The following is a 56,815-nucleotide window of genomic DNA, read 5'->3' on the forward strand; positions in this document are numbered from 1 at the left end:
ATTTTAAATCTCTAAGTTAGATATAAACACAATTTCTAGCAGTTCCTAGTTTATATTTTGAAATTCTGACTTTTTTCCTCACAATTCCAGGTTTATATATCAAATTTTTTATACTATTCAGGTTTTCTATGAATATATATACGTCACGGTCTTTGTAAATATTTTACATTTTAACTATACTTTTTTATAATTGCACAGTGAGAATGTTTTTTTTTCTCAGAATTGAGATTTCTTTTTTTTTTCTTTGAATTCTGAGTTCATGTCTCATAATTCAGTTTTTTGTTTCCACCACAAAAAGAAATACGATTAAGTTTTTTTTACTTACTTTCATGTTTGATGTGTTACTTTGTAGGGCTTGGAGCGATTTTTCAGATTTTATCGATTCATTTGAATTGAATGTTTTCCCACGATTTTATTTTTTAGAAATTGAGGAATCGTGATTTTGAATAGAAATATTACCAAATGTTATAATTAGACACTTTGACAATATGCCAATGATAACAGTAAAGAGAAAAGAATGATCCAACCGTACGTCATTAACCGCGCAAGTAGAATATATCGCTAGACGCCGTTCACACAGAATGTGCTTTTGTGTTGATAAAGATGCCACACGGCAGTGGAACAGAAAAACATGAAGATGGGAGTGAACTTCTTTTCATTTGAGCGTTAATACAGAACAAGTTACTTGAATCATGTACATTTTCAAGTTAAAAATCGTTAAAAAAAAAAGTCGGTCAAACATTCTGAAATAAAAAAAAAAAAAATGTTGTCATATCACCCAGCCCTATTTCTTTGTAATCATTTTTAATTTTAATAATTTTTTTGTTAAATACATTTCTGAGTGAGAATTGTTTCAAAATCCTGCAAATACATTTAAATTAATTGTTTAGCTGATGCATTTCATCGCCTTGGAATTATAAGCCAAATATGACATTTTTCTCAAAACTTATGACACCTTATTTACATTATATCATGTTTCTTTTGTAAGCTGTGTACATTTTGGGCCTTTTTTAGAAAACAAAAAGGCTTCTATCTACAAACCCTCATGAAAAAATACTATAGTAATTTATAGTAAATACTAGTGTTTTAGAAGTATAGTATTTACAACACTTTGTTAATGAATGCTACAGCATATAGTGAACTGATAAACTGTAATAAATACTTGAGTTTTTACTGCAGTAAACTGTAGTGTATTGTAGTATAATATACCCTATAGTTGTAGAAACCTTTGTACAGTATTGGGTAAAGTCATTTGTTTATATTACTATAGTTGTTACCACTACAAATTAATTAAAGTACTTTACTATAGTATGGTTCAAAAACACTATAGTATTTACTATAAATTACTGTAGTATTTTTTCACGTTTCTATGGAACGCAAAACCTTTGAAGCTCAATATAGAACCTGGCGATTTATCCAGAGCTGCAGAGGTTGCTGTTGACGTTGTGTTCACTCGTTGTTCATCTCTCCGCAGGCGTCTTCATCATCTGCTGGCTTCCTTTCTTCTTGACACACGTTCTGAAGGCTCACTGCGGCAGCTGCTGCATCTCTCCGTCGCTCTACAGCGCCGTCACGTGGCTGGGTTACCTCAACAGCGCCGTCAACCCCGTCATCTACACCACCTTCAACATCGAGTTCCGCAAGGCCTTCATTAAAATCCTGCACTGCTGACAGACGGCAGGGGATTTGCTGAACAAAAGAAGCTCCAGACATTTGTCAAGATGACACGGTGACAAAGACAAGACGAGCTGTTTGAAAAGGCTTTGTTTGTGGAACTGATTGTCTGAAACCAGGTGTTGTGTACATTAATGTGTTTTTAAAGGAGTAGCTTGTGTGAAACACAATCATGATGTTTTTAAGCGAAAACGTTGGGACATTCTGACTTACTTTCTCTAAATTCCTAATGTTCCTATGTTTAAATGTTGCAGTTCTGACTCTTTTTCTCAGAATTCTGAGTTCGCCACAAAATTCTGACTTTATATCTCACAATATGCTGCATTTGTTTCGCAATTCTGACTTAATATCTCGCAATTCTGTTTCTCACAATTCTGCGTTTGTCTTGCAATTCTGATTCATATCTCGCAATTCTACGTTTATGTCTCAATTCTGATTTATATCTTTCAATTCTACGTTTATGTCTCAATTCTGATTTATATCTTTCAATTCTACGTTTATGTCTCAATTCTGATTTATATCTTTCAATTCTGCGTTTATGTCTCAATTCTGATCTTTTTTATCTCACAATTCTGCATTTGTCTCGTAATTCTGAGTTTTTGTGAATGGTGTTTTTGTGCTGTTTGGCGTTTGGCAATATAAATCACTGTTCATTTTCACTTATATCAAAAACAGAAGCTCAAACGTTCTCCTAAACATCTCCATTTGCTTTTCACAGAAGAAAGTAACTCAGGTTTGAATGACATGAGGGTGACTAAATGATGGGCAGAATTATGATTTATGGATGAACTATGCTTTTAAATCAAGTTTTTATCCTCGGAGCAGGTCAATCGTGCTGGAAATGGACAATTTTCCTGTCAAAATGTGCAATTTAAAGCTGCAGTTCACAGAGTAAAGCTCTCGTCTAGTGGATTTTAAATGATGCTAAGATTATCAGTTTGTCTTTTAACTCCAATAGGTTTTACCATCTTTGAATATTTAAACATGTTTTGGACTGAATAATTCAGTGGCATCTGTAGTGCTGATATAAGATATACTCCAGAGGAAATAAACACTCCAAACACATTTTGCATCTCTAAGAAAGCGCAATCTAACATGACATCATGCTGAAGCTCTGAATCTGTACTGTATGCTGTAAATAACATGATGGAAATGTACAGTATTGAGTCCACTCAGATTTTTGTCTGCTATAACATGACTCAATAACCTTCCAATTATAGATGCATCGTCTCTTAAAGGGCTCATTTCTTGAAGAAATAAATCCATTTAGGCTCATTTTGGGCAAAAATAAGATACTTAGAAGGCATCTACCTTTTGGAACAGGTTTTGCCTACATAGGCACTAGATTCAAGGTAGAAAATATGTCATGAAAAACTAAATTATGACTGCATACATTTGTTTTAAAATATTATTGTATAAAAACATATTTATTTTACCTCAGCAAGATTTCTCATTTCCATGTAGTTTACGTTAATGTATTAAAATAACTAAAATTAATAAAAGCTTAAAGATTATAGTATTTTGATTATACTATATGATATATGTTTTAGTATCGAGATTCATTTTATTTATTTTTGTTAATATTTTGAATTGTTTTTATATTTTACCTTTTCATTTTAATTTAATTCAGAGTTTTAAGGAATTTTGTTGTAAATTTTTTTTTTCTGTGTACATATAGTTTTTTAAAATTAGTTTTTAGTTTTTAGTTTTAGTTATTTTAGTACACCAAGTTTAACTAATTAAAATGGGAAATGTTGCCATGGCAACTACATGAAATAAAGTTTTTCATTTAACATTTATTTCAAGTCATGAAAATGTTTTTTAATGCTTTTAATTTTAGTTTCAGTTTTTAGTTAACCCTAATAACTGTCTCAATGACACTAAAACAATACTGATATGTTACAGTATTATTTTAGTATCATTAAGGCACTATTATAATTTTTTTATATACATGATTTTATTTCAGTTTAGTTTATTGTTTTTGTACATCATGTTAAACTGAATGAAACTGAGAAATGCCTTGGCAACTAGCTGAAAGTTACATTTTTTTAATGTTTTAATATTTTATTTCAAGTAACCTATTTTTTAATGGTTTTAATTTGAGTTAACTGTATTAACTCTGATAATGACTGCTGTGACCTGAGGACTTTGAATCTCCGGTTTCTTATTTGTTTTCCTGTCCCTCGTCCTTTAGTGTAATCTGACGTCTTAACTGAGTTGCTTTAATCTTGTTTTCGATCTAACTGCTCCCATTACAGATTGCAGGTCTCCTGTTGACTTCCAGCAGCTCACGGTTCGATCCTGTAATGCGATCGCAGGTAAAAACCCTCCTGGGGTGAAACAGGATTCACAGCTTAACCACACAAACACACATGCACTCATTATCCATGCAAGCTCACCTCATATCTGTCACGTTTTATCAAATGCATTAAAGCCTTTATATAATTGTGCAAAGCAGCCACTGGTGATCAATGCATCCGATGTGAAGTATTAATGATTTTTAACCGGCAGCGGTCATTAACCCTCATGCTGAGTCACTGGCTCCCTGTTGTTTTGTGACCCGTCAATCGCAGTATATCTTACTCTCAATCGCTCAACTCTGACCCCGTCTAACAATAATCAGCATGCATTTTTCATCAGCCTATCCGTTACAGCTGAAACGCTCTTCATAAACTCCCCGAGACTCCAGCTGAAGCTTTAGACTGAATGTAGGACAAAAGCAGGCGAAGTGAAACACAATGAAGCAGGCCGAGCATCGCAGCGGATTGAACTGATGGAGTATGCAGCGCACGGCGCCTTGGCTCTTCTTCTGTTGATGCTTATCTCAGGTTTTTGGACTTTCATTATTCAAGTGTCTTCTATTGTTGGAGGCGGAAGAGAAGAATGGCCTCGTGTCTTTGAATGCATGAGTTGACACAAACGATGGCTTGTGCCCAGGTAAGGACAAGAGCCTCTTGATCTTTGTAACAATTCATCAAAACATCTTCGAGAAGCTGCCGCTGTGAGTTTGCATTCACTGAGAAGAAACTGTAGCACATGCACTATATAGAGGTGAAGTGTGTCATTAAATACTTTTTCATGTCTTGCTTAAAGGGACAGAAAATTAAAATCGTGTCATCATTTATTCACCCTCATGTCGTTCCAGACCTTTATGAGTTTCTTTCTTCTGTTGAACACAATAGAAGATAATCTGAAGAATGTTCAAATAGTTGACGGTACCAATTGGCATCCATGGCAGGGAAAAAAGACTATGGAAGTCAATGGGTACTGTCAAGTTTGGTTGGCAATATTCTTCAAAAAAAAAAAAATTTGTGTTCAACAGAAGAAATGTATCCAATAGCAAAATAATAAAATCTATTATAGTGTTTCTGTGACTTTCCAAAAGAGAACAAATTATTGAGAAAGTGTTGCAAAATTTACGATGATAATAAATGCATCTGCGAAAAGGGTCTCAAGCAATGGTGTGAGTTTTGGGCGGGACTATCTGTTTAACTGACCAATGACAGACTGGGGGAGTGTTCAGAGAACCTGTTTGAAAACAATCACTATTTTTGCAGTACTGTTTGGTAACACTTGAGGTGCTGAAATATTACTTATTTTAATCATTTATTTATTTTTAAAATGTTGCATGTTTTGTAGCTTGTTGAATTAAAATGAATAGTTAATATTGCAGAAATAATTGCATCCTTTTCCTTTATCTTTTTTTTTATTATTATTGTCTTGGTAACAAAATCAGCTGCTTATCAGATGCACAAAAAAAAATCAATAAAACAAAACTAAAGTCAAGTGACCATCATGCAAAAAAAATCTCCCAGTGCAAGATTGTTTATTTGATGTTTCAGTTTCTAATAACAGTATCTTACTAGTCCTTTTAACTAAATTAGTTGCCTCAGCTCGAAAATGTGAAAACAGTCTACAGAGCCTGTCAATGATAACTGACCTTTGACCTTACGTTTAGGGTTTCTATAACATCAGCCCGGCGAAGGACATCCGCGAGCCTCTGCAGACCTTCCCATCATGCACCTGTCCGGTGCTCTTAAACACGGCTCTTCCTCTGCTCACGGCTCCAGTGATAACGGATACACCGCTCACCCTGATTCCTGGATCTGCATCAAAGAGCCCCGTTCCTCAGGCTCTGTGTGGAACAGGAAGTGCCTCGGTGCCGCTTCCTGTGACGCTGGTCTCTGCCGGCTGTGTGCAGCTGCTGGGCGTCTCTGAACTGGCCCCGTATTCGCTGTCAGTGCTGATGCCTCATCTGTTAAACCCTCCTGAGAGACACTCATCTGCCCTCACTGACCCTAAAACCACAGCCACAGATGAAGAGATCAGCATACAGGACTCCAAAAACCCCTCTACAGACGAGACGGGTGAGGGGAGAGATAGATGGATGGATAGATAGATATATTATTCAAGTTTTAATTCCCAAACTCTTGTGTTTTTTCATCACAGATGTCTCTGGGATCAGACTCTGTTCATCATGCCCGTCACGTCTGGCGTTAATTACGACCCTCATCCCCACCTTCATCATCCTCACCCTCTGCATCGCTGTCACAGGTAACATCAGTTACACTCATAATCGACTGAAAACAGACGGATAACTCAGTGCTTTTATTCTTTAGTGAAGTTCGTGTGTTTCCCAAACAAAGAGCGAGACATTGAGCCCCCTGCTGGCGGCTCGCAGAACTGCACCGTCTCTCCAGCACCCTTCTATTCCATCAAATATCCAGCCAATGACACCTTCAGCATTCCCTCAGGTATGTTATGCATACTTAAATATAAGATGATGTCATATGCAATATACCCTCTAACTTTTTTTCTCAATTGGACAGACATTTTGGCCACCTGAGCAAAAACTTTCTTTATACCAGACCTGTACAGCGCACACACACTAAACAAATGTGCAACTTTTAACTTTAATGTGCCATTTATATTTGATTTGACCCTTGATGTAACTAAATGATGCACATTTTAGGATAGGACAATATTTGTCTGAGATACAACTATCTGAAAATCTGGAATCTGAGGGTGCAAAAAAATCTAAATATTGAGAAAATCACCTTTAAAGTTGTTCAAATGAAGTTCTTAGCAATGCATATTACTAATCAAAAATGAAGTTTTGATATATTTACGGTAGGAAATTCACAAAATATCTTGATGGAACATGATCTTTACTTAATATCCTAATGATTTTTGTCATAAAAGAGAAATGTATAATTTTGATCCATACAATGTATTGTTGGTTATTGCTACAAATATACCTGTGCTACTCATGACTGCTTTTGTGCTGCAGGGACACATATATCTTATGTTATTTTGCTTATCTAGTAAATAACTACTTAATTTAAGAATTTTTGGAAATTTTGACTGGAAACAAGACAAAAATACTAAGTAAGATAAGCCTTTTTTTGCAGTGTATTTCGCAACATGCTCTCTTCCTGTCTAAGTTAACTCGATTTACCTGGTCTTTGTCGCACAGATTGCTCCGCAGCAATGAACGCTGGGTCTCAGGGGTCACGTATTGTCGGCGGTACAGAGGCTGTGAAGGGTCAGTGGGGTTGGCAGACCAGTTTACACTATCAGGGCAAACACATGTGTGGAGGAGCCATCGTCAGCCCTCGCTGGGTCATCACTGCCGCCCACTGCTTCATACAGTGAGTATGAGACGAGACGACAGACGCTGAGTGCAGGGGATTTTCACGCCACTCATCTCTGTGTTTGTCTCGTTTGGCAGATATAACATGAAGCTGGAGTCGGACTGGATCGTGGTGGTTGATACCGTGAGCGTCTCGGATCCGTCTCAGGGAAAACGCTACCAAATACAGCAGATAAAACCGCATCCGCGATTCTCACTGGACAACAACGACTATGACCTGTGTCTGCTGCGCACTCAGACAGAGATAGAGATGGGAGGTGAGTTCACGCCTGCAAATTTCAATTAAACTAATTATGCAGATATAGCTGCTTGATCAGAGTTGTAGAAATGTACTAAATATCTTCATGGAACATGATCTTAATATCCTAATGATTTTTGGCATAAAAGAAAAATGTATAATTTTGATCCATACAATGTATTGTTGTCTATTGCTACAAATATACCTGTGTTACTCATGACTGCTTTAGTGCTGCAGGCTCACACACGTCACATTAGGCAGGCAGGTTTTTTAATATATGCATGTGTGTTGTGTGTGGTTTAGACGGCGTGAGACCCGTGTGTTTGCCCCGTCTGAGAGAGTCTTTTCCTCCGGGATCGTCCTGCTGGGTGACGGGCTGGGGTTCCACACGGGAAGGAGGTGAGAGCGTTTCTCAAGTGTTCACAGCGTCCTGAAGGTGCGTTCATCCATTCATGTGCTTTGGTTCTCTCACAGGGTCTGTGTCGTCACACCTGAGACAGGCTTCGGTTCGGCTGATCGATCAGGCCGTCTGCTCACAGCCCTATGTGTACGCCTCACAGCTCACTCCCAGAATGCTTTGCGCCGGCGTTATGGAGGGAGGAGTGGACTCCTGTCAGGTATCCACATGCATTAAAGGGACAGCTTGCTTGCTTAAACGATTATTCTGTCATTATTTACTAGGGCTGTCCTCAACTAAGGATTTTTCTGGTCGACTAGAATTTGTTCGTTTTAAGCATTAGTCGACTAATTGCAAGTTTATTAATAAACCATTTAAATCATTATAATGAGCCCTAAATTGCCAACACAGCCTAATAAGTGCATGCATAAAGCTTGCCACGGCACACCACAAAAGTAAGGATTGTGAATGTGTCAGTAAAAAACAGTAAGGATATTGCATTAACATTTGACAAATTTGATAAACTAGTGCTTTCGAGTGTTTTCAGTTTAAGAGATGAAGTCTGCGACACGGACTCGTCATCTCTGCAGTAGTGATGCGCCTGTATGCATGTTTCATACGGATTACATAATCTGAGAATATTTGTATTCCATTTGAATTGGTTTATTTGAAAGTAGACATTTCACTCTCTATAGATATATTTTTATGTCTGTGAGGCAAGCATACAAAGAGTTTCGCGAACAGGTTCACAGAGACTGAGACAGCAGAAAGCGTCATTATTTTCATCAACTTTCATTATTGTTTTGTTGTAATTGTGACTGCACACAAATAAACGTAGAGTCTTTACAGATTTGAAATATGTATTACTCCTTATTTGGACCAGCACAATCTGTGTGTCTTTGCCAATATGGATTTTATTTTATTTTTTTCTGCGACTAAGCAACTAATACAATTTTGGTCGCCCAAGCCTCTTCTGGTCGACTAACGGTTAGTTGACTATTAGGGGGCAGCCCTACTATTCACTCATCCTCGTGTCATTCCAAACCTGTTGTTTTTCTTCTATGGAAAAAAACATTTAAAAAAGACTGTAAAATGTTAATGCACAACATTATTTCAGGTCTTCTGGAGTCCTGTAACAGCTTTCTGAGATTCGCTGAAAGTCCTCCTGTCTCTGTCATTATCTCAAATCTCATTTTCAGCAGCACTCGAATCAGACACAGGGTCATCGCGACCCATCGCTTCACGCTTGATGTCGTGATGTAAAATTGTGTCACATCTGATGCATCTCGACCTGCTAAAATTGAAATAAATGAGATCTGAGGGCTCAGGCGGAGCTCATGATGCAAAATGACATGAAACTTTATGAGGGTGAGAAAATTATGACAGAATTTTTGTCTTTCTGTGAAATATACATTTTACAATAGCGACCCATTAGTTAAGGCTAGTTATTGTACTGTTAGTTAACATTAACTTATAAGAAGCAATACATCTGTTACTTTATCAGGGTTATTATTTTAGCCATATATAATTTTATAAAAAAAATATATATATATATAAAAAGCGTAAACTTACTGTATTTTATTTTAGCTAGTTGACAAAGCAATATTTCTAATTTTTGTTTAGTTTAAGTATTAGAAACTAAAACTAAAAAAAGTAAATAAAATGATTTTTTAAAAACTAAAATTAAAATGAAAACAGAAAATATAAAATTTTAAATTAACAACAACAAAAAACTATTATAGTGCACATAATTAACACTGATCATTGTAAATGTTAATAAAAATGCACCTGCTTATAGTAAAAGTAACAATGAGCAATAAATGTTACAGTATTTATTAACCCGTGTTAAAATTAGATAAAACTAGTAAAACTATTCAATGTTAGTTCGTGTAATCTCATAAACCATTAAATAATATTAATTGTACAACTAGTGATTTTAAAAACATATTAGTAAATGCTGAAAGTGACTTAAGAACAAAGAATAATAAATGCTTTAGAAGCATTTTCATGTAAGTCTTACGTAAAATGTTACTAGTAATTCTTTAAAGATACGTGTGTGTGTGTGTGTGTGTGTGTGTGTGTGTGTGTGTGTATGTGTGTGTGTCTCTGTTTCTGTGTGTCTTTCTGTCTGTGTGTGTATGTGTGAGCGTGCGTTTTTGTGACAAATGAGGACATAAATATGTATAATGACACAGGTATGACAGGTATTACAAGGTGAAGGTGACTTTTCAGGACATTGACCCATGTCCCCTCTTTTCAAAAGACTTATACAGTTTTTTACAATCACTGTGCTACTATTTTCAGAACCTTGATGTCATTTTTCACAACTCTAGACACAAAACTCACAACCAATGATCAAAATGCACATTTTGCAAAACTCTAACCCTTTTCTCAATTGCTTGGATACAATACACATAAAACTTAGATCATTTGTTCATTCAACAGAAATCACCTGTTCAATATGACACAACTTAACATCAAAGTACTGCTATTTCAAAAGACCATTCACACATTACATTTCAAATGAGTGTCTATTCATTTCCTTAATGATCTAACTATCAATTGATACAACTGCTCAACATGATAAGTAACTGTTGCATTACTCTTAATGCATAGTTGTATGGAAACAGACAAACAATCTTATGTTTAAATCATGAAAGTTTCAAGATACTGTAACGAGATTCATTGTCACCAATTAGCGTGGAGCATGAACCAATTAGACTATAATATCCATGGATGTAGCCTAATATTTTATCATAATGCTTCATCAGACACTGTGTCTATGGTCCCAAATACTGTACCACCTTTTCAGACTATTTACAGTATTGACAGTACTGCACTGTATAGATGCAGGCCCTTGTAATTGCTTGTCCAATTCTGCCAACTCGTTACTGATGATTGAGTGCACATTGTGGAATGAGTATATAAAGAGTTGATTGGGATCCAATTGCAAGAGCATAGTGATACATAACATGGAGCCAGCAGGTGATCCAGGTCACAATGGAGGTCAAGCAGTGGAGGGAGGAAGATGAGGAAGACGTGTTGGTCAAAGGAATGGCAGGGGACAGGCACCCCTTCTGAGAGGTGGTCGTGGGCCTCGTTTGAGAGGTGTGGGAGAACGTGGTAGAGGACAAGGCCACGGACCAAGACAGTGGCAGTAACAGCGTAGAGTGTCCAATGAAATTCAGGCAATAGTTGTAGACCATGTCATAAATCATGGCATGACAATGACTGAGGCGGCTACAATGATACAACCAAACCTCAGAAGGTCAACCGTGGCCTCAATAATCAGAACTTTCCGCAATGAGAACCGGTAAGTTATCAGCATGCACTAAACATTATGCTACTCTCAATTGTCAAATGACTGCATACCAATGTGTATCACAGAATAGGTGATGTGACCAAGTGTCTTCTTACTCTAATGTTCCCTGTAGAATTGTGACCAGGCCTAATAGTGGAGGCAGAGGCTAAATTCTAACTGACCAACAAGAGCAGGCTGTGGTCGATTTGGTTCGGGCCAGAAATGATATTCGCCTTACAGAAATTAGCCAGCATATCTTGGACAATGAAGACATGTTCAACAATGTGGGATCCATAAGTTTGCCGACTATTGCACGCATACTGAAAAGGCACCAGGTATCTATAAAACAACTATACCGTGTGCCTTTCTAAAGAAATGCAGACAGAGAGAAGCAAATGAGGACTGAGTATGTTCAGGTAAGTTCAGTTTCAAGATGGCTGTTGTAAAAACATTCCCAAAAATTCTACATTGTACAGTAATCTCTAAATCTCTTTCCAAAATGTATTTTTAGAGGGTGATGGAGCTGGATGCAGATGACGACCATCACAAATTCATATATTTGGATGAGGCAGGTTTTAATCTGGCCAAGACAAGGAGGAGAGGTCGGAATTTCATTGGCCAGCGGGCAACCATCCAAGTACCTGGACGACGTGGGGCCAACATTACCATGTGTGCGGCTATATCAGAAGATGGTGTGGTGGGACGCAGACCTCATATTGGACCATATAATGCAGCTCTCCTTGTCACCTTTCTTGATGAGCTCGATCAGGTTTGTAGAGCTGAAGGTGTGACCTATGTCATTGTGTGGGACAATGTCAGGTTCCATCATGCTCATGTGGTGCAAGCATGGTTTCAGGCCCATGCACAATTTACCACCCTGTATTTACCCCCATACTCTCCCTTCCTTAACCCGATTGAGGGATTGTTCTCCGCATGGAGATGGAAGGTTCATGATAGGCACCCTCATGAACAAGTCACTCTTCTCCAGGCCATGGATGACGCCTGCAATGACATCACAGCAGACCAGTGTCAGGCCTGGATTGGCCGTGCCCGAAGGCTTTTTCCCAGATGTTTGGCTAATGAAAACATCCATTGTGATGTAGATGAGAACCTGTGGCCAAATCCACAACACAGAGTTGATGACAATGTAGAAGTACAGTAATCACTCCTGTTTTGTTTCTTACAGTACAAGCAAGTTGAGGAACACTGCATTTGATGTTTTACAGTACTGTCTTTTCTTTTCTATTTCATAGCTAATTACTGTATTTTGCTTCGATTCAAATAAACCTATGTTGTGATTGTACTGTAGTGTTTTGCATCAATATATTACAAACTTTGTTCAATGATTCCACTGTGTCTGTAGTATTCTCTCTACTACTGCAGTACTTTTACAGAGATGTATTTACTGTACATGTAGTACCATAATGAAACCTGGATCACCTATTTTGTTCTACAATATTTAATGATTGTATGAACAATGACACAGTGAAACTATCGGTTGCTTGTGTGTGGGTGATCTATAGTTATGTTTCAATGGTATTTCACAGTAAATTTGTTTTTTGAACCAATGATAGTGCAAGATTTCTTTAAAGATGTGAATGCACAATGCAATGTTTTGAACATTAGACAGCCTGTGTTACAAGTGATAACCGTTTTGTGTCTAGAGTTGTGAAAAATGACATCAAGGTTCTGAAAATAGTAGCAAAGTGATTGTAAAAAACTGTAAATCATACAGAGTGAGGTTTTTGGGGGAAAGTAGAAATGCACAGTCTCTTTTGAGGGCTAAGTTTAGGTGTAGGGCATTAGCACATTGTGTGTGTGTGTGTGTGTTTCTCATATCTCTGGTCTCTTGCTCAGGGTGACAGCGGGGGTCCTCTGGTGTGCCGGAGTGAAGCGGGTGACTGGCGATTGGCCGGTGTGGTGAGTTGGGGTGAAGGATGTGGACGAGTCAATAAACCCGGCGTTTACTGCAGAATAACTCCGCTGCTGCACTGGATTCATGAGCACATCAGTGTAAATACACACCACATCACAATGCTGCTCAGAGAGTGTTACGGGTTCAGATTAAACTCTATAAACCACATCCACCGGCTGATTACCACAGCCAAACCATATGTCAAAACAAGCTAAAATAATATTTACATTAATGCGCTAACAGCATAAAACACACCATTAGTTTACGCAAATGAACTTAGCAGGATCAACACTGTTATTGAACGGACTCTATTGTCTTCTGTAGAGCTGCTTTACAGCTGAAATGAATTAATCAATCATGATACATGATTTTTGCAACATTAACAGTTACTTTTCTTTGAAGTGGCTTTGAAAGAATCTGTATTGCACAAAGCACTATAGAAATAACTGAGACTCGACTTTGGTAGCATTTACAGCAAGGTTCCATTAGTTCATGCATTCGTTAACAAACTAATAATGAAAATACTTTTATTAATCTTAGTTAATATTCATTTTAACATTTACTAATACATATTAAAAAATAATTTTTTAAAAGTTAATACTATTTAATGGACATAAACTAACAATAAGTAGTTGTATTTTTATTATTTAATGTTAAACAAAGATAAATAAATACTAACAGATGTTTTGCTTATTGTTAGTTAATGCATAACTAATGAGACCTAATTCTAAAGCCTTACCTGTACATATGATTTATTAACATGAAACTAAAGTCCATCGCTGACTGACCTTGACTGTGTAAAATAAACCAACTAAACTCCCATCGAATTCAGTTTAAAAACTTCAGTTTTTAAGTATAATCAAATTGTCTGCAAGTCATTTCAGCTTTTAATAAATTATAATAATTATATATTATATTTTTATCAATTAGTGCTGTCAAGCGATTAATCACATCCAAAATAAAAAGTGACTTTAAACATTTGAAATTGGTAATTTAATGAGTATATGGAAAAATATATGTTGACTTGACTTATTGATCATATCATTTTTGAAGCGCACGTCAACTTTAATTAAATATGTGCAAAACTCTTCATTCAGACTTCAATTTGAACCCAGAACATTCCCTTCTATATGTCAGCATGCATTTATAATATGTCCAAAATCCATTTATATTTCTGTAATTGATTTCAGGAAGAAAACGAAGAGTCGTTCTCGACGGTCACCACACAGAACAATCCCTTTTGAAAATAGTGTCATTAATTATTATTACACAGATTGTACAAGGCTTTAATCTCATAACTGATAACTGAAAGCTTTGTGAGAGGGCATATCATGTGTACCAAAGGCTGCAATAAAAGATCATTCGATGCAGAGCTGGTTTGTTCTGACTGTGACTGGAGTCACGTACGCTCAGAGAAGGGTGTGTTGTGACGAATGCAATGTGCTTTATTCAGCTGATTCACTCTGACTGTCTCTGATCGTCATCATCATCATCATCATCATGCCTGAATCTGAATCTGATCATGCATCTGGAAACTCTGGACAGAGTCCTGCAGGCATCACTGATCTGGTCAACATCTCATCCAATACATAATATGGAGAAGACAGCTCATGAATATTAATGAGCATGTGCTGTTGTTGCTAGGTAACCCGCTGGGAGCATGTGTTGTGTTGTGTCTTGTAATTGACCCTCAGGGACTTTCATGATTGTGGATTGTTGTTGAACATGGACATCTTTATAAAGCCGCAGGTTGAATCTTCACAGGTGAGTTCAGAGCAGTTCTCCAACTCTATAGAGTCATCAGGCTGTCAATATCTGTCTCTGATTTACTGAAAGCTCATGAATGGAAGCTCAATTTTATTGCAGCTTTTTGTCTCACAATTTGGATTTTTGTCAACATTTATATTGCAATTCTGAGTTTATATCGCAATTCTGATTCATATCGTAATTCTGATTTATATCCCTCAGTTCTTTATTAAATCTCCTTTGTGCCAAATATTTTCTGCCATGGAATATAAAATATAAAAAAGGTGTTGGGAGTTTGTATCTCACAATTCTGCATTTATATCTCTCAGTTCTGAGTTATCATCTCACAATTCTGTAAAAAGTCCAAACTGAGATAAACTCAGAATTGCAATAATAAAAAAAAATCTGGATTTTGAGACAAAAAGTTGCATTTACAGTATTTTGTTTTTACACAATTTATTTATTTTTATCCTGCGGTGAATAACATTAATTGTAGCCTAATATATTTGTTCATGTTTCCTGTCAAACGTTGCTGTATTTTTAACCCATAGTGAGTGGAAAATAATTTAAACACATTGCAGTTTTCCAACTACTGAACCACAGCAAGCACAAAATGTTACCGTAACGTTAGAACACGGTTATTGTTTGAGAATCAGTTCATAACATTTTAGGAACGTTCTCTTAAAGGCATAGTCCACCTAAAAATATCATTTGTGGCATCATTTACACAAAAGAAGATATTCTGAACAGCTTGAGTTCCCACTGATTTTCTTTATATGTACAAATATGCAAAGTAAGTCAAAGGGAACCAAAAGTTTTCCAAACATTTTTCAGAACATCTTGTTTTGTGTTGGAGTACATGTTGACAGAATTTCTATTTTTGCGTGAACGATTCCTTTAATGTTCAATATCTCAGAAGAAGGTTTTTGTGACAACCTAATAACAACTTCAACTTCAACCATTCTGTTTTTAGGTTTTATTTGTAAAATCATACCTAATAATCTCAGCAGGAATCCTATGCACTCTCATCCCATCGCAGAGTGGCAGCTGCACCAAAGTCCCTTTAAGAGTGTTCTACAAGAGATCCTCGCTGCAGCCTGTAGCACCATGACTTACTGGATCAGATCCAACACGTAGTGCATGTTTTACGCGCATGCGCTGTATAGGTCTCGATTTCATATTTTTTATTTACATTTAATCATTTTGCAGACGCTTTTATCCAAAGCGACTTAGTCTAAGGACTTGTTCTAAGTGAAGTCTAACGCAGTGCATGTAGCAAGGGATTTTGACCTACACTACATTACAATGTAAAAACTTTAATGCCTAAATTCATCCACGATGTTTTTGTCTTTACTGGCTACTTCAAAGTTTTTTTTTTGTTTTTTTTTTTCTTCATTTCATATGTTATCGCCAGGATTTCCACATCAGTGCTGTATCCATTATTATAAGGATACAATAAGCACTGCAACATGATATGAAGAGTTTATTTGCAAAATCAGATAAAAATAATTTTTATTTTCAAAATCATGTTTTTTTTTTAATTGTGTTTTGTTGTGTTAATTAGCTGTTTTTTTTCCTAGTCAAAATAACCAACTGCAGTTTGAGATTAATTGTAATGCACGATGAAGAAACATGATTTCTGAGAGTTATCTGTGTTTGCAAATGAACTCTTTATATGCAGACACTGCACTGTAAATAGCTAATTATAAAGATATACATCACTCTGACAGAGTTAGCCTGAATGTCTTTTTGATTATATCCGTCATGTTTATTTAAATTTCACTGGGGATATTAAATTAATGCCGATCCATTTTGTTTATTTAGATTTTATATTATTCTAATATAGCTATTACAACATTTTCAATAGGCTAATAATAAAAAACAACAACATTAAATTTATACTAAGACTTTACCTCGCTAATAACGCCTCAGTCGGGTGAAATAAATGTTTTATTAGTTGCTTTTCACACATTGTCTGATACAAAACACTCAAAAAGTCTCCATAGAGAGAGAGTGAGAGAGAGAGACAGAGTGAGAGACTGAGATAGAGACAGAGAGAGAGTGAGATAGAGTGAGAGAGACAGAGAGTGGCGTGCATGAGTAGGTCACGTGTGAGGCGTTATAACGCGTTGTCTGCGGTGTTCGCGGAAGGAGGCGTGACTCCCGCGTTTACTGTTACATTGTGACACCAGATCAGATCTGAGCGACGCTCGTCATACCAGTCTGAGCTGGAGACGGAAGTAAAATGAGTGCAGCTTTCTTACACAGACTGAAGCCCGCAGTGAGTGTTGCGAGCCGCCTGTGGAGCTGCAAACCCCCGCGGATCGAGCCGAGCAGCCTAGCCGCCTCAGTGAGACTCTACAGCGGACTGATGGAGTCCAGAGCGCCGCTCTTCAGACAGGTGAGCCGCTTCTGAGCTTCTTCTTCTGAAACAAGCGGGTGTTTGTGTGTTTAATGGCGTTCAATAAGCGCTAAACACTGGAAATAATAAGAACAACAGATCTACAGCAAGGTTATATAAGACTTGACCTGTTACACAATGATCTGAGTGATTTACACCGGCATAAAACAATACAGACACATAAAAGTTAAAGTTCAACTTTAACTTTAACTTTAACTTCTCACAGCATTTGGCAGAACTTTGAGTTCTTATGGATGATATTTATGTGGTTCTCCACACACTGTATAGAAACGTAATGCAAAAAGTATTTTTCTGACTCCTGTATGTTAAAACGAGCATATGGCATTGAAACAAACCCCTTATTGACATTCTCTGAATGACAGTCTGTTATAATATATCAATGCAGCTGTAATATCATACATTCAAGCAGAATATATATAAACCACATTAGCACAATTTATTTAACTTTGTGTGTGTGATATCAGGGGTCACTAATAGAAAATTACAACTTTTTTAATGATATCAAGGGTCACTAAAACCAAATTAGCACTTTTTATTTATTTATGTATTTATTTTTGTCATATCAGAGGTCTCTAAAACTAAATGAACCTAGTATTTATTTATTTATTTTTTAGTGATATCAGGGGTTACTAATACCAAATTAGCACAATTAGTTATTATTTATTATATCAGGGGTCACGAAAACCAAATTAGCCAATTTTATTTTTATTTATTTATTTATTTATTTTGTGGTATCAGAGGTCACTAAAACTAAATGAATCAATTTTTATTTATTATTTGTGATATCACGGGTCACTAATACCAAATTAGTAGATTTTATTTTATTCTTTTAATTATAATTTTTTTTTTATTATATCAGTGGTCACTAAAACTAAATGAGCATGTTTGATTTTTATTTATTTATTGTTTTTGTGTGTGTGATATCAGGGTCACTAACACCACATTAGCAGTGTTTTACTGTGGTATGCTGTCAGAAACAGTAGTTGCGGTGATGATTGTGTGTACAGTAACCTCTGTAGCAGCTGTAGTTTACAGATGGAGAGATATGAGTGGGATGTTGTAGCTGACTCATGCTGACTGATGGAGCCTCTGCTGCTGCTGCTGTTGTTCCCGTAGCTCTTCGAGTCTGAGAGCAGCACATACACGTACCTGCTGGCCGACACTGACAGCACAGAAGCCGTTCTGATCGATCCGGTGCTGGAGACGGTGGACAGAGACCTGCAGCTCATCAGTGATCTGGGCCTGACGCTCAAAGTGGCCTGTAAGCATCTCTTTTATTACTCTTATGTAGGGGGCGATACTGACAACTGATTTTGTTGATAACTGGAATTAGATGATATTTAGCTGAGCGTGTTATTAAACTGGTATCTTAAGCACTGCCGTGGACAGCTGACTCCTAAAGTGTTTGATATTCTTCATATTCTGTGTGGTGGTCAGTTCACACTGATAGAAATTAATCTATTCCAATAAGTTTAAACTGATTTTTACAGGCAGTTTTACCTAATTTTTCTAAAAGTGTGCATTATCCTTTGAGTGAAATTCTTACATTTAATCAGTGAATTAGAATAAGACATTTGGGCTGCAACCAAGCAAATGAAATCAACACTGAAGCTGCGTCTGAAGAGGCGTTTAGATGTATTTACACGCTGTTTAATGCAAGACATGAATGCATTTAACCTGCAATTACAAATGCATAAATAACGTTTTGATATATTAAACATAAAACTTTGAATACTGTTATTTGAAATTATTTAAATAATAAAAAGAAACTTTGAATGTGAAATTAAAACCGCCAGCAGGTGGCAGCAAGTCCCTGTTAATAAGTGAGTTGATTGAACCGAATCATTTAAACGGGTGATTCATTCAGGAACGAATCACCATCATGCTGCTCAGAGACACAAAACACTGCTGTAGCTGTGTTTGGAGTTATTTTAGTACAGCAAAAACAGGCAATATGGTGTTTAAAACGTAAGTAATTAACTTCTTGTTTATTAAACTGTGGTAAAAAAAAATAAATCAATATTACATTTGTAACCATGGTAATTTTTGGAGAAAAATACGGCACTCTTCGTGTGAAATTGATTGAACTATAGTCAACATCTGAAGTGGATCAGAGAAAGTTAATCAAAGTTTTCCTAAGACAAGAACGCATTTTGGTTTTGGGTTTTAGGACAACTTTGATGAAAGGTTTTTGATCCACTTCAAATGTTGACTAGCGTTTATGAAATGTTATAAATATATAAATTTTCTGCCCCCATATCTTGAATTTTGTGATCATTCTAAAAGTATTTTATTAGACTGAATCATGCAGTGAAAGAACACACGCGCACTCGTCTAGACTAATGCATGCACTCTGTAGGAATGTTTTTTGCAAAATACTCGATAATGTCAAATTATTGTCAAAACAACAATTATGATATTATCACAGATGATATATCTCGCACACCCCTTACTCTTATGTTTATTACTTTAAAGCTTAGGAGATGCATGTGAATTCAGGCCTGTGTGAAAGGTCACTTGTGTGAGATAAACACTGATGAATGATGTTCTGTGCAGTGAACACTCACTGTCACGCCGATCACATCACCGGCACCGGACTCCTGAAGAAGAAGCTGTCTGGCCTGAAGAGTGCTATCTCCAAACACAGCGGAGCCGCCGCCGACATCCAGCTCTCAGACGGAGACCGCGTTACCTTCGGCAAACACGTATGAGCCTAAACACACACAACTGCAGGACCTGAAAATATTAATAAATATTGAATTAAATAATTAATTTCTTAATTAAGATAATATATGATAGAGATATGGAAATATAAATGGAAATAAAGTAATATTTAATAATTGCTATTAATAAGGCTGGTTCAATAAACATTAAAATCCACACAAAAACAAAATCAAGAATGGGTCACTTACAGTTAATATAATATTTCTATTAAATGTAAATAAATAATAATATATTATATAAAAATACAATTTTGTACTGCAAATGATGAAAACTTTAAAATCAAGACTGATTTAAAAATAATATCATGAACATGTCATTTACAGTCAGCTTATTTATATTAAAAATATATAACTAAATAATATATAATATAATATAATGATTTATTATATAAAAATATATTTTAATTTAATATTAAATATTATTTTAATATTTAAGCAATACATTTTAAAATCCAAACAACAAAAATAAGATCATGATTGGGTTATTCACCGTCTATAGTTTATTTATGACAGATATAATCGCAACATATAATCATTGCAGTTAATAATGTTCACCGTTTGTAACTAACTGCGTGATTTTTACTGTACATTTCTGTCATAGTCACCAATAATAACCTACTCCTAAATATAATGTCCTGTAAAACTGCTTTGCAGTGATTTGTATCGTGAAAAGCGATATAAAGTTGAATTGAATGGACAGATCATTGATTTGATGTTTTCCTGACGGTGTGAAGGAAGTTTTACAGTGTTGTTGTTGTCAGATTATCAGGATTATCAGACTCTCAGCAGGTTCTATAATGAGTGAAGTGCTGATTATGACTAGGGATCTCATTTTAATGGTGCGATTATTTGCTAATGCTTTTATCACGGTATACGGTATTATCATGATATTGAAATCTAGTTACAAAAAAAGTGTTATACAGTATAACAGGTTTAATAACTTTTTCTTCTTATTACAAAAATAACTGGACATTTAAATACAAAAAGCAATACACAAAATATGTATAAAGTTAAAAACTTTACACGGGTTAAAGTGCAAAACCACAGGTATCCCTTTACAATAAGATCTCGTTAGTTAACCTGAGTTAATGCATTAATATTCACAACGAGCAATAGCTACATTTACAAGTTATTCATCTCTGTTAAAAAATGCAACTCTTAGTTCATGTTAGCTCATTAAATAAACTTTTGATTTTAACATGTTATTAAATATACCTAAGATTAATGAATGTTTAGAATCATTTTTCATTGGCAGTTTATGTTAACTAATGAAGGTAAAGTGTGACTGAACAATAATTAATCAAAACGGTAACATTTTAATTTAGGGTCTCTTAACTAGTTGCTTATTAGCATGCATATTACTAGAATATTAGCCATTTATTAGTAGTAATTAATGTCTTATTCTACATCCCTAATCCTACCCAATACCTAAACTTAACAGCTACCTAGCTAACTATTAATCAGCAGCAAATTAGTTTCCGGCTGCATTTCTGCTGTTAGATCAGCGCCATCTGCTGTCAGAGAGGGAAAGTGTGTTTTCCAGAGCTTGTTTACATCAGAGAACCAGTTGATGGAAAAAATAAAGCAGTCTTAAAATGCATTCGGAATAATTTGTAATAATTATTCTCTGTATTTTGAAGTGCCCATGATAACAATATCATGCATATTCATTATAGTGATATGCATTACCGAATACCGGCACATGTCTAATCCTGACTGTTATTTCAGTATGTGACGGTGCGAGAGACGCCGGGACACACGGACGGATGCGTGACGTACATCACTGAAGACGAGCGCATGGCCTTCACCGGAGACGCTCTGCTCATCCGCGGCTGCGGACGCACCGACTTCCAGCAAGGTCAAACCACACAGACACCTCATATCTCATATCTCACCTCATATCTCATATCTCATATCTCACCTCATATCTCACCTCATATCTCACCTCATATCTCATATCTCACCTCAAATCTCACCTCATATCTCACCTCATATCTCACCTCATATCTCATATCTCACCTCATATCTCACCTCATATCTCACCTCATATCTCATATCTCACCTCATATCTCATATCTCACCTCATATCTCATATCTCACCTCATATCTCACCTCATATCTCATATCTCACCTCATATCTCATATCTCACCTCATATCTCATATCTCACCTCATATCTCACCTCATATCTCACCTCATATCTCATCTCACCTCATATCTCACCTCATATCTCACCTCATATCCGTCCTGGACGACATAGATTCAAACGTGTAGAGTTTGAGGTTTTATAATGATATTCAGTGCATCAAAAACAATTCAGTGCAAGCAAAATAAAGTAAAAATTTAGTGCAAATTATATTTTCACACTATTTTTCACTAAAAAGAAAATAAGGAAGAGTGAGATTCAATCTTGTACATTGCTGTTCAAAACTTGGGATCAGTAAGATTTTTAATGTTTTTTAAAGAAGTTTCTTCTGCTCATCAAGATTGTATCTATTTGATCAAAAATACAGAAAAAAAGATATTTTGTGAAATATTATTGCAATTTAAAATAACAGTTTTCTATTTTAATATACTTTAAAATGTAATTTATTTCTGTGATCAAAGCTGCATCATTACTCCAGTCTTCAGTGTCCTTCAGAAATCATTCTAATATACAGATTTATTATCAATGTTGGAAACCTTCATTTTTGGGGGGGGGGGCTGTGATTTTTTTTTAGGATTCTCTGATTAATAAAAAGTTAAAGATAACATATATTTAAAAAATAATTTTTGTGTTACAATATACAAAGCAATTCAGACATTTGGGGTGAGTACATTTTTTTTCTTTTTTTTCTTTTTTTAAAGAAATTAATACTTTTATTCAGGAGTGATGTGCTAAATGAATAAAAAGTCATAGTAAAGACTTACAGGTACATCTCAAAAAATTAGAATATTGTGAAAAAAAATATCGTGATTTTTGACTTTCATGAACTGTAAGTTCTAATCATCAAAATTATAACTTTAATTATTACTTTACATGTATTGAATCTAGAATATATGAAAGTTTCATTTTTTATTAAATAAGTTACAATGAAAAACCTTTTCACAATATTCACATTTTTTGAGATGCACCTGTATATTGTTAGAAAATATTTCTATTTTGAACAAATGCTGCTCTTTTTAACATTGTATTCATCAAAGAATCAAAGAAAGAAGTATCACATGTTCCAAAAAACAATATGTAGCAGCACAACAGTTTCAACGCTGATAATAAATCAGTATATTATTATGATTTCTGAAGATCATGTGACACTGAAGACTGCAGTAATGATGCTGAAAATACAGCTGCAGATCACATGAATAAATTACAGTTTAAAGTATATTAAAGTAAGAAACTAATATTAGAAATTGCAATAAGATTTCACAATATTACAGTTTTTTCTGAATTTTTGATCAAATAAATAAAGCCTTGATGAGCAGAAGAGACTCCCTTAAAAACTTACTGATCCCAAACTTTTAGTGTATATGCACCAATATAACGACACAGTCATAAATGGTAATATTTACCTGCCCTTATTGTGAAACTAGTCAGATGACAAGCTGTTTAGAAAATGTAATGCCCAAATAAAAAGCAGAATATAATCACTGAAGCTACAATATATATATATATATATTATCCATTACATCATCCAGCACTGACAGCTGCTTGTAGATTCTTCCTGTTTGTTGTTTTTGTAGTACTTCAGATGTCCACATGATGACGACACAGTAACGCTCTGCACCTGTCTTCAATCAGGTAGTCCTCACAGACTGTATGAGTCTGTCCATAAGAAGATCTTCACTCTGCCGGGACGCTGTTTCATTTACCCCGCTCACGACTACAAGGGTACGTGATGACACTTGTTTACCGCGGTAAACTGTGAGACGCTGTGTGTTAAAGGCGTTTTACCACGGGACACCAAAAGCACTTTAACTGAAGGAAAATCACTGCTTTTGTCAATCTAGTCTGACAAAATCTGAAAAAAGACACCAATGTTAAACAAATTTATATTTAGATAGGCCCTATGAAATCTGTTTGAGTTTCTTTTTTTCAAATTCCAGTTTAATTTTTCTGGACTCGTTTTCAATGCTTAAATTAAATTGTATTTATCAAAAAGCATATCTAAATAATTAAACTCATGAAAACGATAGAATTTAACATTAATTTTTTTAAAAGTTTAACAAAAATGACATGTTTAGAGCCCTATTAATTTTTTTTATTGTTACCAGATTCTGGGTTTAAGCATGTCTAATTATTTGAAATATATAAATATATAAAAACAACTTACTTTATTAAAATATCTCCCAATAGCTCTATAAATTATGAATTCTGTGTTGTGTATTTTTTTTGTTGTTGACTTTTTTTTTTTTTCCTGGTTATCAAATGGAGGCATAAAATATTTATTTAATTTATCTTTTAATGAAATGAAAATTATTTTTTTATTATTTAGAATTTAGTATTTTTTAGGATTTAGTATTAAAATTAAAACATGTAATAAGTATTGTGTGATTATTCCTTTAAAAAAAAGATGTTTTAATTTTAGTAGTAATAGATACAGTCTGCTGAACTGTAGTAGTATATTTCTGGCACAATGTCTTCAAGTTAAACCAAACTTTTATTTTGACGGGTTGCTGTGAATACCGTTTTGTTTGTGTGTGTATATGATATGATGATTTTGTGCCTTAATATTTACAGATACTAGTCCATATCACGATTTGATTTAAGTGTACTGACCTACTTTTGATTAATTCCTCAAAATTAATTTTGTGTGTGTTATTTATTCTCCTGTTTGTGGTTCTCTGCTCTGAACGCTGAAGGTCAGACCGTCTCCACCGTCGACGAGGAGAAGAAGTTCAATCCACGGCTGACGAAGACTCTTGATGAGTTTGTGAACATCATGAACAACCTCAACCTCCCCAAACCTAAGAAAATAGGTACGGTATCTGTTTATTAATGCTGCATGATTAATTAGCAATTTTACAGTATTTTAAACGCAGCCTTGGTGAGCAGAAGAGACCTAAAACAAGAGTTGTTCATTTATCTTAATGTTAGTTTACACTTAGTTTAGTTTATAATCTTTTATCACCAGCCGTTCAGAAAGACATGACTGTCACTATTGTTTCACATTCTTTCGCTCTTAATTAAATCCACATGTTGTTTTAGGCTTGGACTTGTGAGAACGAGTGAGGTTTGCTGTCAGACCTGCTTCTAGTTCTGTGTTGCGCTGAATAAAGTCTCACAGGTTTGCAGCGAGCCGGTGTGTTTCTCAGGGATGTGTTCTCAGTGCAGGATGAGCGAGAACATGTCGTTAGCTCAGGTTAGTCAGGGTGTGTCGTGTTGCTCATCCTTGAGCTTCGTTTGATGGATAACGAGCACTAAAATCATGTAGAGCTTATTATTGCGTCATACTCTTCTCAAAACTCACTTATTTACAGTATCTTTTGTTTATTGACTGTCTGCCTCATTGTTCAAATCCATGCTTGCTTGTATTACATATCTGGTGCATAAGATGATCTCTGTTTGCTTTATTGGTTTAATTATATATGTGTCCCTGCAGCACAAAACCAGTCTTAAGTCTCTGGGGTATATTTGTAGCAATAGCCAACAATACATTGTATGGATCAAAATTATACATTTCTCTTTTATGACAAAAATCATTAGGATATTAAGATCATGTTCCATGAAGATATTTAGTAAATCTCCTACCGTAAATATATCAAAACTTAATTTTTGATTAGTAATATGCATTGCTAAGAACTTCATTTGAACAACTTTAAAGGAGATTTTCTCAATATTTAGATTTTTTTGCTCCCTCAGATTCCAGATTTTCAAATAGTTATCTCCGCCAAATATTATCCTATCATAACAAGATTATTTATTCAGCTTTCAGATGATGCATAAATCTCAATTTCAAAGAATTGACACTTATGACTGGTTTTGTGGTCCAGGGTCACATATTTGTATTTGTGTTCATGTTATCTATTAACTTTATATAAAGCGTCCTTTGAAAGGCACTTTATAAATAAAACAGTAGTATTATTATCTGATGTTGTCACTGTTTTTGCTTTGAATCCACAGATATATCAGTGCCTGCAAACCTGGTCTGTGGACTTCATGACATCTGAATGTGAACAAATGAATGTTTTAGTGATTTTACGGTGCGTATCGATGTAAAAACTACATGCAGTGATGATATTTGCATTAATGCACTCTTCTGATTCAGGGTAAATAGACAGATAAACCAGAACAATTATATATTAAACTCTAAAAAAAAAAAAACAATTGTGGGGATTTCATCAAATATTTGATCAAATCACGATTGGACTAATGATGGTTTGTGGTAAACGTATTTTTTTCAACATCAGCTTTAAATAATCAAGTGCTCTTGTAATGTGAAATGCATCTAATAATATATTTAGTAAGAAAAGCCTGTTTTTAATAAATGTTTGTCAGTTTTTCAGCTCTTTTGGGCTTTGTTTGACGCTCCTGAATGTTGCATTTCCTCAAATGGCTTCACCGTCAGGACAGACGAGAAAAACCAGCTTGATTTGCAAGTGAAATGAGCTGGAAGTTCATCTTGTGAAGGTTTGCATGAGTGTATCAGTGCTGATGAGTCTCTGCTGGCAGATTCTGATCTGTTTTCATTCAGACGGGCTTCATTCACGTGCAAATGTGGACCTTTGAGTGTTTCTGGTGCTAAAGGACAGAGTTTCTGCAGTGTAGATTCAATAAATGTGCTTTTAGGAGGCAGTTTTGAATTCTATACCTAAAGAAAATAGGTACGGTATCAGTTTATTAATGCTGCGTGATCAATTACAAATCACTGCCGAGATTTATCACTATTAATTACATATTGTGTTTTGGATTCATTTGAATTCTTCAATTTTTTTTGAAAGAAGTCTCTTCTGAATTTATTTGATCAAAATTGTGAAATATTATTGTAATATAAAACAGCTGTTTTCTCTGTGAATATGTGTTAAACTGTAATTTATTTCTGTGATGCGCAGCTGTATTTTTAGCATCATTACTCCAGTCTTCAGTGTCACATGATCTTCAGAAATCATAATAATATACTGATTTACTGCTCAACAAACATTTCTGATTATTATCAATGTTGAAAACATTAATATTTTTGTGGAAACTGTGAAATGTAATAGTAAAGCTCTTAAGATATACAGAAATACAGTCCAAACCAGTGCAGTTTTTGTTTTATCATCTCTTTTGGGTTTTTTTGAAACTCATTTAAACATCCTAATTGTTGCAAATAAATATAAATAATACTAATATTTTATAAATAAAAATAAAAAGTCTTAGTGTTTTTGTCTTGTTGTCCAGTACAAATGACTTAAGATTAGGTCTTGGTTCTGGCTGATTTTATTTATTGGTTTGTTTGTTCCCAAAATGAAGTGAGTTTATGAATAAAATATCTATCAGTGTAGTAAGAAAAATAAACCGAATTCAAAGGAAAAACTATTTAAGAAAAATTATTTTTCTTACCCCATTGACATATTTTTCTTGTTTTAAGCATTATCTTATTAAATACCTCCCAACTCTTTTTGTATCTTGTCTTGTTTAGTGTTTTTTGTCCTTTTTTCTTCAATGAAGATACATTTATTTGATTCTGGATTTGTCCTTGTTCTTTACTGTATCATATAATAATAATTTAATTACCTTAAATCCTTTAAATAATCAAGTGCTGAAACTCTTATAATGTAAAATGTAATGGTAAAACTCATCGAATGGCATATTTTATAAGAAAACTCTGAAAAACTGTTTTTAATAAATGTTTGGTCAAATCACTGCAGTTTTTCAGCTCTTTTGGATTATTTGAAATTGATTAAAGTATCCTAAATGTAGCAAATTTTACTAAATTTATCAAAATAATGAAAATAATAAACAGTAAATTAATAACAATAATTTTTTTGTCTTGTTTTTCCAGTACAAATATCTTAAAATTGACTTGAGAATGACTTATCTGACTGATTGATTTTCCCAAAATGAAGTGAGTTTATGAATAAAATATCTATCAGTGTAGTAAGAAAAATAAACTGAATTCAAAGGAAAAACAAGAATATTTGTCTTCACTGACATATTTTTCTTGTTTTAAGCATAAACTCATTTCATTTTAATCTTTTTTTTTTTAGAAAAACAAGTCTTGATATCTTTAGTCATTTTGTATCTTTACAAATTTTTTTTGTATATTTTTATTTTTAGATATTTTTACTGGAAAATGACCAAAACACTCTTCGCTGGCTCCACCAATGGTGTGTGTTTGGGGGCGGGGCTGACTTCACACTTGATTGACAGCAGTGAATCTGCTTTAGTTCCCCTCTAAACACTTGTGCAGGAGCTGTGTTATCTCTGTCGTTTGATTGGGCGTCCGGCCAGCGCTGCAGGCTCTAGTGCCCTTCATGAGAAGCAGCTCAATGCCAGGAACAACAGGCCACAAGCTTTCACTGTGTGAATAGAGTCACATGCTCATGAAGACACTAACGTCGCCTGCCTTTGCCAAATGATGCTCACTTAAAGGTCTGAATGTGTCTGACAGCATCTCGTGTGCAACTTTAGTGCACTAAAGAGTCGGCAGCTCCATCTGTTCAGTGTTTTGTCTGGGCTCTGTTTTAAATCTCTCTTTCTGTCTGTGTGACACTAAAGGACACTACACCACTCATGCACACTCACTGCTGCAGATTTATGAGTGCACTAAAGTCACACCGTCTCTGTCAATCCCTCAGAAGTGAACTGAGCAGCAGCTAGGGGTCATTCCTCTTCTGCACTATACCTTTTGAAAAACCCATAAAATATATGAGGTCAAACTCATCTGTATTAATTAAGCTGATTATTTACTCAATAATATAACAAATTAATGATTTAGTGTTTATTACCTGAACTTAAATGTCATATTTTTACGCCTGTTTTGAATTATTGCAATTATCAAACTGATTTGTGTCATTTGAAGAAAGATAATTAGAGATAATAAATTTTTTTCTTCCCTTTTCTTTCATGTCATTCTCCACCAAAAAAAATTCTTATTTAAAAAAAAATATGATCTCTAAAATAGTTAGTTTAATATTTTGTACAATATGATTAATATATATATATATAGATAGATATATATTGTATGTGTGTGTGTGTATATATATATATTTATATTTATTAGCCTATATACAGTATATATATATATATATATATATATATAGATAGATAGATAGATAGATAGATAGATAGATAGATATTGTATGTGTGTGTGTGTATATATAATGTGTGTGTATATATATATATATATATATATATATAGTGTGTGTGTGTGTGTGTGTTTCTGTGTTATAGGGTTATTATAGTTACCTGAAACGTTGACTGAAATAAAATATCAAAAACTTTTTATTTCAGCTATAGTTGCAAAGAAAATATTTTTAATTTAGTGTAATTTGATGTACTAAAACTGAAAAAAAATATTAAACAAACTATATAGACAAAATACAAAAACTACAAAAAAAATATATATATATATGGTTTGATATTACTATTAATAAAAACTAGGCTATAATAAAACTACGATGGGTGGTATATGTTATATTTAACCTGTGTAACGTTTGGTACTATTATGTCGCTTCACCTGTTGACGCTCAGCGGACATCATTGGCTGTGTGTCAAACCCTAGTGACGCGCCCTATGTAGACAGCGTGCTTGAGCGTCACGTGCTCCTGACGCTGACTCCCGCGCGCCGCCCACACGCTGTCTATGTAGGCGGCGCAGTAGAGTTTGAGACGCGGCCAGTGTGACACAAACACACTCCACACTACTGAGTGAAAGTGGGAAATCCCGCTGGCCGTGTCGAACCGTATCGCTTCACATGAGAAGCCCGTTTAATAAGTTTATCCGTCGCTGTTTTCTCGTTATTTAGTCGTCCTCAGACCCCGGGACCGTTGGCGGATTTCAGGCGGAAGTTTCTCTCAGGTATGATCGGGACGTTTATCTCAATTTATCGATAAACCAGACGCGATTAACTGCACGGATCTCTGCCAGTTATCTAAATATAGTTTTAAATATAGTTCAGATTCAGAGATTTTAATTCTTGACAGAAATGATTGATTGACAGCTCTGAAACCCGCCACCGTGAGTGAAACTAACTAACCTTAACCTTCATTAAACCTGCTAGCTTTAACATCTACAGACGGGTTAACTAGTCCAGATCAAGGGTTTATAATAGTCCAGATCAAGGGTTTATAATAGTCCAGATCAAGGGTTTATTATAGTCCAGATCAAGGGTTTATTATAGTCCAGATCAAGGGTTTATTATAGTCCAGATCAAGGGTTTATTATAGTCCAGATCAAGGGTTTATTATAGTCCAGATCAAGGGTTTATTATAGTCCAGATCAAGGGTTTATTATAGTCCAGATCAAGGGTTTATAATAGTCCAGATCAAGGGTTTATAATAGTCCAGATCAAGGGTTTATTATAGTCCAGATCAAGGGTTTATTATAGTCCAGATCAAGGGTTTATTATAGTCCAGATCAAGGGTTTATAATAGTCCAGATCAAGGGTTTATTATAGTCCAGATCAAGGGTTTATTATAGTCCAGATCAAGGGTTTATTATAGTCCAGTACAGTTTTAGGAGAGCTGCAGTCATACCATGAGAATCTGTCAAATACTGAGGAGTAAATAACAATACTATGATCATTTACTGCAGTTATTATTAAACCAGCACAGTATACTGGATGAGACTAGTTTACACTGAAACCGACTCCGAGTTTAATTTAACTGTCACTTCATTATTAATGATGTTTTAGTGAATTTACAGTAAATATTATTTAACATAAGTGTTCACTTCATCCTATAAATCATATTTAATGTCATTATTATGTATAAACCAGCATTATATCAGCTGTCAGTCACTTTAGAGAACAAACAAACAAACAGTATATGTATATATACTAAGTTATGTAATTTGATTTTTAGAAAATAATTACAAATTAATTAAAAGGAATTAGTGTAAAAAAAATAACAGTAAAATAAAAAAAATAAAAAGTAGATCTCAACATCTTTCATATTTGGTTGCAATTAAAACAATTATTAAAATAAATTATTAAAAGTTAGGGTCAGCATTATGCCAGCCATCAGTTACTTTAGAGAAAAAAAGTGTAAACAATGTAAATCAATAGACTAATTAAATATATAATCTAACAAACTTATGTACTTTGATTAAAATAAAATAATCAATAAATATTAAAATAAATTAAGGTTAATATTATATCAGCTGTCAGTATAAAACAGTGTGAAAATGCAAAAAAACTCAAATTAAATAATGCATGTAATTTTATTAAAATAAATGTAAATGATTAAAATATTAAAATAAGTTAAAAAGGACTAAAATAATTACACAATATATACAAATTATTAAATAAATAGTACATAATACAGTACTATAATGAGTAGAATAATGTGATAATATTAATAAAAAATTATTTGTTATAAATGCATATTTTACAAATATTTTCAATATGAATATTTCACAGTATAAATTGGGTTATAGACCGTACATTAAAATATATGAAATGTTCTGCTGATCATATGTGGAGATCTGACTGAAATCCCTCCGTATCGGTGGATCACTGCATGCTCGTTGTGTTTGAGGTGATCTGACTGCCTGAAGAATGCTGAGCTGTACTCTAATTATAACGAGGCGTGCTAAACGAGTCTGTTTCTTGTGTTTAGTTTGAGGAATGCTGTCCTGACACCAGCTGCACACAGGTGAGGTGTTTCATTCTGTGTCTTACTTGCCATTTCTTCTAATTATTTGAGTGAAAATTGTTTTGTCATTGTAATTGCTGAAAAACTATTATTTGCTAAAATGCCTTTACATTATCACACTTTTTGGACCACGGTAGTACCATAGTATTTTGTTCTTTTACCATGGGATTATTGTGGCTTGCTTGGGATACATTTAGACAAATGCTATGGTAATACCATCATTTTGGGAATATTTACCATAGTAATACCATGGTTGTCTTTAAAATGGAATATCAAGTGAAAAGATGTAGAATTTCCCTTTGGTAATTCAGTACCATGATGTTACCACGGTTTTCACATTTTAGTGAATTTAAAGATGAAATATTATGTTACATAAGTGTTATACACTTTATTTGCACACTGTACATCACATTAGCTGGCATCTTGTAAAAAAAGAATGATAATTATAAATCTAATTAAATTAATAAATAATTGGATTAAAATAAATAAAAATTACTAAAATAAAAAAAAAATTCAATAAATAATAAGTTGCTGTAAAGTATAGTGAATAGACAAAAACTCATAATAATGTAACATAATAGAAACTCAATATTTTCCAAATAATATTTTAGACATATTTATAGTGTTAATATTTCACATTATAAATTGAGTCTCTATGCATAAAAAAAATAGATAGCTGCCTTTAAAATTTTCGGATGATTATATTTGGGGGTCCATTTGACTTTATTTTAATTTAATTGTAAATGCTGTCATGTAGATCATCATTTTCACCATGTACAATGGTAATACTGTGGTATTTAGGGGGCAGTCGTGGCCTAATGCATAGAGAGTTGGACTTGTAACCTGAAGGTTGTGGGTTCGAGTCTCAGGTCTGGCAGGGATTGTAGGTGGAGGAGTGAATAACCAACACTCTCTCCTCTCTCAATACCACGACTGAGCTGAGACCCTTGAGCAAGGCACCGAACCCCCAACTGCTCCCCGGGCGCCGCAGCATTGGCTGCCCACTGCTCCGGGTGTATGTTCACTACTGAGTGTACACTTGGATGGGTTAAATGCAGAGCACTAATTCAGAGTATGGCTCACCGTACATGGCCACACACCACTTCCCTTTCTTTTCCCTTTCCTTTATTTGCTCTTTTACCATAGCAGTATTCTGTAAAGTACCTTGGAATACATTGATCAAATACCACGGTAATCCCATCATTTTTTAATTTGAGTTTTTTTGTAGTGAGCTTTGCTGCAGTGTGTTTTGTTAGCAGACGGCTGAGAGAAGTGATTAGTGAGCGAGTGTGAATGAATGCTGGTTAGTAACGATCAGGAGGGGCTCGTTATATAAGCAGATGTTTATCTGCACTGCCGCTCCTCTGCAATTACAGAGCATTATTCTCTCATTACAGCCCATCCTTTCTGTTTCTCTTGCTCTCCCTCCTGACTTTCCTCCCGTGTGTCTTGTGTATTAAAGTGAGCAGAGATGCATTTTCACTTTATCACTCCTGCACTTCAGACCTTCATGACGCTCTGAGCTGGAGTTCAGATAAACAGCAGATTAGATTGGGTTTGCTGGTGTCACATGTGGCCTAGTCTTAGTTAACCTAACTAGTCTTTACACACGGGATGAGTCAGGCAGGCTACTGGACCGGTTGTGGCGTCCTGCTTCCCCTAACACCCAGTGAGCTGTCTATATAGGCAGCATTATGTGTTATGCTGACTTCCAAGAAACTATCTTTTAGCTATAGAGCTGATAAAACTTTATATTATTTATTATATTTTTTTATTTTAATTTTATTGTTTGTACACAATTATTTAATATTTATTATATAAACGAAATACTTCCAAGGCACTCACGTGGTAAGATAAAAAGCCTTTAATGTACCGAGCTTAAATCATTACAAAATAGTTCAGATCTACACGTTTTAGCAAAAGCAGGCTTCTTCAGGACACACATCAATTACTCAAACAGGTGTTCTTAAACTGGTGTTAATTAATGGATCATCAAAAACAGCTGGTTAATATGCAGGTGTGGCTAAGACTGGCTTCTTGGTACAAAAATAAATCAATTAAAAAATACGAGGGGAAAAAAAACGATGGGAGAGAGAAAAAATAAATAAAATAAAATATGAGGGGGAAAAAAAAAAAATATATATATATATACAATGGGAGAGGAAAAAATATGAGGTGTATATATATATAATATATATATATATTTAAATATGAGGTATATAAATATATATATATATATATTTAAATAAAAAAATTACACAAAACAAAATACGAGGGAGAGAAAAAAAATACAACTGTGTAGGTATAAAATTATACATCATTAACAGTGCAAATTACAAAAATGGTAAAAAAAAAATCTATTTCGTCCATATTTATATTTTATTTTATGCTGCCTTCTAAGACACTGTAGCCTATAGCCAAAGAACAGATACAATTTTATATTATTTTATATATATGTTTATATTTAAACTAAATACATTTAAATATTAAATAAAATTAAAATGAGAATTAAATATTTATTTATTTACTTATTTAAGACCTTCTTTTAGCCAGAGCAGAAAATATTTTATTTTATTATTTAATATTTATATTTTATATTATGCTGCCTTCTAAGAAGATACAAACAGGATTTATATTATTTTATATGTATTATTTATTTTATTTATATTATTTTATATTGTGCTGCCTTCTAAAACTACTTTTTTAGCCAAAGAGCTGATGCAATTTTTTATTATTTTATTATATATTATTATTCTTTTATATTTATATTTTACATTGTATTTTATTAATTTTAATAAAAGATTTACATAATATATAAAAAAATATATTTACTTTAATTTATATAATATATATAAAATAATATAATGTAAAATTTTATATTTTACCATTTGTTTTATATTATAGTAGTTTATATTAATATTTTATAATTTGTTGCATTCTTTTAGCCAAAAGCAGATAAGATTTTATATTATATTATATTATTTTATATTTATATTTTATATTATGCTTTTTTTCTAAGAAACCCTCTTTTAGACAAATAGCAGATGTTATATCATTTTATATATATTATTTTTTATATATTTTGTATTAGCATCGCACGTTTCCTTTGCAGAGAAGCCGGATTGCAGTAAGTCTGTTTTTTTTTGTCATCTCAACAGTGTTTAGCTGATAAAATCTGCCGGGTCTAGTTTTGATCAACGGTACATGTAGTAAATACACACACAATAAGACCTGCTTTTGTCATGAAGGCTGTCACTAAATTCCTGTTTGAACAAGCTATTGTGTGTGTGTGTGTGTGTGTGTGTGTGTTCAGAGAGGCTGTGGTTATTTTAGGAACAGACTCCAATCTCTCTCTGTGGAAATATGAAACCAGTCTGTGACATTTTAGAAGCCATGCACTTCCTCCTCTGTGTGTCCGTCTGTGTTTGGAGCTCCTCGTATCTGAGTTTTATATTTATGCGTGTGCCTGCGAGTCCTAGTAAGGCCTGGGCTGGTCTGACAGAGAGAGCAGGGAGAGGCTGGGAACGCTTCGGACAATGACGGGCGAGAGTCTGTTCCCACACTCAGCGTCAGGAGCGAACACAAAAGCTTCAGAGTCATTCACACTCAGCTGTGGCCTTGTTGTGTAAAACACCTGAACAAGCTGGAGAAGAATCCAGCTACTGTCTGTCATTCATGCTTTCATCTTCACAGCCTTTACTGTGGTTTGTTTTGGGGAAAAGAGAAAGAAAATGCTTTTGTATCCCTTTCTATCCAACTTTTATTTTGCAAGAAGTTACTGCTTACTTATAACTGCTTATTTATAGCTGATTTCATAACCAATAAAAATCAAAATATACATTTATAAATTATAATAATGTAATTGAAAAAAAAAAAAAATATATATATATATATATATATATATATATATATATATATATATATCTAAGCTAAATAAGTATAAATAAATGTATAATATAAATAAATGAAAAATGACATTAAAATGACAATAAATTAATACAATAAAATTACACTATAATTAAATTATTTTTATTATTTATTTTTTTATTTCTGCTTATATTTTACATTTTAATGTTACATTTTTATATATTTATAGTTAACTTACGTTTTTATTTTTTGATAATTACATTTAAATTGTTATTTTTATTTCTAAAACAGACAATGACAGCTATTATTATACTTGAGCTATTAAATAATATGTAATGAATATTTTAATAGTAATAATTTTTATTAAAATGCTAGTGTTAAGCATTTCTGGTGAGTAACATTTATTTAATAAAGCAACATCTAGAACAGAACATACACTGTTTACCAGTCAGGATTTCACTTTTACTGTGTTGAGTGCATGTTAGCTTGAGTATCTGTCATGTGCTGCCTCCCTCGAGCCGGATTGAATTACTGTAATGCGCAAGCGTCCCATACCTGCACACTTAACCAGTCTCCACTCCTGTGTAATCAGACATGCCCGGACACAATATGGAAACGCAGAAGAGTCAATGGGATCCGGTCTGGAGATCGCCGTGGATCGTGAGAGTGGAGCAGAGCTCCGCCTCCTCGGGGGCGGAGTCAGACACCGAGGGCAGCAGCACAGAGAGCGAGCGGGTAAATACACTCTTTCCTCTCATAACCAGTCCAGCGAATCAGCCGCACTCATCTCTCGCTCTGTGCTTAACCAGTATCGAGTGAAACAGGGAGGCAGATCCTCGCTGACATCACCGTCGATGGTGCAACAGCGAATCACGGAGCTCGAACAGCAGAGGGAGGAGCTGAAGATTGAGGTGAGTTTCCTTAATGAAAAATATGACTTGGATGAGACGAAGGCGAGACACTGCCGACATCATTAAACGCTAACTGTGACTATATTATCATTGGTGCTGGGCAACGATTAATCGCATCCAAAACATATATATGTGTGTGTACTGTGTATTTATTATGCATATATAAATATTTACATGTCTATATTTATATTCATATAATTTATATTATATATAAATATATTTAATATAAAAACATAACATATTTGTCTTAAATATATAGATGCATGTGTGTGTGAGATCCTTCAGACATCATTCTAATATACTGATTTGCTGCTCAAGAAACATTTCTGATTATTATCAACGTTAAAAACAGTTAAGTACAGTTTTTTCAGGATTCTTTGATGAATGGAAAGATCCAAAGATCAGCATTTATCTAAAATAAAAAGCTTTTGTAACATTATACACTAGACCACTCAAAAGCTTGGAGTCAGTATAATTTATTTTATTTTTTTGGGGGGGGAAATTATAGAAATTAATACTTTTATTTAGCAATGATGCTTTAAAATTGATCAAAAGTGATGATCAAGACATTTATAATGTTACAAAAGATTTCTATTTCAGATAAATGCTGTTCTTCTGAACTTTCTATTCATCAAAGAAACCTGAAAAAAATCTACTCAGCTGTTTTTAACATAATAATAATAAGATTTTTTGTGTGAGCAGCAAATCAGAATATAAGAATGATTTCTGAAGGATCATGTGACTGGAGTAATGATGCTAAAAATTCAGCTTTGAAATCACAGGAATAAATTATATTTTATAATACATTCAAATAGAAAACAGTTATTTTAAATCGTAAAAATATTTCAAAATTGTACTGTTTTTGCTGTGCTTTGGATCAAATAAATGCAGGCTTGGTGAGCAGAAGAGACGTCTTTAAAAAACACTAAACATCTTACTGTTCAAAAACTTTTGACTGGTGGAGTATATCCAAAATATCTTTAGATTTTTTTCAATAAAAAAAGAGGAGAAAAATCCTAGATCCTAGAGTTTTCATGCTTGGGTTGCCAGATGTGTTTAAATGCTCCAAACAGAGTTTCTCTCGTGAAAGGACACACAATCTGGCAGCCATTTGCACTCACATTGCAGAAAAAAAAACTGATGATCTGAAAACATCTACATGTTTTTTGTAAAATGAAAAAGATAAATTGAGCTGTGCGTGTTTTCTGGTGTGCAACTGTATAAACAATAACATGCATTTTGTATTATCCCTTTTATTTTAGTAAAATAATTAACATTGTGCAGATTCTGCAAGGTGTATGTAAAATGTATGCAACTGTATGATGGAATCTAAAGGTGTTTTCTGGTGTAGCTGCAGCTGGAGGTGGCTCTGCTGCGAGGGGAACTGCAGGCCGAACAGGAGCGTCTGCGCAGACACACAGAGCAGCTGCAGGTGCTGCAGGAGAAGAACAGGCAGCGGAAGAGCCAGCACTTGGCCAGCAGACAGAAGGTCTGCATCTGATCTCTTCACCCTTATTAGGGCTGTCAAAATGGCTGAAAAACCAAATTCGATTTTTGTACTTAAATATTATCAATATTCAAGACATAATTTCAGTTAGGGGTACAAAAAAGCTTTTGGCTTCTCTCCTGAGGCCACAAGAGGGCGCATAGAGCAAAATATTACTAATGCACATTTCTTCAAAGCAATAAATTAACACGACTATCTTTGAAAAAAAAGTGCATAATGTTTAAAATAATGTTTATAAACCATATATGTTACTCTGAACCACAAAACCGGTCATAAGTGTCAATTTTTTGAAATTGAGATTTATGCATCACCTGAAAGATGAATAAATAATCTTTCCATTGATGTATGGTTTGTTATGATCGGACAATATTTGTCTGAGATACAACTATTAGAAAATCTGGAATCTGAGGGAGCAAAAAAATCTAAATATTGAGAAAATCTCCTTTAAAGTTGTTCAAATGAAGTTCTTAGCAATGCATATTACTAATCAAAAATGAAGTTTTCATATATTTACGGTAGGAAATTTACAAAATATCTTCATGGAACATGATATTTACTTAATATCCTAATGATTTTTGGCATAAAAGAAAAGTCGATAATTTTGAGCCATACAATGTGTTTTTGGCTATTGCTACGAATATACCCCAGTGACTTAAGACTGCTTTTGTGCTGCAGGGACACATATAATTAATTAAGTTGCTTAAACTATTAGAAACAAAACAGCGTTGTGTATGTATGTATAACACAAGTTTAACACAAAGGACCGAAAAACAATCCCAGAGTACTTTTGCATCTAAAAACATGAGATGCAGTGGGATGCAGAAAAACTGCCATAAAGTCTCGAGACAGGTTTTTTTAAAAGTTGAACTTGCATTAATTTTACCTGCGGCTCTCTTGTGTGAGACGCGAGTGCGATGCTGATAGATGTCCCTCTAGAAAATGCGATAAATATGCGTTTTATTTTAAATTCGATGAATGTTCGAAATTCAATTTTTTTTGACAGCCCTAACCCTTATGATGCATGATTAGTGTTTGAGCTGAAGACGTGCTGTGCTTCAGGAGCGAGTTCAGCTGGAGGAGCAGCGTCTGAAGGTGGAGGAGGTGAAGAGGAGGTGTGAGGAGATGGAGAAACAGATTCCCTCGCAGCCGGAAGACCAGCGAGAGCAGCTGCTGCTTCGGCTGCAACAGGTGAACTCAAACGCTGCTGCTCAGAGTTTAATGAGTTTCATGAAACATTGAGTGGCCTGTCATATCGACCAATGACAGATGAGTAGGGATGGGTACCAAGAACCGGTATTTATTTGGGTCAATACCGGACTACCGATAAGCTTCAGGACAAACGATACTGTTATTGATACTCGCATTGGTTTATCTCCGTATACTCCGCAACTGGTGTTGCTTAGCAACTGTTTGGTTGCCCACATTCTTCAAAATAACCTTTATGTTCAACAGAAGAAAGAAACTCATTCAAGTTTTAAACAACTTGAGAGTGAGTAAATGATGACACAGTTTTCATTTATGGGCGATCTATTCCTTTAATATTAATAAAACAAAACACAAAGAGAAAAATCACTCCCTGCTCTTGACTGAAGAACTTTAATACATTTGCTAAAGTTCAGCAGTAATAAAATAACTTGAAACTTTCAAGTTTTCACATCAGCTTTTTGCACCAAATAGTATCGATAAGCCGTATCGTTATCGATAAAATAAACGATCCCTACAGTAAGATTTTTAGTGTTTTTTAAAGACGTCTCTTCTGCTCACCAAGCCTGTGTTTATTTGATCCAAAGCACAGCAAAAGCAGTAATATCGTGAAATATTTTTACTATTTAAAATAACTTCTTTCTATTTGAATATATTTTAAAATGTAATTTATTCCTGTGATCAAAGCTGAATTTTTTAGCATCATTACTTCAATCACATGATCTTCCGAAATCACTCTAATATACTGATTTGCTGCACAAAAAACATTTATTATTATTATTATATTGAAAACAGCTGAGTAGAATTTGTTCAGGTTTTTTCGATGAATAGAAAGTTCAGAAGAACAGCATTTATCTGAAATATAAATCTTTTGTAACATTATAAATGTCTTTATCATCAATTTTGATCAATTTAAAGCATTCTTGCTAAATAAAAGTATTAATTTATATAATTTATTTCCTAAAAAAATAAAATAAAAATTATACTGACTCCAAGTTTTGAATGGTATAGTAGCGTAAAATGTTACAAAAGTTTTTCATTTCATATAAATGCTGATCTTTGGATCTTTCTATTCATCAAAGAATTCTGAAAAAAAATTACCTAACTGTTTTAAATATTGATAATAATAATAATAATAATCAGAAATGTTTGTTGAGCAGCAAATCAGCATATTATAATGATTTCTGAAGGATCATGTGACACTGAAGACTGCAGTAATGATGCTGCTTTGATTCAGCTTTGATCGCAGATCAATTACAGTTTAGCAGGTATTCACAGCTATTTTTTTACATACAAATCTGTTTGGTTTCCAGGAGAAGGATGCGCTGGAGGTCACAGTGCGGGCGTTTGAAGACATGGAGTTCCACATTCTGGAGCTGGAGAGCGGAGTGGAAGACGAGCAAGAAGGAGAGGATGGAGAAAGTGAAACGATCATCGAACGAGAGATAACCAGAGTACAGCACACACGCAATGCTTCTCAGGTGAGAGGAAAAACAGTCCAGTTTAACTACAGACGGCTCATCAGGATCATTTACGTGCTTTACACTCCTGTCTAGTAGGATTTATTAAATGCACTTCACTTTATTTGCTTATAACTCTGTTTATTAGTAAATGAGCACATCACTCTACTTTATATACACACATCTGTCCAAATCACAGTTGTGAAATAAGTCTGACTTCAAGTGTCAGTTTGTTGCAGAAACTTCTGACTTTCTACTAAATGGAATTTAGTGAGGCTTCGTTACAAATCATTGTTTTCAAATGGGTCACTCTCATTGGCTGTAATGACCCTCTCACTGGCCTCTCATTGGCTGTTATGTCATCAGTATGTTATGCAGCACTGACGTATTGCTCGTGCTGACACACCAAACACAGTCACATGATGCAGTAAACGAGCTAATTACATCAGGGGCCACAAAACAGAGAGAGCGACTGAATGAGAGTGAGTCGGGTTACATGGAGCTCCTATAAACTGCTTTAATCCAACTAAAAATAATCTATGCACAAAAGTGCATATACATATTAATAATATGATTAAAATAGTATTTGTTATTTAAATTATGTATAATATTGATAGAGCATAAATGTTTATACAGGGACACACATATGTGACCCTGGTGTTAGTTTTTTGAAACTGAGATTTATACATCATCTGAAGATGAATGAATCATCTTTCCATTGATGTATGGTTTGTTATGATCGGACAATATTTGAAAATCTGGAATCTGAGGGTGCAAAAAAATCAACATATTGAGAAAATCACCTTTAAAGTTGTTCAAATGAAGTTCTTAGCAATGCATATTACTAAACAAAAATGAAGTTTTGATATATTTACTGTAGGAAATTTACTAAATATCTTCATGGAACATGATCTTAATATCCTAATGATTTTTGGTATAAAAGAGAAATGTATAATTTTGATCCATACAATGTATTTATGGCTATTGCTACAGATATACCTGTGCTACTGATGACTGCTTTTATGCTGCAGGGACACAAATAGTGCTAATAATGTTATACAGTGTGTGACCCTCTCTGTGAAATCCAGGCTAAAGTCTCAAAATATAATTATGAGAAAACAAGCATCAAAGTTTGATTTCAACCATTAATTTCACTATGATTTCAATCTTTGTCATGGCCTTACTCAGTCAATATTAAATATATCAAGGTTAAATTGTTTTACAGAATGTAAGGATAAAGATGTTTATTTGTAGAACACAGTAAATCACAAAAACTGACTTTAGCTGGGTTTTCACAGCCAGGGTCACATATTTATTTTATATATAGATATTACATTTAATATTGTAATATTATACATAATAAATATTGTTTGTGTGCATATACATATATATAATATTTTAATAATATGCAACATAATTATAAATAAAACACACATACACACACACACATAAATAAAATAAAATATATATATAAACAAGCAGAAATATATTAATATTTCTGAACAATATAATATATTTCTGCTTGTTTATATATATTTATTTTATTTGTGTGTGTATACATCTCTTCTGCTCACCAAGGCTGCATTGATCAAAAATATAGTACAAATAGTGAAATATTATTATAATATAAAACAGCTGTTTTCTGTGTGAATATGTGTTAAACTGTAATGTATTTCTGTGATCTGCAGCTGTATTTTCAGCATCATTTCTCCAGTCTTCAGTGTCACGTGATCTTCAGAAATCATAATAATATACTGATTTACTGCTCAACAAACATTTCTGATTATTATTAATGTTGAACACAGTTGTGCTGCACAATATTTTTGTGGAAACTGTGATATATTTTATTTTTCAAGATTCACAGATAAATAGAAAGTTCAAAAGAACTGCATTTATTTGAAATAGTAAAGACTTCATATTGTTACAAAAGATTTCTATCACTTTTGATCAATTTAACACATCCTTTCTTAATTAACAGTATTAATTTCTTTAAAAACAAATTACATAAAATTTAATTTGTTAATAATAATTTTATTTATTAATTAAAAATGTTCTCAGATTTTGGGGGAAATAAACCAGCAGCAGGTTGTCCAAGTCACATTCGCATCAGCCGTGTGTAGTGTGCAGTGTGTAGTATGCAGTGTGTAGTGTTCAGTATGTAGCATGCAGTGTACAGTGTGTAGTATGCAGTATGTAGTGTGTAGTATGCAGTGTGCAGTATGTAGCATGCAGTGTACAGTGGGCAGTATGCAGTGTGTAGTATGCAGTGTGCAGTATGTAGCATGCAGTGTACAGTGGGCAGTATGCAGTGTGTAGTATGCAGTGTGCAGTATGTTGTGTGCAGTATGTTGTGTGCAGTGTATAGTATGTAGCGTGCAGTGTGCAGTGTGTAGTGTAGATTGAGTGTAATGTGATGTAGTTTAGTCTCATTGACTCAGCTGCTCCGGATGACAGATCTCTGACCCTGAGTCTCTCTGAGCGCATTATACCATCAGTGCCAGACCGAAGATCACCGCTGAATGTGTGGGTTCTGTTCACGCGCAAAACCTCTGACCGATTTTGTGGCTGTCTTGCAGGAACGAGCTCAGCAACTTGAGAAGCAGCTGAAGGAAATGGAAAAAGAAAAGGATAAAGCGTTGAGTTCCCTCAGACAGGAGAGGAAGGATCTGCTGCACAAGTCTCAGAGGGTAAGACGTCTTCACGCTGCTTCTGTTAGATCTTCACAGTCAAACAGTCCATGATCTTCTGTAGATGTGGCTTGTGTTCCTCTTTCAATGTGTGTCTGTGGGATTTATTCACCTGTTTTATGGTGCGTCTGAACACCTCAACCAGTGCAGTTATTGTTAAACAGAACTAAACATACAAAAAACTTACATTTACAGATATAACATCATAGAATATTAAAAAATCAGTTAGTTGCAAAGACAAAGTTTCTCATTTTTATTTAGTTTCAAGTTCTAACATTACAAAATAAATATTGAACTGACAACAAAAACAGCACACAACAAAATGGCTAAAACTTGAACTAAAATTAAAATTATACAAAAATGAGAACTAATGCAAAATAATAAGTACTAAGACAAACAAATTTACTAAAACTTGAACTAAAATTACAATAGAAAAAATATACTAAAATGAAAACTAATGCAAAATATTAGTAAATACTAAGATCGTATGATACTAAAATAACACTGTCCTGAGCCAGTGTCGTTATCGTAACTAAAACTAAAAATACTAAACATTTGCATTCATTTTAATAAATTGAATGTAAACAGAAATAAACAGAATATTACAAAACCTAAACATTATTTTAGTAATGTAAATTTTCCAATTTTTATTTAGTTTAAGTTGAAGTACTAAAATTACTACAACTAAAATTGACTAAAACACACAACAAAATTACTAAAACTTTAACTAAAAATAAAAATAGAAATACAAAAATAAAAATAATTAATAAATACTTAGTAATGATAATAAAATCACACTTCTCCTAAACCAGTGTTATTATCGTTAACTAAAGCTAAAAATTCTAAACAACATTTATGTAAATTGAAATGAAACAGAAATTTAATAGAATAATACAAAACTTAAACATTATTTTAGTTATGTAAAATTTCCAATTTTATTTAGTTTAAGTTGAATTACTAAAATTACTAAAACTAAAACAGAAATAAGCAATAAAAATGACTAAAACACAACAAATTTACTAAAACTTTAACTAAAAATTAAAATAGAAATACAAAAATAAAAATTATTAATAAATACTAAGATAGTATAGTAATGATAATAAAGTCACACTTCTCCTAAACCAGTGTTATTATTGTTAACTAAAGCTAAAAATACTAAACAACATTTATGTAAATTGAAATGAAACAGAAATTTAATAGAATATAATAACTTAAACTTATTTTATTTCAGTTAGTTATAATTTTCATTTAATTCAAGTTGAAGGGCCAGAACTTTAAAATTTTAAAAAACTAAAAATACTCAAATATATAACAAAATAATGAAAAATATTGGCTAAATAAATAATAATTAGTGCTGTCAAACGATTAATCGCATCCAAAATAAAAGTTTTTGTTTACATAATATATGTGTGTGTACTGTGTATATTTATTATGTATATATAAATACAAACACATACAGTTTACATACATTTAAGATTGTTTATATATTAAATATGTTTATATATAATATAAATACATAAATGTATATACATGTAAATATTTTCAAAATATATACTATATGTGTGTGTATTAATATATACATAATTACACACACACATATATTATGTAAACAAAAACTTTTATTTTGGATGCGATTAGTCACGATTAATCATTTGACAGCACTAATAATAATCTGCAGAACTGCAGTGTTGCTGTAAAGTGGAGTAGATTGTGTTCTTTTCCATTCTGGACGTGTTATATATTGAGTTGTGTTTTTAAAGCATTGCCAGTGTTGCAGTATCCCCAGCTTTAGTGCTGGAGGTCTTTATCAGCGTTCTGTGACAGTGATTAGAGTTGCACTCGAGTGCAGGAACAAGTAGGTGGAGGAAAGAATTAGTGATGAAATGAGGAAGAGAAGGAGAGAGACTGATTCCCAGAGAAGCGGCGGAGCAGAGGAAGGACGGGAAACTCTACACTCGAGCGGTGAGAGCTTCTGTTTCTGGACAGACGCAGGGATTTCACTGAAGAGAGCAGCTGCTAACGGTGTTTAACTGAATCAGGGCTGATTTAGTGTCTGTATGTCAGTCTGTAGCAGATAAAGAGTGTGTGTTTCTCGCAGGCGCTCGTGTGTGTGTGTGTGAGTCAGAGAGAGGAGGGACGTTTAACCCCGTCAGAACTGCTCAACTACACTTATTAGTGCTGTTCAGTCAGGGAGCACTAGTACTAGTGCACACTAAACATTGAGTGTGTGTGTGTGTGTGCTTGAATGATTCCTCAAATCATGTGTCTACTTCAGGGCAGTGTTCAGTGTTATTTTAATATCATTACTCTTAATATTTTGCATTAGTTTTTTTATTTTTGTCTTTTCTATTTGAATTTTATACAAGGTTTAATAGTCATTTAACAGTTATTTATTTAACAATTTTTTGTCATATTTATTAGTGTCTGTTTAATTTTTTATTTACTAAATAATCTTTTTTTTATTTACTAAACAAAAATTAGAAATTTTGCTGTAATAAAATAAGTAAAATTTTTATTATTTGGTTTTATTTAATTGTTTTTGTTAATATTCCATTTATTTCAATTAATATAAATGTATTTTAGTATTTTTACTTTTAGTTAACAACAGCAAAGTGTTAAGTATAATTTCTGTACTGTTACTGGACTAATATTTAAAAAGTATCACCTTATTAATATTTTGCATTAGTTTTAGTTTTTATTGTTTTTCAATTTTAATTTTAAAGTCATTTCTTTGTGTGTTTTAGTTGTTTTTATTAGTGTCTATTTAGTTTTTTTATTCTATTTTTTTAACATAAACTAAACAGAAATTAGAAACTTGCCTAACTAATTAAAATAAAATAAGTTTTTTATATTCTATTTTATTTCTGTTAATTTATTTAAATTGACATAAATATTTTTAGTGTTGGTTAATGATACAACTCCTACTTACCATACTCTGTTAGTATTTATTAATATTTTGCATTAGTTTTTATTTTATTTCCCATTGTAATTTAGTTGTGTTTCCGCCACTCTTATTAAGTCTTTTTTAGGTTTTGTAATCATTTCTTCTTGTTTTGTTTTGAATGATTTTTACCCAGTATTTGTATGTGTTATGTATTTTTATCCTCATCATATTTACAACAGCAACCGTTCACTTGATGCCTATGTAGACAGCATGGCAGTGCACTAGCTTTTAGAACAAAGCCTCCTTGTATAAATGTAGTTTAGAGGTTTATTGTGATGATTTATGTTTATGTTATTATTATTATGATTTATATGGTTATGTATTATCAAAGTAGTTTTTAATATTGCAGTATATTTAGCTGTTTATTTAGCTAATATCATTGCTCAGGACGTGTCTCTCACTCACTAAACATTAAGGACATTTGATAGATTTTGAAAGAGAAGAAGCCGCTCACTGATTGGTCCAACATCACCGGCTCCTCCCCCTGTGTGATGTCACTCAGCCCTCTGACCATTCACAAAGCAGCACAGGTACAGTGTGAGCGTGCATGGGTTTGACTGCAGTGATTGATGAGTTTGAGCGCACTGACTGTGTTTAATATCATGTAGGAATCACTGAAGGACTCGTCCGGTTTGCCTCGCAGACGCAGCGCTCACAGGAAGAACACAGACCGACCGCTCTCTGTGCAAGGTGAGCAAACCACTGAGCGCTCACACAAACACCTGATGAAATTCACTTTACATTTATGCATTTAGCAGACGCTTTTAACCAAAGCGATACAGTTTTTACATTTGATCAGCTCTTTAACAGACTGTAAGTAGGTCAAACAGCAGCACAATTGTGCAAGACATGCAAAACAAGCAACAGCCAAACGTGGCTCATTAGCTGTGATTGGTCAAAGTTTTGCTCTGGATCCAGGTGTGTCTGTGTTTCTGGAACACTCTGGAAAAGCTGCTCTTTTATTCATCTCTTATACTCTTCACAGTCATTTATCTCACCAGGAAATCAATCAAAGACAATCTGTAGGACAAACAGTTTCACTGAGATAATGTTATCGTTTTTATTTTTAGATTTTTATTTTCGTTTTCTTTTTAGTTAGTCATTTTTATTATGCATCTTTTTAATTTAAATTATTTTATTTTTTTTCATTTTATGTTTATTTATTTTAATGAAATAAAATATGTTTAAGGTTTTTTTATGTTTTATTTAGTGCTATAAAATTGCGATTAATCCAAAATAAAAGTGTTTGCTTACATAATATATGTATGTGTACTGTGTATATTAATTATGTATATAGAAATACAAACACATGCATGCTTATATTTAAGAAAAATATGTTATGTTTATATATTAAATATATTTATATATAATATAAATTGTATGAATATAAATATATACATGTAAATATTTTCAAAATATATACTCTGTGTGTGTCTTTATATATACATAATAAATATACACAGTACACACATATACTATGTAAACAAAATTGTGATTAATCGTTTGACAGCACTAGCTTTATTTGATTTCAGTTAAGGTTTATATATATATAAATATATATATATATATATATATATTTCAAATTACTTATTGATTCGGTTTGTATCACGGTTCAGTTTCTACTTTTTTATTTCAAATAACACAAATGTATTTGTATGGTTTTGGTTTTCGATAACGATAATAACCCTGTGTGAAGGTGTGCTTCATTATGAGTCATTAAACACATTCGTTGAGCAACAAAAGAGTCAGTAAGAATCTTATGAGGAAATGATTGAATTATGGGACGTGACTTTTATTTTATTTCACTTGATGATGGGAGGAGGATGGGAAGATGTTACAGAGAATTTCTATTGAAATGCTGCAGTTGCCAAAGTAAACTGTGTGTGTGTGTGTGTGTGTGTGTGTGTGTGTGCGTGTGTGTGTGTGTGTGTGTGTGTGTGCGTGTGTGTGCGTGTGTGTGTGTGTGTGTGTGTGCGTGTGTGTGCGTGTGTGTGTGTGTGTTGCATACGCCAATGTGTTATACAAATAGTAAAACAAATTTGTAGAACAAACAGCAGGTCAATAAGACGTCAAATGAGATTGTGATTGAATGTTATTTCAATTTATCACACATCCTGCTAATATTGTTACTTCTATTTAATAACTTGCTTTTGTTTCTTCTTTTCAAAATAGCTTTGTATACAAATTTAAATCTCAAGAAAACATGTTCACGCCACATTTCAGAACTAAATCAAAAGAAAAAATATATTGACTGAAGAAAACAACCTATTTTTAGAATTTTATCATTTAGTTCTTAATGGATTCATCTTAAATTAATGCAATGAAGTGTTTTTTTTTTTTTTAATAGTTCACCTTATTTTTTAATTGTAATTCTCATTATTGCCATAGAATGATTTTTTTAAATGTGATTTTATTTATTCAGATTTTTCCCCCTAAAATAGATTTTTTTTCATTATTATTTATAAAAAATTTGATATACAATTTTTAAAGGGATAGTTCACCCAAAAATTAGAATTCTGTATCGTTTACTCATTCTCATATCTTTCCAAATCGGTTTGAGTTCTTTTCTTCAGTGGAACACAAAAGGAGATATTTTGAAGAATGTTGGTAACCAAACCATTTCGGTCCCCATTGACTTCTATTGTATGGTCAAAAACTGTAATGGACGTCAATGGGACCAGCAACGGTTATTACATTCCTTTATGTTCAGCATAAGATTAAAAGTCATAGAGGTTTGGAACAACATAAAGAATTTCCATATTTGTGTGAACTGTCCCTTTAAGATGTTTATTAGCGAAGCGTCTGATAAGTGATGGACTGTGAATGTTGTTTTGCTGTCAGTGTTGGTGCGAATGACTCCGGACAGACAAACCTCGGAGGCTTCGTCGCCTCTCCTTCCTCACAAACACAGACTGAGTAATGGACACTGTACTGGACTGAGATTAGTGCAGAGCGACGGGAATGACTCACACACACACAGCAACAGCACCAGCACCTCCCGCGCTCCCAGGTGAGCACTCTATCACCTGTACAGGTGTGTGTATGTGTGTATGACCACATGTCCCCACAAGTATAGTAATACCAGTAAAGTTTGGTAATAAATCAAACAGAATGGAGTGTATTGAAAATCTGAAATAGCAGAAAGTCTCCTGCGAGAGCTAAGTTTAGGTGTAGGGCAATAGCACACACAGTTTGTACAGTATAAAAACCATTACGCCTATGGGATGTCCCCACAAAAAATGGAAACCTGTGTGTGTGTGTGTGTGTGTGTGTGAGTGTGAATGTATCTGTTTTACACTCTTGATGTTTTAGAGTGTAACCCCTTTCTTGCTCTCCACTTCTTTATAGCTCATAGGTGTGTGTGTGTATGTGTGTACACAAGTGTGTGTGTTGATTTTGCACTTGTTTTGAGTCAGATGTTTGAGTTTCATCCCTTCGTTGCTGTGTGCATTGTGGGGGATTTGTAGATTGCGCACACAAAAATGTTCAGTATTTTAGATTTTTTTCCCATTTCCATTCATTTACCATTTATGGTACTATGGTTGGTCATTTTTTACTGAAGACTGTGAGCGTGACTATTGTTTTTACGTCCACTTAGCCTGTTCGAATCATGCCCTCAAATTTTCTGTGTTCACATTCCAAGTGCCATAAAAGTCACCAAGTTGCATATCATTCAGATGAAGCTGAGATTTTTAAAAATTCAAAATGTAAAATTGTCCGGTCAGAAGTCCAAGGGTTAATTTGATATTGACTGAAAAATTACATAAGTATTATTTGTATTCACTCGCAATAGCAACAAAACTTTTTTTTTTTTGTAAAATAAAGAAAACATATAGGGTGCACTTTCTGCTTTCTCAGTCTCCGTGAATATCTTCCTGAAACGAGTCACTAAAATTAACGAAAATGAAATATATCTAAAGAAAGCTTGAAGTGTCTATTATTAAATAAAGTACGTCATGTCGAAAACAATTATTCTCTGATAAAATAATACGTATGAAACCAACGCGAGGTGCAGTCTAGTCATTTCTTTTTGATTATATTAGTGTTACTGTGACATAAACTTGTACACATTCACTTGTTGAACTGTTCCCAAACTAGGCCAGACTAAAATATATGAAATCAAGTGCAACATTTGGAAATATGATAGGCAACCTTTCATTGCATCTAAATGTTGTAGGACTTATTAAAGGGCATACTGACACACAAAACATGATTTTTACTTCATATTTTTAACACTGCATTTGTAACTTAAGTAGCATAATTTTATTGATATTACTAACTGTAATCAAATTACATCAATTTAAACTGTAACGCATTACATTACTGCGCTACCAGGGAAAGTAATTAGATTACAGTTACAGTGTAACGTGTTATACCCAACTCTGGTGTTGATGATCGCATTATTTTTCATATACATATGCATACATATGAGATCTCTCATTTCTGCGTCTTTCTTGTCTGTATTTTTGCTCTAGACTCATTCAGGAGATGCGTAATAGCTCCCCCATAGCATATAACAGTGGAAACACGGACAATTCTGTGTTTGACGGGGAAAGAGTAAACTAAAATAACTAAATCTAACACTGAAATCAAATTTTCAAAAACTGTGTAGACATGTTTTTCAAAAAAATACAAAAAATTACTAAATCTTTAACTGAAATTAAAATAAAATGGAACATTCAAATAAAAACAAACTAAAATATTAATAAAAACTATAATAGTGTATCTATGATAATAATAAAAAACACTGGCCCAAATTAAATCATTCATATTCAAACTAGTGTAAACTAATTAATAAACGAATCAATAACATTAAACCTGGCACAGCATTTCATCACCTGCCCAGAAGAGAAGATTTTCAGACTATAGTGGCTTAAATTTCTCTATATTGTATTATCTTTATTATAATATATATACTATATTATCGCCCAGCGATATATTTGAAGTTGGATCTAACTTTATCCGCATACAGTACACTCAAAGCAAAATATACTATATTGCAAATCTCGCTGTGATCGTTTATATCATCACAGAACGTAACTATATTATTACACAGCTCTGTATATATAATTACATATTTGAGTAAATCCTAATTTACCTGCATACATACAGTATACTCAGGTAAAGCAATGCTATATTGCAAATCTCAACTGCTTGATTGTGTTTATCATTACAAAATATCAACTCTATTATCGTTCAGCTATAATCTGATAAATGCAACTATAAGGCATGAAGATATTAAAATATTAACATCATGATTTGAATTAATTTGACTCTTTTTGTTCCAGTAAATAACAGCATATGGGTTTGCTATGATATGAGTAAATAATAAATAATGACAAGATTGTTATTTTGGTAACAATTTACAATTAGTTCCCATTATTAATGCATTAAAAACTAAAATTAATTAACAATGAGCAATACATTTGTTACATTATTTATTCATCTTTGTCAATGTTAGTTTGTGTGAGCTCATTAAATAATATTAGCAGATACATCTTTTGGTTTTGATAATGCATTACAACATTAAACATGAACTATGATTAATAAATGTTTCGAAGTATGTTTCGTTGTTAGTTAAGGTTAACTAATGGAAGCTTATTGTGAGGTGTTTCTGTAAGGAATGATTGTGTTGATCTGAATGAGAGCTCTGTCTGAACGTCTTCTGATCATGTGACCTCTGGTCTCTACAGCCCACAGAGCCTCCTGGATTTAGTGGAGATGGAGAAGAAACTCCGAGAGGCCAAAGCGGAGCGGGAACGTCTGCTGAAGGAGAGAGTGAGTTACTGACGCACACAGCACTGACCCGGCTGTCAAAACACATCAAGAATTGACCCTCGGGCAGCATACTGCAACAAAAAAAAAATCTAATTTTTAAATCAAATTGTACAAATAAAGAAATAAAAATTGCTAAAAATATGTTTCAAAATAAATTTATACATTTAAAATATAATTAAAAAAATATATATAATATAAATATATTTTCTTTTAATATCTGTGTGTGACCCTGGACCACAAAACCAGTCATAAGGGTAAATTTTTGGAAATTGAGATGTATGCATCATCTGAAGCTGAATAAATAATCTTTCCATTGATGTATGGTTTGTTAGGATAGGACAATATTTGAAAATCTGGAATCTGAGGGAGCAAAAAAATCTAAATATTGAGAAAATCTCCTTTAAAGTTGTTCAAATGAAGTTCTTAGCAATGCATATTACTAATCAGAAATGAAGTTTTAATATATTTATGGTAGGAAATTTACTAAATATCTTCATGGAACATGATCTTTACTTAATATCCTAATGAATTTTGGCATAAAAAAATGGATCATTTTGACCCATACAATGTATTATTATATATTATATTTATTTTTTATTTCCAGACTCGAGGTCCATTAGCTAAAGACAGACAATACAAACCAAAACACTACACATTAAAAAAGACAGTTATGCCAATACTTCTTCATAGAGGACTGATATCGCACTTCAGCAAGCCTAGGATTTGTCAACAACATTATAATATTATTATGTGAATTATCCAGCCGACAAATAAATTTATACATCAAATTTCTCATTAAACAGGGAATGATTGCACTCTTGCCTTACAGAATAAATCACTTGCACTGCACCATCTTGTTTTTTCAGCAGGATCCTCATACAGTCATTTATACACAACCTGAAGCTTACAGAGGCTCTCTTTCTTAAACTTAACCCACAAAGGAGCAGTATAAAAAAAAAGTACAATATGCTCTAAAATGGTTCATCTTTACCTGATCTGAACACATATAAAATGTTCTCATCAACATATTTGCTTGAGCATATAACTTAAGCTTAACTGTTTGACTTTATAATATCATGAGCCTCAGGTGTACTAATACAATGATCAAGCCATGAAGTTGTATGCCAGGCTTCACTTATATAACTGTCCTTAGGTAATAACAGCTTACTTGATAACTTAAAATGATCATCAACACAGAAATGCAGCATATGCTTAGCAAACATAGAAGAATTGTCAGTAAGATCTGCATTCAAATCCCCAACCACAAAAACATTTGCACAATTATTTTCATTAATAAAAGAGCCAATAAAAGCAAGTGTATTTAAATATTCGTCTTCATTTTGTTGGCATTCATAAGGTGCATAGACATTAAGGATAATTAACTCTTTACTAGAGCAACTTATCCATACAGCAAAACACCAGTCAACATCAACCTTAATGATATTTATCACACCTCCTGATATCCTATTGTATTGTATTGTATTGTATTGTATTGTTGGCTATGGCTACAAATATACCTGTGCTACTTATGACTGCTTTTGTATTTAGCCTAAATGTAGGCTACTATAAGACTGGAAATGTATTTTCTTTCCCCATTTTGAAATATATTTTTGTTTATATATTTTCTATTTTAAAACTTTATTTTATTCAGCTTAACTGTTTGCAGCATATGTATGAAATAGTTTTTTTTTGCCATATGAGTCATCATTTGTTAAAGAGCTCACCAGAGACCTGTGTGTGTTTGCTTTTCTAAGCTCATTTACACAAAATCACATTCATGTTTGTGCTGTTGGATATCTTCTGTGATTGGGTTGCGTTTGATCATCACATGACTGATATTCAGACCAATCGACGGATTGAGTTCATGCAGCAGTTCAATAAACAACACTTTTGTTTACCTTTACATTTATTTGTTTATCAGACACTTTCATCCAAAGTGAGTTTGAAATGAGGGGCATCATAAGCAGTATTCTTAGACTCAGTCCCTTGTTTGACACTAAGCTAGGACACAGTGATGTGAAAGTGAAACAAGAAGTCAATACTGAGACTAAATTTGGCCTCCAAATGCACATTTCTTTCCACCAATGAGAACATTTCTAAATAAAACCAAGCTTTCTGTCTGAATCAGAGTCGTGATGGTGGTTTGCCGTCTCTGTCTGGATACAGGAGGAGAGACAGCGGCTGCTGGCAGAACAACGCCGACAGAAAGAGCAGGAATCTGATCAAATACAGACGGAGCCACACGATGATGAGGAGCGACTGCAGATCAACTCAACACACAGAAACCTGGAGGTACTTCTGCTGATTATGAGACTACTTAAAGAAACAGTTCACCAAAAAATGAAAATGTGCTCACTCTCAGGCCGCTTCATCAGGTTTGTAGAAATGTGTCTCTGCATCAGTGTCTCAGCGATGGATGCTCTGCAGTGAATGGGTTGATTATTACGCCGGAACGAGAGTATAGTTCCTAGCCATATCAGCCTAGAAAAGCGCAACTTTCAGGGCGTGAGTTTTATGCATCTAATACATACTGCATTCCAAACGACAGAAATTAAATTATATCTAAAATAACAGCGAGTGGAAGCACTGGCAAGCAATACGTGTCTCTCAGAGCATATTCTGTGCAGTGAAGCCGCTGTGATTGTCTCTAGCTCACACACGTGCCATATGCGGGGTTATAACCAAGCTCAGATTTTAAAATAGAGAGTGCATATTTAATCCTCGCGTGACAAGCGTGTATGTGAATATGTCAGTAGTCTATAATCAGTTATGGTCTATTACTGCATCGATGCTCAGTCGTCCACGACCACATTGGATGCATCGATTAATTTCAACACCCCTGCTGCTGAATGACTAAATGTAATGTAAATGTGTTTTTATGGTTCAGCAGGGCATCCCGCTGTCTCTGACGGTGAACTTTGACCTGCGGGCTCACGTGGAGTCTCTGGGTCATAACGTGACGGGCTGTATGGGGGTCAATCTGTCTCCGCGGAGGTGCGGGGGCTTTCTGACCAAACGCGGAGGACGAGTGAAGACCTGGAAGAGGAGGTGGTTCATCTTCGATCTGGACCACCAGAGACTGGCCTACTACACCGGTGAGCACAAACTCCAGAGCGTCTCCTTTCATGAGCTCCGTCTCTGCATGCACTCAACGCAATATCACACATTCACATTATAACCAGCATTTCATCAATATTCCACTAAAATAAAAGCTTGAGGGTTTAAATGTTTGAACAGTGAATCATTTAAGACATAAATATTTATATTTATATTGTATAGAAAAAAATCTAATTTCAGGAAAAAAGAAATTCAGCTGAAAAAGCAGTTTGTGAATCGCTGCATTAGCACACTAAAGGATTTTCAGTGTATGATCCTGTTAGTGCTCAGAATCTGATGAATATCTGCTGCTTTCTCACTGAAATCCTTGTTTCCTCAGAACTCGATGAGAAGAAACTCAAAGGCGTGATTTACTTCCAGGCCATCGAGGAGGTTTATTACGACCATCTGCGAACAGCTACAACAGTGAGTTCATAACCACACACACAAAACTAACCCTAACCAGCTCCAGATCACCAGTAACCATGTCACTGTCAGATTCTTTAAGATCAGGTATCAGATGAACACTGTTGGTCTCTCGTTGTGTTGTCCTCAGTCTCCGCGGCCGAGCCTCACCTTCTGCGTCAAAACATACGAGCGGCTCTTTTTCCTGGTGGCTCACAGCGCTGAAGCCATGAGGATCTGGATGGATGTTATAGTCACGGCCACAGACGAACACAGCAGATACTGATCAGATCAGAGGAGCAGAGGATGCTGGGATACGCTCAGACTGACCGACAGTGGTTTGTGTTCTGCTGCTACACTACCAGAACACACCTCAGTGACTTACACTTTATTTATTACTGTTACATATTCATGTTTGTCATATTTTGCTAATGAAATGGGGGAAAGAATCCTGCAAAGTGTTAATAAATATTTACATTCCAAACAACGTGTCAGAACATTGTTATTCTGCGCTCAAGGAGCAGGGAAAATACTAGTTAAATAAGTTAATACAATTTAAACCAAAGGTAAAAAACTTGAAAAATGAAAAATAAAAATGAGTCTTCAAATTAATAGTTGACTTCAAATTAAACTTTATTTATATACACACTGCCATTCAAAAGTTTGGGATCAGTATGATTTTTAATGTTTTTAAGGGAGTCTCTTCTGCTCATCAAGGCTGTATTTATTCCATCAAAAATACAGAAACATAATGTAATATTGTGAAATCTTATTGCAATTTCTAATATTGGTTTCCTATTTTAATATACTTTAAACTGTAATGTATTTCTGTGATGCACAGCTGTATTTTCAGCATCATTACTCCAGTCTTCAGTGTCACATGATCTTCAGAAATCATAATAATATACTGATTTATTATCAGCGTTGAAACCCTTCATATTGTTTTTTGGAACATGTGATACTTCTTTCTTTGATTCTTTGATGAATTCAAAGTTAAAAAGAACAGCATTTGTTCAAAATAGAAGTCAGTATATTAGAATGATTTCTGAAGATCATGTGACACTGAAGACTGCAGTAATGATGCTGAAAATACAGCTTTGATCACAGAAATACA

At 33.9% G+C, this 56,815-nt stretch overlaps 3 protein-coding genes across 4 annotated transcripts in view; all 3 read left to right on the forward strand.

Annotated features, from left to right (window-relative positions):
* Nucleotides 1-2,908, forward strand: part of LOC306887727 (D(2) dopamine receptor-like) — a 20,966-nt gene extending 18,058 nt beyond the window's left edge. Inside the window, exon 8 of the mRNA XM_079445716.1 lies at nucleotides 1,475-2,908. Within this exon, the coding sequence (XP_079301842.1) occupies nucleotides 1,475-1,671 (197 nt within the window). The 3' untranslated portion in view covers nucleotides 1,672-2,908. The remainder of the gene's footprint in view (nucleotides 1-1,474) is intronic.
* Nucleotides 2,909-17,061: 14,153 nt separating this feature from the next.
* Nucleotides 17,062-42,562, forward strand: LOC306887734 (persulfide dioxygenase ETHE1, mitochondrial-like). 2 transcript variants are annotated; one of them, XR_013785694.1, is made up of 8 exons: nucleotides 17,087-17,325; nucleotides 18,463-18,607; nucleotides 19,903-20,051; nucleotides 21,798-21,927; nucleotides 23,847-23,936; nucleotides 24,908-25,024; nucleotides 26,169-27,046; nucleotides 42,427-42,562. XR_013785694.1 is itself a non-coding variant. In XM_079445725.1 (7 exons), exons 1-7 carry the CDS (start codon nucleotides 17,170-17,172, stop codon nucleotides 26,213-26,215), a joined length of 834 nt encoding a protein of 277 aa, XP_079301851.1. In that variant the 5' UTR covers nucleotides 17,062-17,169; the 3' UTR covers nucleotides 26,216-27,382. The 2 variants fall into 2 exon arrangements, 1 of the variants encoding a protein (XP_079301851.1); XM_079445725.1 differs by lacking the exon at nucleotides 42,427-42,562 and having other exon boundaries at nucleotides 17,062-17,325; nucleotides 26,169-27,382.
* LOC306887719 (pleckstrin homology-like domain family B member 3) lies at nucleotides 29,797-56,182 on the forward strand. Its single transcript, XM_079445700.1, has 16 exons — nucleotides 29,797-30,047; nucleotides 31,808-31,843; nucleotides 36,303-36,445; nucleotides 36,520-36,621; nucleotides 37,973-38,110; nucleotides 39,188-39,316; nucleotides 40,645-40,812; nucleotides 43,368-43,478; nucleotides 46,851-46,952; nucleotides 47,031-47,112; nucleotides 49,264-49,432; nucleotides 52,116-52,200; nucleotides 54,367-54,492; nucleotides 55,088-55,295; nucleotides 55,637-55,722; nucleotides 55,853-56,182. Exons 3-16 carry the CDS (start codon nucleotides 36,305-36,307, stop codon nucleotides 55,985-55,987), a joined length of 1,782 nt encoding a protein of 593 aa, XP_079301826.1. The 5' UTR covers nucleotides 29,797-30,047; nucleotides 31,808-31,843; nucleotides 36,303-36,304; the 3' UTR covers nucleotides 55,988-56,182.
* Nucleotides 56,183-56,815: the final 633 nt, after the last annotated feature.

The sequence above is a fragment of the Barbus barbus genome (assembly GCF_936440315.1).
Source record: "Barbus barbus genome assembly, chromosome: 21".
Lineage (NCBI taxonomy): Eukaryota > Metazoa > Chordata > Actinopteri > Cypriniformes > Cyprinidae > Barbus > Barbus barbus.

What these genes read in the sequence shown, in the direction of transcription:
- LOC306887719 (XM_079445700.1), top strand. Translation starts at nt 36,305, where the DNA reads ATGCCCGGACACAATATGGAAACGCAGAAGAGTCAATGGGATCCGGTC. An exon ending in AACGTCTGCTGAAGGAGAGA is followed by an intron (nt 52,201 to 54,366) that starts GTGAGTTACTGA and finishes GTCTGGATACAG; the next exon opens with GAGGAGAGACAGCGGCTGCT. An exon ending in ATCTGCGAACAGCTACAACA is followed by an intron (nt 55,723 to 55,852) that starts GTGAGTTCATAA and finishes TGTTGTCCTCAG; the next exon opens with TCTCCGCGGCCGAGCCTCAC.
- LOC306887734 (XM_079445725.1), top strand. Translation starts at nt 17,170, where the DNA reads ATGAGTGCAGCTTTCTTACACAGACTGAAGCCCGCAGTGAGTGTTGCG. An exon ending in GAGCGCCGCTCTTCAGACAG is followed by an intron (nt 17,326 to 18,462) that starts GTGAGCCGCTTC and finishes TTGTTCCCGTAG; the next exon opens with CTCTTCGAGTCTGAGAGCAG. An exon ending in CCCCGCTCACGACTACAAGG is followed by an intron (nt 23,937 to 24,907) that starts GTACGTGATGAC and finishes TGAACGCTGAAG; the next exon opens with GTCAGACCGTCTCCACCGTC.